Source organism: Panicum virgatum, chromosome 2K, assembly GCF_016808335.1.
Source record: "Panicum virgatum strain AP13 chromosome 2K, P.virgatum_v5, whole genome shotgun sequence".
NCBI lineage: Eukaryota > Viridiplantae > Streptophyta > Magnoliopsida > Poales > Poaceae > Panicum > Panicum virgatum.
The window spans coordinates 59,119,104-59,188,364 of NC_053137.1; the positions used below are offsets into that span (position 1 = coordinate 59,119,104).

Sequence of the window (69,261 nt, forward strand, 5' to 3'; positions counted from 1 at the left end):
TGGCTACTCTCGGAACCTTGTGATTGCTGCGGCATACCGAACTGAGATCCGGTGCTACCCCCAGCCAAGAACTGCATACGTAAATTATTGATGAGATCTTAAGAAAACAGATGATCGCCTCATGTTACAACGTAAGATATTACCTGTGCCATCATCAAATACTGCATCTGTTGCTGCATCTGTTGCATCTGCTCTTGGGTACGTCTCAATTGCTTTTTTAATTCATTTGTCTCCGCAGTAGACTGTGACCGACTAGAACTGGCACTGGAGCTCCGTCGTCTAGAATAAGCCTCACGATCCACATACCCATCGCCCAACCCAATTCTACAAAAAAAAACACAAGTGTTATGAATCGATAATCATTAACTTATAAACCATCAATATGTTTACATACCTCCCATGCGGTAGACCTCCGCCGGCGTCGTACGCCACAGCCACATCCAACGGCTCCTTTAAAAAATCCACATCATCGCCATGGCTCCTTTTGAAATACTCAGCATATTTTGCCTACCATACATTGAGGTCACGAATAGATGTAATATGACTTCATGGAAGATATAACCAACACTGAAGATACTTACCATTTTCTCCATTGCTCCCTCGTCAATCAATTGCTCCGGGCGATCTGGGTCTGTGCCTTTGCGCGCCTTGAGGTAAACCTCGAAAAAAGTAGGACGGACACCGGTTTCAGCTTCCTGCAATACCAAAATCCAATAGTTTAGGTAATACAAGTTTTTGATGTAATAGAAAAATGATTGTAGTAATTCATACCAATCTTTGCTCCTTCCGCACATGTCCCTCTGGTCCATAGCGGTGCAACCCAGGCTTGCTCAACCGATTTCTGCGGTTTCTATCCGAAATGTCTTTGTACTCCTGCGACGCCCAGTACTCGCAAAGCCATTCCCAAGCTTCCTGGTCCACACAGACCCAATCCACGTAGCTCTGCAAGTACTCCTCCTTACTGAGGTGTATTTTCTTTGCTCGCTTGTTGGTCATAGGCTTCCACAACTTGGTCTTGAAGTACACGGTCACAGCTTTGATCCGTGCTTCAGAGAAGGAGTCCTTTGTACGTCTTCTCGCTGCATTATGGAAAACGAACCTCGCATATGGTTCACTCGCGCCATCCCACCCAGGCTCGACCCAACCCCTAGTACCCTTCGGCCTTATAACAACCCGGTTATCCAAGCTTCTCTCTGGATAACAAAAAAGGTGCCTCCGTAACCTGTAAAATTCATATTAGTTATTTGACAAAAAACTATTGTAAAAGATAGTTTATGAACTAATGCAAAAGTGTACCTGTAGGGGCATTTCCCTTCCACCCTCTGCATTTGCTCAGCTATCTCTGCCGCTCTTGCCAACCTTGCATCTCGATCGAGATCATCACCCTCGTCATCGCCCTCGTCATCGCCCTCCATACCGCCGCCCTCAGAGCCGCCCTCAGAGGAGGACCGCCCAAAGACCTCCTCTATCAAGTCAGCTCCTGAGCCTACTCCCTGCTCCGCCGGCTGCCTGGCAGCCTCAGTCTCCTCCTCGAACGGTCTCCCAACAACCTCGCTCTCTGGTGCCTGCTCATCCACAAGACACCTTAACTGCCTCTGACGCTGTGCGTTCGGGGTAGTGCCCTGCAAATGCAATAAACATTTGACAAATATTAGATAGCAAACAAATATTAGATAGCAAATAAATGTTAGATTGACAAAAATAAACAAGTACCAGAAAAGGGTCCGGGCGGTCTGAACCACTACTGGGCTGAGACGTAGAGGACGAAGTACCACCGCGCCTAACCTTCCCCTTTAGCTGCTTCCACATCTGCACAAATTTCAAAATAACGATCAGTATACGATAATATAAAACAATAAACAATAAATGTAAAACAATAAACAATGAATGCGTACACTAATATAATCAAATATTAATAAAAAATCATCAGCATCAGAATCTGCTTCCGCCACACGTTGTTCACGTCTCTCTAGTTCTTCCATTTCTTCTTGCACTACATCTTCTTCAATCTCTTCTCCTTCACTCTCTTCCTCAAATATCTCTTGTTCTTCGATAATCCTTTGCTGTTTTTCAATGATCCTTTGTGACTGTCGAGTACGTTTTCTTGAAGGGCCTACTTCTTGTTCTTCTGACATTAACTCTAGGGTACCACTAGCTATTTCTGCGAGTCCTGTCCCAGAAGATATCCTAAAATTTTCATGATTCTCTACATACTCATCGTCGACTTCTTCTTGATAGACACCAACATCATCATCATCTTCATGATTCTCTACGTACTCATCAAAACGCTGAGGGTGCACTTCACGGTTAACTTTATATACAACCCACCAATTTTTCAAACTCGGATGAGGATAACTTAAATAGTACACCTGTTCCACTTGATGCGCAAGTACAACATTGTTGTTATGGGCTGTATACCGCGAGTTGTGGTTAACATCCACCATTCCAAAATCATCCACTCGCGTGCCGGATTTTGGATCAAACCATTGACAGTCAAAAAACACAAGCTTCAGCTCTTTCGGACCGCCAAATGTGTACTCAATTATTTTTTGAAGAACACCGTAGTAATTATTCACTTCTCCACTACCCTCTGCGGCCGTTAATAAGACTCCACTGTTTGAGGTGGCTGCAAGTGGACGGTTGACTTCTAAACTTGCTGTTCGAAAACGATATCCATTGATGTCATATCGGTTAAACTCCCTTCCTTTCAATTGACCATGTGACATCTGGCGCAAGTCAGCAGAGATGTTGGCATCGGCCATACACTACATATACGGAAATAGACAAAGTTATTAACTATGTGATAAGCATGTGAACTATAATTGAAGAACAAAGAATGGATAGATAAATTACATGTCCACGAAACCAGTTCACGAAGTTTGGGCCACCATTTATGCCTTGACGGCGTAGCTTATCCAATTGACTTTGTGTGGGTCTTCGAGAAGATGTCCAATAGAGCTCGTCAAACATTTTGAAATATGGTAACAATTCCTCCATGTTGAAGTACAGGTAAAGCATGGTGTAGTTCCTCTCTTCCTCCGAAATATAATGAGAAGTGGCAGCCCCAACACCTTTACCCTTCCAATGAAAAATCTGAAGCTCTGTCGTAGGTTGCTCTTCTACATTATGATATCGTGTCGTAGATGCATTCAAATTGTTGGAACGTGAGAAATACTTGCTACAGAAGTTTGTTATCTCTTTAGCTGCAAATGCCTCTGCAATACATCCCTCTACTCTTGCCTTGTTACGTACTGTAGCTCTAAGTTTTTTCAATTCTCTTTCCTGACTATACATCCACCTGAATTGTGCAGGTCCTGCTACCAACGCTTCATATGGTAAATGCACCAGCAAATGTTGCATCACATTCATAAAGCCAGGCGGAAAGACTTTTTCCATCTTACATACAAGCACCACGATTTCTTTCTCCCACTGCCGCATCATCTTCTTCGACACTTCCTTAGCACATATCTGCCTGTAGAAGTAGCTAAGTTCAGCAAGCATCTTCCACAAATCAGGCTTAAAGTAGCCACGGAACATTACCGGTACAAGTCTTTCCATCATAATATGGTAATCATGACTCTTCAACCCATTGAGTTTACCGGTGTTGAGATTGACGCATCGTTTGATGTTAGCTGCATAGCGGTCTGGAAACTTCAATGTTTTCAACCAACTAAATATTTGCTTTCTTTCTTCTGGCTTCACACAGTATGGAGCTCGTGGCCTACTTTCATTTCCACTTGTATTTGTTCTAACCTCAAGCCCAGGACGATCACAAAGATCAGCTAAGTCTTTCCTAGCATTCAAATTATCTTTGGTTTGACCGGTAAAATCAAAACACATGCTTATGATGCTTTCAGCGACATTACGCTCTTGGTGCATCAAATCAATGTTGTGCGGTAGAAGCAGCGCCTTTGCGTATGGTAGCTCCCAAAGAAATGAAATATGAGTCCAGTTGTGTTCTTTACCATACCCTTCGAAGCCACCTTCTACAGACTCTTTCAACTTTTCATGCCATGCCATTTTTTGTTCGCTTGTCAATCGACGAGATGGTCCTTTTGTAACCTTCCTGCCTTTTCGGAATGATTGAATATCTCTCCTCTCTGGATGGTTAGAAGGAAGGAATCGTCGATGGCAATCAAAGAAACTGACTTTTTTTTCCATACTTCAGCCAGATCGCATCCGTGTCTGCCATACATATGGGGCAGCACAATTTTCCGTGGACACACCAGCCAGCCCAAATGCCATATGCCAACAAATCATGGATTGAGTATAGATACGCGGCACGTAAGGTAAATTCACATTTTTTATGGCTGTCATATGCCTTTACCCCTTGCCACAGCTCTTTCAACTCTTCAATCAATGGCTGCATAAACACATTGATTTTCTTCCCCGGATGTTTATGACCAGGAATGATGGCCGCGAGGAATATATATCCTTCTTTCATGCACATGTTGGGAGGCAGATTGTAGGGCATGATAAAAACAGGCCAACAAGAATAAGGGCTATTGCTGGTGCTGAAAGGAGTGAAACCATCTGTTGACAACCCAAGACGAACATTTCTGGAGTCTTTTGCAAACTCCGGATCAAAACGGTCCAGAGCTTGCCAAGCTGCGCCATCTGAAGGATGCACCATAATATCTTTGTCCTCGCTCTCACGTTTACCTTCGGAATGCCACCTCATCTGCTTTGCTGTTTCTTGGGACAGATACAACCGTTTAAGCCTTGGCGTGATAGGCATGTACCGAAGTTGTTTGACCGATACTTTTGTAGTTACTTTCTCTCCATCATCACTCACGACCTCCACATATCTGGACGCATTGCAATGCATACAATGAGTATCGTTCTCGTGTTCCTTCCAAAATAGCATGCAATTATTTTCGCACGCATCAATCTTCTCATAATTCATGCCCAGACCGGCCAAAATCTTCTTAGATTGGTATAGGTCTTTCGGCATCTTATGATTTGAGGGAAGGAGATCAATGATCAGCTTCAAGATACCATTGTAGCAATTGTTCGCGAAATTGTACTTGGACTTCATCGCCATAAGGCGTGTCACCGCCTGCAGAACGGTCACATTGGTACCTTCATGCACTTTTTCATCTGAGGCGGCAAGAAGCCTGAAAAACTTCTGTACCTCCTCCGGCGGTGACTCCTTTTCGTACTCCCTACCAACATCCGCTATCATCTCATCCATCCGATCTTCATCATCGTTTCCGTCTGACTCACTGGCATGCTCCAGCTCCCCATGCTCGTGCCACACCAGGTACTCAGGCATAAATCCGTCCTTGCAAAGGTGAACCTGTATTTCATGTCTATACTGACGTAGACGATTCTTGCAATTCTTACACGGGCACTTCGCAACAGTACAACCACTGGCAAAGGCTTGGGTCATGAAAGCATTTGCGATACGAGCCCATTCCATAGTATGCTCGCCAGTTCGACTCCATCCATCATACATCGCCTTACGGTCGTCACCCATTTTCAAAACTACAACAAATCGAGAACCTATACAACAAATCGAGCAACCCATTTTCAAAACTACAACAAATCAAAACTACAACAAACATGTGTTGGTGATGCATATTGTTTAAATCCCTTTTCACATTATTAGGTAACCTATACAAAGAAGAAGAAGAAGAAAATACCTTGGTACGGTGGCGGTGCCCGAACAGCAGAGGCGGCAGCGGTGGCGCGACGGCCGGGCCTGTTGGTCAGAGGCGACGGGGGCGGTGGACGAAGCGGTCGCCGAGCCGGGGATGGGCGGCGCCCCTCCTGCCTCTGGGCGCGACGACCGGCAGGGAGAGGCGGAGAAGAGGGGCCGGGGACGCGCGCGCGCGGTGGACGAGGCCGAGAGTCAACAATGCCGGTGGACGGCGTGCTCGCCGAGGCCGAGCAGCCTCGCGCCGCCGCCAAGCTCACCCTCGCGCGCCGTCAACCCTAGCGACGCGGGCCAGCACGGACGCTGGCCATGGAGGCGGCGGAGAAGAGGGCCGGGCACGCGCGCGCGGTGGAGAAGAGGGACGGGGAGGCGGCGGCGCGGGCGCGGGCGGTCGGCGGTGGCGGCGGCGCGGGCGCGGGCGAAGACTGGGCGCGGTCGGCGGGCCTGGCGCGGTGTGGAGAAGATTGGAATGAAAGCGACCCTCGGCGCGGTGTGGAGAGATTGGGGAAAGCGACTCCGGCCTGGTGGGTCCCGCGATAAAACCGTCGGCTCTACCCGACAGTTTTAATTATTACCGTCGGCCGACCCTCGTAGCCGACGGTTTTAATTAAAAACGTCGGCCTGCCGACGCCTTTAACAGAAACCGACGGTTATAAAATTATAACCGTCGGGGAAGGACCACCGACGCCTATAATTTAATTATTACCGTCGGCCCCGACGGTCTTAAATCGGCCGACGGTGAACCTTGCGATTCCTGTAGTGGCGGCGGCTTTCGCGGCGGCGAGCTCGCCGGACTTCGCCCAAACGGCGGTCCGGTGCTGGGTTCGGCTTGGTTTATGGCCTGGTAGCGAGAGCGTGCGACGGGGAAGGCATCTAGGGGCTCGGCGCGGGGCGAAGACGCGGCGGAGGACAGGCTCGGCGGCGAGAGGCGGAGCGGCATCGACGACGAGCGATTCTGCGCGGAAAGGAGCAGGGTAGAGGAAACAGGAGGGGGCTCAGCGTTTCTCACCCCAAATCGCAGGTGCCCAGGGGAGGCGGCAGAACGGCGAGACGACCGCGGCTCCGAGCTCCCGAGCTCCCATGGCAGCGGCGGTTTTAGGGCTAGGGTTCCAGGCGGCGCGGGTCAGAGGGAGGTCAAGAGGGGGTTGCGAGCGCTACTTATAGGGGCGGCCGGGGGTTCTTGGCGTGCACGCCAAGGGAGGGGGCGGGGCGGTGCGCGCCCTGGCCGGGTGGGACTCGTGCCGAGTCCGGGTCAGTCGGGAGGAAGGGGACGCCCGACAGGCCGGGCCGGCCTGTCGGCGGCAGAGAGGGGGGGGCGCTGATCTGGGCCGGGAGAGGTAGATGGGCCGGCGGGAGGGGAAGTTTGGGCTGATTTGGGCCGCGGGAAAGAAGAGAGAGAAAGAAAAAGAGACTTGGGCTGGGCCAAAAAGGAAAAAGGGAAGAGGAGATGGATTTTGCGTTTTCTTTGTAAAAGTTCCAAACAAGTTCAATTCAAATTTAAATTCAAGAGAACTTAAACTCGAGTTGAACAACAAGCAATAAAACAATGCAGTGCGGTATGAATGCAACACAGAAGAACAACCTTATTTAATTTTGGAAAACAACCATTATACATTTTCTTCTGTACTAAATTCCCTGTGAAGAAAAGTAAATATTGAGAAAATTTTAAAACTATGAGAAAATTATTTATTTATTTTTAATTTTAATCACAGCCTGAAATCCAAAAATTTCAGGGTGTGACAAAATTATAGTCCAACAAAATCATTTATAAGTACGTCAGCGTCTCTGCGAGCATGTTGTTAAAAAAAACAATACTGCTATGTACCCGCCTGGGGCCGGTTAGGCCAGTAAGGGGAGCAGGCAGAGGCCGCCAAAGACGACCGGACCCGGTGGTCAAAGTCGCCGTCGCCGTCGCCGTCCAGCCTCCCCCCGCGGTGGCCATTGCCCATCAGCATTTCAGCTCGATATGCTCCGACGACCAAACTCACGATGCATGATCTAAAATAAAGCTTTACAATCCATCTCCCTTCGCTGCCGTCACCACCAGACACCACCATGAAGAATCCCTCGCTCCTTCCCCTCGTCGTCGTCCTCCTCCTAGCCGTGTCGCTGCTTGCCACCACCGCCGTGGGGGCGCGTCTCATCGCTCTCGTCGACGACACGTCGTCGCCGTACGTCGAGTGCGAAGGCGACGGCGGCGTCTACGCGGCAAACAGCACCTACGAAGCCAACCGCCGCCGCCTCGCCGGCCTCCTACTGGCCGAGGCAGACGCCCCCGGCTCTAATTATTACACGGACCACGCCGTCGGGTACTGGCCTAACCGGCCCCAGGCCATCTTCTTCTGCCGGCACCGGCGGCGCCACGTTGACGGCGCCAGCTCCGGCGACGACTCCGCCTGCGCCGCCTGCATCGCCGGTGCCTTCCTCGAGGTGGAGAGAGAGTGCCCGTATCACAGGAAGGCCGCCTTTTACAGTAGCAACTGCACTCTCGAATTCAGCGAGTTCCGTATCTTCGGGACTGAAGGCATCTTCAGTGAGTTGTACCATGCTTCCTCTACGAAAACTCTCGCTGTTTTGTTCTCTTGCTTACTTGAGAAATAATGTTCACTTCACAACTAAAAAAACTCTGTATTTTAATATATCTTATTATTACTAATTGGAGGTTTTAATGGAGACTTTTTTTTGGTCTTATTTAGATCTTTTCGAAGAAAACGTACTGAAACAAATCTTGGCCTCGGGATTGATATTCCAAGGAATCGGATTTGGTTGGCTTTTCTTCTTGCTATTTCAGGAATGGCGCAGCCGGACAAGAGGCACCATGATGTAAGTCCCCACTTAATGCACAGTAATTTTTGCCACATCTCTTCTCTCCTAAGCTGAGCTACTTCATGTAAGGTTCATATAAAGTTTCTGGAGTGCAGGTTCTTCTTCTACAAGTACATATATAACTTAATTTTTAGATGGTCCAACAATACAAAAAATGCTAAATATTTCAACCCAAGTGTGATAGTCAAAATAATTCATTTTTTTAATCTATCTGCGACACGCTTCAAGAAAATCTCTAACTTGGTGTATGTCGATCCCTATGCTCATTGTGTTCCTCTTAATATTCATACTGCAGGCATTCCACACCTCTCTTATCTGGGGATTAAAGTGCTGGCACCTTGGGCACAACTTAAAGCTTCAGCGCCAACTAAGGCTCGGCACAACAGTAAAATTAAAGCTTGCGCCAATGGATGTTCTCTCAGGCAAATAATGATGAATGGATACTTTCTGTCCACATCGCAGGATTTCACATTGATCATTTCAATGTAGTTTCAGTGACCACTACTCTGTTGCTTTCATAGAACTTTCATAGAATTTCCGACACAGCTTATTTGGATGGGTTCGTTGGTTTCTCCCTTTACATTATCAACTGTAAGAAATGTGCGCAACTTGCGCGTACGCTCTGTTCTTGTTCTCACTTGCAGAATTAAGATAAATTTACTCTGAAAAACTTTCCCTTGGAACAGAATGCGAGTTTTTATTTATGAAAAAACATACCTCAGTCCAACCAGCTGCTCTGCTGCAGTGCGTGTCGAAGTAGCGAAGGTTGTCGTTGCCTTGTTCACTGCTAGAGTGCTACTACCCTGCTTAGGAATGAAAACTGTTGGAAATGATCGGTGGAAGGCTTCATTGCTTTCACTTCCACGAAAACGATATGATATTATCAGAAACGAAAACGGCATCGATATTATGGTAATTTTAGAAACAAAATTATACGATCGAGAACACATCGATAATGAATGAAACCTATCGAAACAATATTTTGAAAAACGATAAATTTGTCAAAGCACAACTCTAACCATATGACTTGACATATTTCGTGCACATGGTTAAGATGTTAATCCAAGTATCCATACATCCATGACATGTTTCTTATCTCATAGTACTAAAATTTAGACAATAATCCCAGCATCCAAGAAACTATTTATAGTCCCATGAATTCATGTCGCTAGGTTGTGATTTAGAGTTAGAAAAAATGAGTCATAACTCTCTAAAAATATAGATACGACATTCTAAACATATAGATATGATATTTCTATCAGTAAAATACATTAGAATGCTCCAAAAATACGATAGTTCTCAAAAACGATTGGAGGAAGCTCAAATTATTTTCGTTTTCACCTTCATATCATTTTACCATTTTCGTTTTTGTTTTTCCAATAATTATTTTCAATTTCGTTTAGTCTTAAAATTTGGTAAACAAAAATGTTTCTCAAAAATTGGAAATTACCATTTTCGTTTTTATACCCAACCCCGCTAGTATGTAGCAGTCAACAGTCAAAGTCGTCGTCCACGCGCACCACCTGCCAATTCCAATTTCCAAGAAGGTGTGGCTTTCAGCATTTCGGCTCTACCCGCGTCCTGCGTCTTCACCCCGCCGCTGCAGAGTCGCCATCTGGGCTCTGCAAACTTGTTACCTGCTGCTCTACCACTCACTAGTCGCCCAGGCCACCATGAAGAATTCCTCGCTGCTCTCGCTCCTCGTCCTCGTCGCCGCTTCGCCCCTCGCCGCCGCCGCGTGGTCTCGCTCTCGCGCACGCGTATCATGCGGCGGCGGCGGCAGCTACGCGGCCAACAGCACCTACGAAGCCAACCGCCACCATCTGGCGGCCGTCCTCCCGGCCGAGGCTGCCGCCTCGCGCCGCCGCTACGCGTACCGTGCCTTGGGGTACTGGCCTAACCGGTTGCAGGCGGACTGGAGCTGCCAGCAGAGCAGCGACGGCGACTGCGCCGCCTGCATCGCCGACGCCTTCGAGCGGGTGGAGCGCGAGTGCCCGTTCAGCAGGGAGCCCTTCTTCTTCGGTCGCAACTGCTCTCTCCGTCTCGGCGAGTACAGTGTTTTCGGGAGCGATGTCTTCGGTAAGTGCATCTGCATCTCTTGTCTTGCTACTGGTGAGAAAGCTTCCATTTTGAAATGTGTCTTTATATTAGCATTGATATTAGGGACGAATTAGACACAGGACAACAGGAATCGACCGACGAAATCAAGGTGATTTTCTCTCATATCAAATTAGCACCGACCATCAGCCACCAATCAGCTGTATTTTTCTCTTATAACAAATCAGTACCAGTCACCGGCCACGTAAAGCCAAAATGAGTAAACAAGTTGCCTGACACAAGAGGAATCATGTTTCTGTACAACTGATCACCTACTGACCTACATGGTAACATGTTGGTAAAGTTATTTAAAAATTAGCTTCGTGACCGTTGTGGCTTTGAGACATGATATTTTCCCCCAGTACTACTATTGCACTTTGCTATTGGTTGAACACCCAAAACTAGGCATGCAAGTTAGATAATTTTTTTGGGTCATTAGGTTGACCCAAAAAATTAATAAAATGAACTAGAATGACACTCTGCATTAATAATTCGGGAGGAAAATGAATTAGAGTGACATGCCATCATAATTAATTAATTGATCCAAAAAATAACATTGGGTACCCACTTGCATCCTTACCCAAAAACCCAAACTGTAACGTTTGTTCCATTTCGCGCATGGCAAAACATGCTAGACCTACCTGGACATTCAAAGTGAGTTGTACTAACAAATAATATCTCTTGGCCCGGACATAATATTAGACAGATAGAAAAGGGCACGTCTGCAGTTTACAAAAGTAACTTGAGAAAGTCACAAAATTGTTGTTCAAATCTATCATGATGTTGTTTTGTTCCTTTCTTTCCATGTGCCTAAATTTTTATCGATATTAATGTTTAAACATGCATCTCAATTATTCATGTGGTCAAGAATTATTGTTCAATTCTATACTCAACATCAGGTTTTCTGCATCACATTTCAGGGAGAATCACGATGACACCTCTGGCTATAGGGATGATGTTTCAAGCATTTGGGCTCGCATGTCTTTTCCTCCTGTTCCTACGGGCTTGGCGGCAAGACATTAAGAAATGCACCGTCACGTAAGGGCCCACTTGATTTCCCCAAATATATTTACATTGGTTGAACTCCTTCCTAGCTAGCTGTATAAAATTCAAACAAAATTTCTGGGAAAACTCCTGTCGACATGTTTGAAATCTTGGGCTAAATACAGAGCATGCCAGTGATTTCAACCTCTCGGAATTATTGTTCAAATATTTTACTTTTTTGTGTATAGTCATAAAAATTATCTTCCTTTCTATATAGCATGGAACCATATAATGATATAAATTCCTCTTGCATAATGCAGGCGTCACACCCCTCCTCTACCTGGAGATCAATATATGAGCGGCTTGGCCCACAGGGTTGTGCATCAGCAGTCAGCACCTACTGTCTTGGGAAAGAATACCGAGGCACAATAGCAATGAAATGGAATGACTTGTGAATATTCTCATCATAGTCACAGGCAAAATAATGAAACGGTACTGATTGTTCTTGTTCAGCCAAGAACTTCAGTGTGATTCTTAAAAACAAGCGATGATCTTCATCTTGAAATATGTATGCAACTCCTAGGTGCAGATGTTAAGCACTCGATGGCATCATTCGAACAACATCGCGCTGTTCAGACCATACGTCGAAAAACTTGCGTGCAACTCTCTAGAGCTGACCTAATCAGCTGAGACAATCAGGTGATCACGCCATGTTACGAAAACGAACACAAATCTGCGAGTGCGAGGAAGGAACGAAGAGCTAGCTACAAAACCAGACGGCACGAAATGTCAAAAGTCAAAACATTCTTGGAATCAGTTACGTAATCTAGCCTCGAGGACAGAGCATGTCAGTCACTTGGATGTGGCGGCTGCAGGGGCGGAGCAAGACGCTCGAGCCACCGGTGCCAGCTCGGTGTCAGTATGGTGAATGAACAGTGCGAAACAATATTTTCTTTGAGGGATGTCGCTGTTGTGAGCTGATAGCGATGTTAACACATAGCTCCGCTCCTAGCCGGCTGCGGTATCCAAACCCCGCCGTCCAGATCGAGCTCATGTTCGCAGGTTGATTGGAAGGCCAGCTAATCAGCATGAGCGATCTCTGATAGTCACTGTGTTCGGCAGGCTGGAGCTGGAGGTTGGAGTTGGAGTGGTGTGAGAGAAAAACACTATTACCTGGCTGGTGGCTGGAGGCTAGTGCTGGAGCAATATGAGAGAGAAATAATGTAGGGCTGAAGACTGGTGCACCAGCCGAACACGGTGAGTATAGGTATTTCCTTTATTGGAATGAGTTTTTTAGAGAACCGGATTTATATAGAGTTCTGGTAGTTTACATTTCACATCTTACAAAAACATCTTCAAACAACTTATAATTTGAAATGGACATAGTAATTATTAAGCATACTAAAAGTTCGGCGGGAGGCCGGCACGCGGATCACACCGGTGGTGGGGACCTCGCAAGCTGTGCGACCATGCACGGAAGAAGCAATTGCTGTTTGCGAGAGCTAGGAAGGAAATACTACTAGCGTGAGCGCGTGGAAGGAAATATTTTATTTCTGAAAAGGGAAAGTGTAAGCTGTTATTTCTTTTATTACCTTATAACTGTTATATAATTCCAAAAGTACGTACCAGCAAAGTGGAGCTAGCACGCTGCCAAAGACGACGACCGGATCCGGTGGTCAAAGTCGCCGTCGAGCCGACGCGCGCGGTGGGCGGTGGCTAAACTTTATAATTCATCTCCGTCACCGTCGTCACCAGCAGCCACCAGTCCACCACCATGAAGAATCCCTCGCTCCTTCCTCTCGCCGTCGCCGTCGTCGTCCTCCTTGCCGTGTCGTCGCTGCCTCCCATTGCCGGCGTGGCCGTGCGTATCTACGACGCCGGGACGTCGCACATCGAGTGCGTCAGCGGCGGCCTCTACGCGGCTAACAGCACTGTCGTGGTGCTGCAAACCACAGCCGGGTGGCGGAAGGCACCCGCCTAAGCCCAGAGGGTGTGTACTCGGGGGTTAGCTAGTCCTAGTTCGATCTCGCTCAAGAACACGATGAACACCAAGGATTTAGAGTGGTTCGGGCCGCCGAAGCGTAATATCATACGTCCACTATGTGTTGTATTGCCTTGCCTCGAGAGAGTCTGCGAGTGCTTGGGCGAACCTGTGTGTGTTCTAGTGAGCTTGTTCTGTACAGCGAGCGCTTCCCTTTTATATCTCAAGGGAGGCGCGTATATGGCTGCTGGGACCCCGACAGGTGGGCCCAGCGATGTAGTATAAAATAACATACTGTTCATACATTATGACGTCGCAGGCAAAGGAGATCTTTCTCCGGATATCTTTGTCTGCTCTTGGAGTCCCCCGTTCAGCATGTACAGTCGCTGTCTTGTCGGAACGGCGCCAGGCGTAGCCAGCTGCGTCGTCTGCCACGCAGCTGAACGGGTCGTATAGCTTGCGGCGTAGGTGGCATGATGGAAAAGTGCCGTGCCGTCGTATCCAATTAATGCGGCAAACGGGCACTGCGCGGGTGCGGCTGCACTGTGTATCTTGGTAATACGCGATGCACAGTGGGGCCTGACAAAGGCTGCCCCGCGTGCTGTGGTGGCAGAGCACGCCTCAACCACCAGCATTGAATGCGATGAGAGGGCGAGTCTTCCAGCGGAAGGCTCGCGCACGAACCTGTGCCTCCGGGACACGTGGCGGCTCCGGACCCCCACGCAGTATGGGAGGTCCGGATGGACGCAGGAGGTCCCGGACCCCTACGGGGGTCCGCGGCCTCGGCTGTCAGCTCGGAGCTTCCCTTCCTTAGGGACACGTGGTGTCTCCGGACCCATCCCCAGGCGGGGAATGGGTCCGGGGCCGTTGGTCTGGTGAGGAAAGAGCCTGACCTGTGGGGCCTGGCTGCTCCGTTCTTTGCGCGTAGTTACGGATAACTATGCGGGTTCTGCCTTGCTGCAGTAGGAGTGTGTATCCCTGCTACATGGTACCGACAGTGGCCCCCGGGCCCATCTCGGGGGAGGTACGAACCCGCAGGTGGGGCCACTACTGCGATTTGGCTCTGCATAGCCTGAAGCTTCCTACTGCACGGGACCACTTTGTTGCCAGGGCTCCTCGCCCCAGCAGTTCTTATACCATCGCCGGCTCGTCAGCAGGTGCCCAGGCGACCGCGGCCACGGCGTCGACAGCGGCGGCGACGGCAGGTGCGGGATCCTCAGGTGCAGCGACCTCTGCCAGCCCGGTGGTGCCCGATGTGGTGCTGACGGGCGCGTCATTACCAGACTCAGCAGCACCTAACGCTGTAGCGGCAGGTGAGCCTGTGGCGGGCACGGCAGACGCAGCGTCAGCGGAGGCGCCGGTGCTGGGCGCAGCCGCACCCGAAGCAGCGACGGCGGAGGCGCCGGTGCTGGGCGCAGCCGCACCCGACACGGCGGCGGCAGAGACGCCGGCTCTGGACGTAGCCGCACCCGACGCGGCGGCAGAGGCGCCGGTACTGGGCGTAGCGCACCCGACGCGGCGGCAGAGGCGCCGGTACTGGGCGCCGCGGCTCCCGACGCAGCGGCGGCGGTGGAGGCGCAGCCGCACCCGACGCAGCGGCGGCGGAGGCACCGGTACTGGGCGCCGCGGCTCCCGACGCAGTGGCGGCGGAGGCGCCGGAGACAAGTGTTGCAGCGGAAGCTCCCACATCCAGCTCCGGTCCTGTTGCAGAGGAGGAGTTGGAGGTGGTCTTTGGCAGGCAGCTCCTGCAGCTCCAACTCCCAGAGGAGGAAGTGACTCCCCTTCCCCAGGTGCTGACCCAGGTCCGGCGGTCAATAGTGGAGGCAACCTCCTCCGCCGAGGCGGTCTTCCGGCGGGAGTGGTCTGCCCTGGAGAGCGAACGTCAGTGCCTCTCCGACTGGCACACCCGCCTGGAGGCGCACACGAAGGCGGAAGCCTCCCGTGCTGCAGAAGCCCGGTCAAAGCTCAAAGCCGACCAAGAGGCCTATCGAACCAACCTTCTGAAGGTGTTCAACCGGGAGCTTGCAGTATCGAGCCGGGAGAAGACCCTGGCCCAGCGGGAGGAGACTTTTGCCTTGGAGGTTGTTAGCTTCGCGGCTCAGCGGTCCGACCTCGAGACTCGCCTCGCGGCCCAGCAGTCCGAGCTAGAGACTCGCAGCCAGGGTCTCGAGGTCCGGAGGCAGGAGCTCGACGACCTCTCTGCGACTCTGCAGGGATGGCGCGAGCAACTGCTGGAGAGAGCCAGCAAGCTGACTGTCGCCGAGGCGGATCTGGAGGAGGACCGGAAATCTCTCGCTAAGCGGGAGTCCCACGCTTCCAACATGGAGAAGGAACTTGGGCGCCAGCGAGACTCGCTCAAGAAGCTGAAGGAGTGGGCGGAGCAGAAGGAGGCCAAGCTCGAGGAAAGGTCCCGCGAGGTGGAGGTGGCCAAGGTGGCTCTGGACACCCGGGTGCAAGAGGCGGTCCGGAAGCACCAGGAGGACCAGCGTGTGGGGGCCCAGCGGATCGCTGACTGGGCGACCGAAGCGAGCCTAGCACTGGTGCCACTTGGAATGAGCCCAATCCAGGTGGCGGAGCCGCCAGCTTCGATAGCTGACGCCCTCCCAGTGCTGAATTCTGCTTCGGATAGGCTCCAGCGTCTGGGGCCGGTCCTTGCTGGCCAGCTCGAAGCCGAGGGTCGCGAGCTGATCCGGATGGTGGCGGAGCACATCCTGACCTGCCTCTGGAGCCACGACCCAGCCATCTCGCTGACGCCCGTGGTCGATGGTCCCATAGCGGAGACGGAGGCCGCCGCTCGGGACAGCGTGCGGGAGGTCGTCGACTTCGTTGCCGCCTACTTCAAGCGGGAGCCTGCAGACCCTTGAGCTGGGCATTGTATCTTTTTCCTTTTGCGTTATGTAACAAACATTATACTAATTGAAAATTTTGAAGTTGAAGAAAACTTCAACTTAGCTGTTTGTCAGTTGCAATTGCTGGTTTGCAGTATACATCACCCCGGCGCCCTGGCCCCCTGGCGGATAGGTTCAGTTGTTTGGACCTGTCTGCACCTGAGCCGTAGAGATACCTTGGGCATAGGTGCCGCATAGTTTGCAAGCTGAGCGAGCGTCTTATGCCATTCCCTGCGTAGCAGAAAAAACTACAGAGAGAAGAATCAACTCGTTCGCATGGTAGTAATGATACCGCGACTTAGCTGTTTGACGTATGCAGATGCCGTGGCTCAAAGCGAACGCCCCAGCCCCCTGGGAGACAGTCTCAGCTGTTTTTGAGTCTGTCTACCACCGAGATTGGACCTCGATCTGCATGAAACTTTAAAGCAGATGCCGGGACCCCCTGGTAGGTAGGCTCAATGGTTGAGGCTGGCTACCACCATTCAAGGATTAGCCTGTGTGCCACTTCAAAGTTACAGCTTAGTAGCAGGCCTGTGCGACCTATTCTAGACCGGCCCCCACACTAGTACAAGGTCCGGAGCTCTAGACATACAGGTCCGGGTAATTCAGTGTTTGTTACAGAGTGGTGGAGTGCGTAGGCTTAGGGTGCGAGACCAGGCTAAGGCGCTGCACAAGGCTCCGGACCACTCCAGGAAACAACACGAGTTCTCCGGACCTGGATCTGATATTCCAGACCCTTCCTAGCAGTGGGTGAGGTCACTCTGTCGTACTCGATCCTTTGAGATATGGAGCTGGACATGCCGTGTAGGACTTAGGAAGCCAACTCTTGGGCTAGAAGGAGGTCCGAGCCCCTAATTACCCGGCTCCAGGTACTAGAGCACTCGTTACAGGGCGGTGGAGTGTGTAGGCTTTTGGGTGCGGAACCGGCTAAGCGGCTACACAGGACTCCGGGCCACCCCAGGAAACGAGTACCCCCTCTCCAGAGCAGGTCCCTAGGGGTTCGGACCCCTCCCCAGCAGCAAGATGGTCCGGTATCTGTACGGCAGTCCAGCAACTCAATACAGGTCTTAGTTGTAGTGACAAAAGTGGAAGTCCGCACAGGGGTTAGAAAAGTAAAATTTCGAGAATCAGAATGCGAAATTAAATTTTGACACAAAGACAGAACTGGGAGAAAATCTTTCCTTTGCAATCTTGATGTACATGGCTTAGCGCGATGGATGCCAGAGGCCGGGTGTACGAGGTCGGACCTCTACCGGTCTGAGCCGCGCGTTAGCCGACGGTGCGATGGATGCCAGAGGTCGGGTTTACGAGGGTGGCCCCCAACCGCTCTGGGCCGCACGTTGACTCTATCTTATTACAAAGGAAAAGTTTATTTCCCTGCTCTGCCTAGGTGTAAAATTTATGCAGATGCTCTATGTTCCATGGGTTGGGCAGCGGCACTCCATCTTCTGTGGCGAGGCGAACGATCCGGGCCGGCATACATCTGTGACCTTGAAGGACCCCTCCCAGCTGGGGGAGAGTTTATGGAGCCCCGTTGGATTCAGGATCCATCTGAGGACGAGGTCGCCAGCCCGGAGCTCCCTACTGTGCACGAACCGTTGATGATAGCGCCAGAGCGCCTAGTTGTAGCGTGCATTTCGGATTGCTGCTCGCCACCTTCGTTCGTCAATGAAGTCCACATCGTTACGCCGCAGCTGCTCCTGCATGGATTCGTCAAAAGCCTGGACCCTTGGCGAGCCCAGGTGAATTTCTGGGGGAAGACATGCTTCAGCCCCGTAGACTAGGAAGAATGGAGTCTCCCCGGTGGCACGGCTGGGTGTGGTCCGGTTGCCCCATAGCACGCACGGAAGCTCATCAACCCATTTGGCACCATGCTTCTTCAAGCAGTTGTAGGTGCGGGTCTTGAGTCCCTTGAGGATCTCTGCATTCATTCTCTCAACTTGTCCATTGCTGCGGGGATGTCCTCGCAGCACTCCTGCAAGAATCTGCTTTTGAATTGGGTCCCATTGTCCGCAATGATGCTGTCCGGGACGCCAAATCTGCACACAATGGACTTGAGGAATGCGACTGCTGACTTTTTAGTGATATTCACCACAGGGGTAACCTCCGGCCACTTTGTGAACTTGTCAAAGGCGACGTATAGGAACCGGTACCCGTCGACGGCCCGGCGGAACGGCCCCAGGATATCCACACCCCACACGGCAAATGGCCATGAGGGTGGAATCATCTGCAGAGCTTGAGCCGGTGTGTGTATCTGCTTTGCATGGAACTGGCATGCTTTGCAGGATTTTACTAGCTCAGCCGCATCCTGGAGTGCTGTTGGCCAGTAGAAACCGTGCCGAAAGGCCTTGCCAACAAGCGTGCGGGATGAGGAATGACTTCCACACTCGCCTCCATGTATCTCCGCGAGCAGCTCGCGGCCCTCTTCCTGGGAAATGCACCGCATGAGGACATCATTGGCGCCACGGCGGTAGAGATCCCCTTCTACCACCGCGTAGCGTTTAGCCAATCGGACTATGCGCTCAGCAGACACATCATCATTAGGGAGGATGTTATCTTTCAGGTAGCCCCGGATCTCGGAGATCCATGCATCGGGAGCTTCCTGAGTAGGTGGGGGTGGCTCTATGAGGTCTCTAGGATCCTTAATAGAGCACACAGCCCACCTCGGACACCATAGGTGGAATGCCGCCGGGACCGCTAACTTCGAGGTGCTAGCTTGATCCCCTTTACCCAGTTCGGCAGGCTGGGCGGTAGGTCTCAACAGCCGTCTTTCGAAGATGCCCTCAGGCACGGATGCCTAGGTAGATGCTCTCGCGGAGAGATCATCTGCTGCTGAGTTGAGTTCGCGGGGAACATGTTGCAGTTCCAAGGCGTCGAAGTCCTTCTCGAGCTTCCTCATGTGTATGAGGTATGCCGCGAGCTGGGGATTGTTGCAGCTGCAATCCCCTCGGACCTGCTTGATGATTAGCTGTGAATCCCCCTTCACCAGAAGCTGCCGGACCCCCAGGGAGAGGGCTTGTGTCAGGCCAAAGATCAAGGCTTCGTACTCCGCCATGTTGTTGGTGGCCTTGAACTCAAGGTGCACCATGTACTTCAGTTGATCTCCGTTTGGGTCGATGAGGACCACACCAGCTCCGGCCCACTTCTCGCGGGCGGACCCGTCGAAGAAGAGTGTCCAGTGGGGCTCGGTGAAGACTGATGTCCTGATTTCCGGCTCCGTGGGTCCGGCGTTGAAGTCCGGACCCCCAGAATTGCTTGGGGAAGGAGTCCACTCCGCTATGAAATCAGCCAGGATCTGGCTCTTGACCGCATGGCGAGGCTGAAAGTCCAGCTGGAACTCAGCCAGCTCTGCCGCCCACTTGGCGATGTTGCCCGTGGTGTTGGAGTTGTGTAGGATCGCTCTTAGTGGGTAAGAGGTCACTATGACAACTCGATGTGCCTGAAAGTAGTGGCGTAGTTTCCTGGACGCAATAAGTATCGCATAGATAAGCTTATGCGTCTCAAGATACCTGGCCTTTGCCTCGTGAAGGACTTCGCTGACGTAGTAGACTAGCTTTTGGACGGTCCGGACCCTGGTGGCCGGGTCCGGCTCGCCCTTATCCGCTTTGTCAGGTCCTTGGGCCCCCAGCGGTTCTGGGTTCCCACTGACACAAGGCTCCTCCGGACCTCCTTGGCCGGGTTCCGGAGCTTCAAGCGGAGGTGAGGCTGACGGGCCCCCGTGTCCGGGGTCCGGCTCACCATCTTTGGCCGGGGAGACCCTGGTGTCCCCCTGGCACCATGCTGACCGCCTCCGCAGACGCAGCTAGATACAGAAACAACGGCTCACCGGGCTCTGGAGCCACCAATACTGGCAGTGAGGTGAGGTGCTGCTTCAGTTCATGGAAGGCCTGTTCAGCCTCTTTGGTCCAAGAAAATGGACCGGACCTCCTCAAAAGCTTGAAGAAGGGGAGGGCTCTCTCAGCCAGCCTCGATATGAAGCGGCTAAGAGCAGCGAGAGATCCAGTAAGCTTCTGGACGTCCTTGATGCGGCCAGGAGGCCTCATCGCTTCGATCGCCTTGATCTTGGCTGGGTTTGCCTCGATGCCTCAATGTGAGACCAGGAAACCCAGTAGCTTCCCTGCGGAGACGCCGAAGATGCACTTCTCGGGGTTCAGCTTTGTGCGCGTGGTGCGGAGCCGGTCGAAGACGAGGGACAGGTCCTCCACTAGTGTTGACCCTACCTTAGTCTTGACCACAATGTCATCGACATAAACCTCAATGATATCTCTAATTAGATTACAGAAGGTTTTGTTCATAGCTCGTACAAACGTGGGTAAGGCATTCCGTAGATCATATGGCATGACAATATAGCAATAAAGCTCATCTACTGTTACAAAAGCAGTATGCTTCCTATCCTCTCTAGACATCTGAATCTGGTGAAAACCAGAGTATGCATCTAGGAAAGACAAAAGGTCACACCCGGAGGTGGAGTCCACGATCTGATCGATACGTGGAAGAGGATAGGGGTCTCTAGGACATGCCTTGTTGAGGCTGGTGTAGTCGATGCACATCCGAAGCTTCCCGTTGGCCTTTGGGACGACGACCGGGTTGGCCAACCACTCAGGGTGGTGGACCTCCTCGATGAAGCCAGCGTGTAGGAGCTTGTGGACTTCTTCGCGGATGAAGTTCTGCCGCTCCTCAGACTGCTTCTGAGGCTTCTGGCGCACCGGCGTGGCGTCAGGGTAGATCCTCAGATTGTGCTCGATCACTTCCCTGGGGATCCCGGGCATTTGTGACGGTTCCCAGGCGAATACGTCAACATTTGCCCGGAGGAAAGCGATGAGCGCGTCTTCCTATTTCTCCTCCAGGTTCCCCGCGATGCGGGTGGTCCTGGTGGAGTCCGCTCCAATCCGCACCGTCTTCACGGGAACATGGTCCGGATCAGACGGTTGGACCTTGGGAGACTTTGCAGGTGCCCTGGGTTGTGAGGTGGATGGATCCTCCTCGGAACGTGCAGCCTCTGCCGCCAGAGCATGCAGTCTCTCAACTGCAGCGACGGCAGCGGTGCGGTTACCCTGCACGGTGAGGACACCGGCAGGGGAAGGCATCTTCAAGACCAAATACCCATAATGAGCAATGGCCATGAAGCGGTAGAGTTCCGGTCGGCCAATGATGGCGTTGAACGGGAGGTTCACCTCCGCAACATCGAACAGAATGCTCTCTGTGCGGAAGTTCTCCTGGGTCCCGAACGTGACCGGCAATGTGATGCTCCCCAGAGGGAACACCGGATGTGGGCCCACTCCGGAGAATGGGCGAGAGGGAGTCAGCTTGGACTCCGGGATCTGCAGCTGCTTGAACGCTGCATAGCTGATGACGTTGAGGCCAGCCCCACCGTCGATCAACACGTGATAGAGCCTCACGTTGGATATGACAGGAGCGGTGATTAGAGGTAGTACACCAGCTCCGGCCATATTCTCCGGGTAGTCGGATGGCCCGAAAGAGATGGTGGTGTTCATCCACCTCTGGTGCGGCGACGCCTTCGGGACCCCCGGCTTCACCGAAGGGACCTCTCGGCGAAGGGTCTTCACGTCCCGCCAGGAGACAAGCTCCCAGCTTCCGCCGTACATTACGTACAGCTTCTTGCGGCGGTCGCCATTGTCGGAATCGGAGTCGTCGTCGTGGTAGACGCCCTTCAGCTCCCGAGCGGGGGATTGGTACCCCAGCTCCTTCTCCCCGGCTGCGGCCCCGCTGTCGGAGGCCTTCTCCTTGTCGGGCCGCTGGCGAGGAGGAGGTGAGCCGTCCTTGGAGGACTGCTCACGCCGCCCACTGACCCGCTTCGCGAGCTTCTGGATCTCGCGGCAGTCAGCGGCGCTGTGGCGAGCGGTGGGATGCACCGGGCATGATCCTCCGCTGCCACCCTGCGGGCGTGGACGCTTGCCATGCGCGTTCTGGCCCCTAGCCGCTGCCGCCGCCGCTGGTGCCGCAGTAGCAGGTGCCGCTACGGCGATGACTGGTCCGCCAGGCTGCGACTCCCCGCGACTCCGGTTCTTGTTCTTCTTCTTCTTGCCACCGCCCTGAGCGGTAGCAGCGGAGCCACCAGCCTTGGCATCTCCGTCTTGGGGGGCTGAGTGCCATGCGCAGCCCTCAGCGGCCCTGGCACACTTGTCTGCCAGGGAGAAAAGCGTGGTAACGCTTTCCACCTCGTGCGTCGCGAGCTTCTCGAGCATCTTCTCGTCATGTACCCCCTGTCGGAAAGCAGTGATAATAGATGCATCGGAGATACGAGGAATGGTACCCCGTACCTTGGTGAAGCGCGAGATGAAGGCCCGGAGCATCTCCCCGGGTTTCTGCCTCACAGCGTGGAGGTGAGCCTCCACACCATGCTGCTGGTACGCACTGGCGAAGTTCGCAGTGAACCTCGCACAGAGCTCCTCCCAGGACTGGATAGTCCCAGGAGTAAGGTTCATGAGCCAAGTCCAGGCTGGCCCAGTCAAGGCTACATGAAAGTAGCTAGCCATGACGGCGTCGTTACCACCAGCTGCTGTGATGGCGGTAACGTACACCTGCAGGAATTTCGACGGGTTAGTGGTACCGTCGTACTTCTCCGGCAGGTGCGGGGGGAACTTAGACGGCCATGCCACTGCGCGGAGGTGATCCGCGAGTGCAGCACAGCCTACCCCAGCCACCGGGGCGCCCGACTGTATCCGGGCATTCACCGAAGGCTTGGGTGCCACCGCGTCCAGATCAACATTGAGGTTGCGACCCTCGATGTTGAGACGGTGCCCTCGCACCCTCTCCACGGAGATGAGGGCATCCTTTCCCGTGCGCCGGCGGTTGAGCTCCGCCCGCAAATCTTCTGTTCGTGCACCCCTCACGGTGGGGGAGCGCACAGACGCCGACGCACCGCCCTGACGCTGGCGGTAAGGTACCACCGCATTGCCGGGCGGAGGCCGTTGCCCAGTCCTTGCAGAACTGGGGGAGGCCTGAGCCAGGTGGAGGAGACGGTCAACGTCGTCCCGCCACTGCTTCAGGGCGTTTGGCGAGGCTGCAGCAGCCGGGGGGTTGCGAAGCAACTCCCTAGCCACCGCCAGCGCTCCGCCGCTCGCAGCTTGCGAGGGGGCCCTTGATGGGCGCCCTGACTCTTGCCGGCGAGCAGCGCGCGCCGCCGCCGACGGTGGCTGCTCCACAGGTACAGTTGCCCCTTGAGCAGGAACGCGAGAGGCGTGTCGCATGGAGGACGCCACACCCTCCGTCATCTCTACGTCGTCCACACGAACCATGGAGACGAAGAAGAGATGAACTGCGACCAGCTACGTGCCCCTACCTGGCGCGCCAAATGTCGTGGTGCTGCAAACCACAGCCGGGTGGCGGAAGGCACCCGCCTAAGCCCAGAGGGTGTGTACTCGGGGGTTAGCTAGTCCTAGTTCGATCTCGCTCAAGAATACGATGAACACCAAGGATTTAGAGTGGTTCGGGCCGCCGAAGCGTAATACCCTACGTCCACTATGTGTTGTATTGCCTTGCCTCGAGAGAGTCTGCGAGTGCTTGGGCGAACCTGTGTGTGTTCTAGTGAGCTTGTTCTATACAGCGAGCGCTTCCCTTTTATATCTCAAGGGAGACGCGTACATGGCTGCTGGGACCCCGACAGGTGGGCCCAGCGATGTAGTATAAAATAACGTACTGTTCATACATTATGACGTCGCAGGCAAAGGAGATCTTTCCCCGGATATCTTTGCCTGCTCTTGGAGTCCCCCGTTCAGCATGTCCAGGCGCTGTCTTGTCGGAACGGCGCCAGGCGTAGGCAGCTGCGTCGTCTGCCACGCAGCTGAACGGGTCGTATAGCTTGCGGCGTTGGTGGCATAATGGAAAAGTGTCGTGCCGTCGTATCCAATTAATGCGGCAAACGGGCTCTGCGCGGGTGCGGCTGCACTGTGTATCTTGATAATACGCGATGCACAGTGGGGCCTGAGAAAGGCTGCCCCGCGTGCTGTGGTGGCAGAGCACGCCTCAACCACCAGCATTGAATGCGATGAGAGTGCGAGTCTTCCAGCGGAAGGCTCGCGCACGAACCCGTGCCTCCGGGACACGTGGCGGCTCCGGACCCCCACGCAGTATGGGAGGTCCGGATGGACGCAGGAGGTCCCGGACCCCTACGGGGGTCCGAGGCCTCGGCTGTCAGCTCGGAGCTTCCATTCCTTAGGGACACGTGGCGTCTCCGGACTCATCCCCAGGCGGGGAATGGGTCCGGGACCGTTGGTCTGGTGCGGAAAGGGCCTGACCCGTGGGGCCTGGCTGCTCCGTTCTTTGCGCGTAGTTACAGATAACTATGCGGGTCCTACTTTGCTGCAGTAGGAGTGAGTATCCCTACTACAGAGTACCGACAAGCACCTTCGAAGCCAACCGCCGCCGCCTCGCCGGCCTCCTCCTGGCCGAGGCAGCCGTAGGCGGCCCTTACTTCGCGAAGCGCGCCGCCGTTGGGTACTGGCCTAACCAGCCGCAGGCCTCCTTCTTCTGCGGCCCGCTGGTGGGGCGGCGCGACGTCAACGGCACCGGCTCCGGGGACTCCCCCTGCGACGCCTGCATCGCCGGTGCCTTCCTCGAGTTGGAGAGGGCGTGCCCGTACCACAGGGAGGTTTCCTTTTACGGTCGCAACTGCACTCTCCTACTTGGCGAGTACCGCATCTTCGGGCCTGCTAGCATGCACGGTGAGTTCTGCCTGCCATGCTTGGTCTACAAATTAGATTACCTTGCCTGTTTTTTCAATTTTAGTAGTTTTACTTGTAGGAAAAACAACCTTAGATTTCCAATATTATTGAACGCCAAAGGTCAGGATTCCAGAGACAGAGACAGAGAGAGAGAGAGTCTGCTTTCTTTCTAGCTCTGTGCCTCGATTTTATCATATATAAAATTTAACTTAAACCTGTAATTTAAGAAAATATATTCACTTACACATGCTTACAATTGAGTTTTTTTTTGGTGTATCGCATTTCAGGAGGAAACATACTGACACAAGCCATGGCTCCGGTATAAATATTTCAAGCAATTGGGTTTGCTTAGCTTTTCTTCTTGCTACTGCAGGAATGGCGCAGCCGGAGAAAATAGCCAATATGATGTAAGCCTCCATTTAAAACACGAGATAATTTTTCCCTTGTCTTATCATGAATTTGTAGAATGCAATTCCTTATCTTCTGGATGTCGATAGTTTAAGTTATAGACGATCTAATACAAAATGCTAAATGTGTTTCAACCCAAGAGTAATAGTAAAACTAGTTTATTGAGCTTTTCTTTATCTAACTGCGACACCTTAAAAAAATTCTCTAACTTGGAGTACGTGGACCAATATATATTTACGTTGTTCCTCTCATGCACAATGCAGGCATTCCACGCCTCTCGCTTATCTGGAGATTAAAGTTTTCGCACCTTGGGCACTGGTTTTGGGCTTCACTTTCTTCATAGGACTTCGTCTGTCAGGCAAATAATGAATGGATACTTTCTGCCCATAATGTAGGACTTCACTTTGATCATTTTAAAGCAACTCCAATGTTCATGTGCCATATTATGCTGTTTTCACAAAACTTTCATTCCCACTATCTTTATCTTAAAATGTAAATGTAAATACAAAACCCCAACTTGCACTGAGTCATCATTTAAACTCTTTGCTTGTTTGAGTGGGTTCATTGATTTCTCTCATAGTACGTAATAATCTGCTCAAGCTCAACTGTCGACTACTTGAGTATGGAAGATTACATGGAAAACTACTTGCTGGACGGTGTCATAAACGGTTTCTTATGACAAGTCGAGACGCCGATAGCCCTCGAGTCAGTCAATCACCTGCCCTCTTGGATGGTGGTGATGGTGAGCTCGTTGGTGCTGCACGACGTGCTGTGCGACCGTGCCCGGGCCTCCGATCCATCGCCGCCGCCGCTGATGCCGACCCTGAGGGCGAAGTACGGCGGCCGCGTCGGGTCGGGGAGCGCCGCCGTGGCTCCTCCGTCGGTGGCCGCCAGCATCGCCGTCACACCCGCCATGGTCGGCCGGTCCGTCGCGTTCTCCTGCACGCACAGAAGCCCTACCCTGATGCACCGCATGATGCTCGCGACCTCGCTGCGCTCGCCCAGCGACGGGTCGACCAGCTCCAACGCCCTGCCTTCACTCCACATTTGCCACGCCTGCAAGTGTAACGAAATCAATCAAAAAAAACACACAAAAGTTTATTAGACAAGGGTACATGCGATGCGAGCGACCACTGTCAGTGATGTTGAATGCTAGCTGCAGAGTTTCAGTTTGGCAGCTGAGACGTACGTATCCAAGCAGGTTGACAAACTCCCCGTAGTGGTGGTGACCGTTGTTCCTCTTGCCACTGACGATCTCCAGCAGCAGCACGCCAAAGCTGTACACGTCGGACTTCACCGAGAAGATGCCCTCCGAGGCGTACTCGGGAGCCATGTAGCCACTAGAACAGTTATTGCAACAATGTCACTCCGGATTAACGAATGTTTAGGCCACCACCATATGTGTCTCGCTTCAATCAATGTGTCTGTTAGTCTTACTATGTGCCGACGACCTTGCTGGTGTTGTCCTCTGTCGTGTTGGAGCCGAAGATCCTGGCCATGCCGAAGTCGGAGATCTTGGGGTTGAGGTCCTTGTCCAGCAGGATGTTGCTGGCCTTGAGGTCACGGTGGATGATGCGCACCCGGGAGTGCTTGTGCAGGTAGAGGAGCCCCTGCGCGATCCCCTCGATTATGTGCAGCCGCTTCTCCCAGTCCAGCAACTGCACCTGCTGCTGGCCTGCACGAAGAAACAAACAAAACAACACCGGATCATCAGCCAAAACACTTGCATGGACCAAGAGAAAACCGGCGAGCCGTATCATTAACCGAGTGGTAGTGGTACCGAAGATGAAGCAGTCAAGGCTGCGGTTGTGCATGTACTCGTAGACGAGCAGCTTCTCCTCATCCTGGACGCAGCAGCCGATGAGTCGGACCAGGTTGGTGTGCTGCAGCTTGGCGATGAGTTGGATCTCGTTCTTGAACTCCTCCAGCCCCTGCCCGGAATGCGACGCCAGTCGCTTCACCGCGATCTCGGCGCCGTCCGGCAGCTTCCCCTGCGGAAGAATCAGAGTCAGTCATTGCAGCTCACCTGTCAGTCAAGCACTCGAACCTGATGCAAAACGCCAGCTCGCCTTGTAGACAGGGCCGAAGCCGCCTTTGCCGAGCAGGTTCTCGTCGGAGAAATCGCCGGTCGCGGCCGCCATCTCGGCGAAGCTGTAGACCGCGAACTCCGAGCTGCTGCCCTCCTCGATTCGGTACAGCTTCAGTGCCTCCTCCGTCTTGGAGTTGTTATTTCGGGAGTGTGCTCGCCGGCGCTCCAGTAGCTCCACTGTCAATCGGAATTTTGTATCGGGTCAAATAAGAGGATTTTCGTGAAGTGAAGGGTTTGGTTTGGTTTCCATATCATATCATTGTCTTCTTACCGGCTCTCTTTCTCTGTGTTACTAGAAGAAGGCCGGCAACCATGGCACAGAACAACACCGTGATTGGTACGACGACAGCGACAATCACAACCTTTCTTTTGTTGCTTCCTACATCGTTCAGAAGAAAATTACAGACAGTAATAATATCACACAAGTTTCCTACAGTATAATTATTGCCTTGCCTGAACCTGAAAACGCAAAAACTTGTTCTGCTTTTGTTACCTTTCCTCTGAGCTGTCGACGGGCTGCCCTGCAGGCCGATCTGGACGTCCGGCGTGCCGGCAAAGAACTTGTACGCCTCGTACCGGAAGCTGCAGCGGACGCCGATGATGCGCCCGCCCTCGCGTCCGTCGAACCACTGCCCGAGCTGGACGCCGAGGCCCTGGAAGCAGTGCCAGCACTGCGCCGGCGCGAGGTCCGGCGTGCACTGCGTCAGGCCGTACACCGTCGGCAGCTGCGGGTTGATGTACATGACGGCGCTCGCGAACCGGCGCGCCGCCGAGGAGTTGTAGGCCCCGTACATGGCGAGCTCCCCGAACAGGGTGGCGCCCAGCGACAGGAAGAAGCTCCGGCTCGTCGCGTTCCTGGCGTCCCACCCGGGGTAGTACGCCGACGCGTTCGCGTCCAAGCCGTTGATCACGGGGGAGTTGTCGCCGGGCCGCGCCAGGAAGTCCTCGCCGGAGTACCGGGCCGTGCACGCGTCGCTGTAGAGCGTGGCATCCCTGCCCCGGGCGCAGAGCTCCCGCAACCGCCGGAACGCGTCGCCGAGGCACGCCGAGCAGACGCTGGGGTCCGTGACGTCGCCGCGGCAGAGCGCGAGGCCGTACGCCGCGTCCGGGCCGGCGCCGACGGCCGCCGTGGCGAAGAGCGACGAGGAGGACGAGGCGTTGGCCACGAGCGCCGCGACGAGGGTGTCAAGGCTGGCGGCAAACGCGCCGCCGGGCGTGAAGCTGCCCGTGGTGCGGTTGCACGAGTACTCCGACGAATCAGCAGCGCCCGCCGCGATGAGCGTCGTCGCCGATGGCAGGAGGAGCACAACGAGGAAGCGGAGGACTACCACCATCTCGACCTCTAGCTCGTTGCTTTGAGAAAACACAAAGCAAGATTAGAGTTGAGAAAACCATCAACTCTTGATTCCTGTTGTTGCCTAAGTAGATAGGCGAAGTCAGAGGCTTGGTTGACGACTGAGCAATGCGAGACAGTGACATAAACACATGATAATAGAATGTGTGATGTGACGAATTGTAACAGCAGCTGAGCCGCAGGATGCTGAGCCACAATTGTTTGTCAGGCAGGACGAGCTAGATTAATCAGCCCTTGGCCTGGCTGGCTGGCTCTAATAGGAAGGGAAGCGTTCCTTTTATTCGCAATTTTCTTCCTTTCCAAGTTTTTTATAAAAAAAATATGAATAACTTATTTCGATAAGTTTTTCACAACATCTTATTCATACTCCGTCATGGCATTGAACAGATTTCGGATTTTATCAATGCTAGGTGAGTAGATTTTCCAAGAAAGATTCTCCACATTTAAAAAAACAAATAAATTTCTCGAATGCTTTGTCATAAAAAGATTTCAAAAAAGTTTCTGAAAACATATTTTTAGAAAAAGGGAAAGGAAATTTGGTATTCTTGATTGCCATGTGCCCCAGTTTATCTAGCCTTGGACCTTCCTCACTATGAGTAGGTATTGATGCAGATTATGTGTAGTGTCCGTTTGTCAGTGACACCCAAGATCCCAGCTTAAGGATCCAAAGTGACTTAGAATTGAAGGTTCTTAAGGCTTATTGCAGATCTTGGTATCTAAATTTTTACTAATTATATCTTTTTTGCCCCCATCCACCTATATCTTCTTAGAGCAACTCCAACAAATTAGGTAAAATTCCTAGCTAAATGAAGAGGTAAATACTAGGTAAAAAAATAAAAAAGTTTCTCAAAGGGGGGGGGGGACCAACAGCCTCTCCAAATGTTGACTCTCCGTACTCAAAGCCCCACTCTCCTCTCTCCTTCTCTCTCACCCACACCCAAAACAAGGGCCAGTAGCGCCAGGCCGACCGTAGCCACAGGCGGGCACCTGACGAGGCAGCAGCTAAGTGGCACTGCACAGGAAGGCACCGTGGCCAGCACAGCCGAGCGGAGCCGGTGTTTGCGGCGGCTCCATGAACGAGCATGGAGCTCGCGGAACGCGGTGGAACGAGGGAAGGACGAGCATCAATGTGTCACCTAGGTTCGATTTGAGCTACTGGATGAAGAAAACGGTGGCTAGAGCTTGGAGTTCAACGGTGAGGTAAATCTTGAGCGGTAATGGACACAGGAAGTCGGGGAATCTTCGATTCCTAGCGGGGCAGTTGCCAGAGCTGGTATAGGAGGGGTTGGGGAGCGAGATAGGGAGGTGGGCAAGTTTTGAGTGCGGGGAATCAGGCAGATTTGGACGGTAATGGCAAGTTGCTCGAGCTTCGTCTGCACGAGGAAGAAGAAAAGGAGAATCAGGAGAGGGGCGGCTACCACATCGAGTCCGCCCAAGCGTGACACATATGGTGCTTCCCCTATAGTGACCGCGACGGTGCAGCAGAGTTGTGCGATGGGTCGGTTCTGCCGCGAGCTACCGGGAGCTGCACTAGCGTGAGGTGGGATGCGAGGGGAGAGGGCGGGACACGAGGGTGGGCCAAACAGGGACCGGTGAGTGGGGCGGCACTGGCGCAACACGAAGCTAGGATCAACGAGATGGGACGGTGCCTGCGCGTTGATGGGACGAGAGGGGAGGGGCCGGATGCGAGGGGTGGGCACCAAGCCTAGATTTTGGCACGGAAAAGGCGCTCACGTTCCGGAGGATGAAGATGGTGAGGGGATCCTGCTCGGGAAAAAAGATAGCGGATGGGGATCGATGCCGAGCGGGATAGAGAGCAAGGCAAGATAGAGACAATGTTGGATGCTATTTTTTCCACTCCTAATCCAAATTTATGCAGTTAAATAGATTTAGCTAGACTTTTGGAGTTGCTCACGTCTAGAGGTTTGACTGATGACCCAGGCCTAGCAAATATATATCGACATCTGGACGTCTTGCCAACTTTTTTATTAATATTATTTTGAATAAAGAAGGCCAACGAGCATACTATGGAGTATGGACTATGGAGCATTCCAAACGGGAATTTCAGAGTGACGACCAGTCAAACTCGATGAATGATGGTCTTTTGTGGTGGGCCCATCGTTAACGGTCGATCTCTGATCGTTTCGTGGACCCTCGTGCCGCGCCTAGAGCGATATCCGGCGCTCATAGTCATTATGCAATGTTGTGTAGAAAAAAAAGGAAATAGTTAAATTGCGGTCATATAGTTACAGTCTTACAGAATAGGATCAATTGGAAAATAAGGAGCCAACTTGCAGCTACATGAGAATATTAGCAACAGGACATCATAAGAAGATAGTGATTCATGATAGAGTCCTCCCAGGCGAAAATGACTGTTAACAAAAATCAACAGTCAATGGCGAACAAACTTTAGGTGTTTATTTGTTTCTTTGGTAAAGCTCTATCATTGTGGCAAGCATGTCATACGTTGTGGAGTTATCCTACAGTGCAAACATCAGTTCTCAAGCATATAAACATTGAGAACTTGGACCAAGTCTTCATCGTGTACACTGTAACTGAAATTAGAATCAGAGGGTTGAAATTGAGAACTTGGACCAAGTTTTCACGTGGCAAAAAACATTGCGCTGCAAGATCTTCTTGAAGCGTCCTTGAATACATCTCGGAGGATGGACGGACGATGGGGGCGTCCTTGACGTCACGTTCTTCTCGAAGGCATCGTCTTACATGATCTCCACATCCTTCCTCTCACTGGTCTCATTAGTTAGGCAACTTGTGCAGGTTTTCAGTGTTTTTCTCTATCCCTGCAGCTCTTAGTCGTTAGGTCGTTTTTGGTGTGGTGTGGTGTGGATTTTTTTCTCTCGAAGGCATCATGTTGCTCTCTGTATCTTGTAACTTTGCGCTTTGAGAACTCTCTTGATGTTGTGTCATTGTAATTCTCTCTTTTTCTTACTGAATCGCGTGCTCAGACACATTATTGAAAAAAAATAATTGAGAACTTGGAACTTGACATTTGCAATCAAAATCAGTTTCAGATCCAAACCTAACAATGAAAATTTGCATAAATTTTTTAATAAGACGAGTGGTCAAACTTGAGGTCAAAAAGTCAAACAGCCTATAATTTGGAATGGATGAAGTATTATTTAGATGTCTATTTATACATATGTTACATATGGCTTGCACAGTAAACATGTTAGATATTGCCGTTATCTGACTTGCATATAGAACCGAAATGAGCATATTAAGCATACATGGCACAAAGCTGTCCTTGATAGTTGCTCAGAAAGTGTCTTTCTGAAAAAATCCTTTACATAAAAGCATCAACCGTGATATGCTTGAAACGAAGACTAATCCTAATAGTACTTTACTTTTGTCAATACAGAGAAGATCTGCTCTCTGTAAAAATCAATAATAAGGACTCCATTGGTACAAATCACCAGCCAAAAACGTGGTTAGCCTTATGCGGTTATCAAAGGACCTGGTGACCTGGCCTGTATCGTCAGTTGGTACTGTGTAAATAAAGGGCATACATGTAAAAATAAGCAGTTTTATAGATAGTGTATCGAAATCGATCAAGCTCACCTGGTTTGAAGTAGAAAACAAGCTCTTGTCATATGGTAAAAGCTCTTTCACTTCAATTCTAGAACTAAAATAGCCGATGCTACTTTTTCTGTGGCGGACAATTTCAACCTCAGCGGGGGTCATTTTTCACATGGATTGGAACTTAAACGTGATTCAGACACATGCTTAAGATCTCGAGGTATTTGGAAAAAGCGGGGCAGCATAAGCAATGTTCAGGCAAGCGACCCAGTAGCTGTAAGTGGACAGGATAACAAACTGGCAAATTCTTGAATTTGAGAAACTGGCAACGATGGCATCATGCTCTTTGACGCGAAATGCTGCAGTTTCAAGCATGCTTATGTGATCAGTGATGTACGCGTTGTTGCTTGATGAGTTGCCAGAGCAAAATTGGCTAGGATCGACCTCCTTGTTTCGAACCTAGTAAACCGAGCTGCAGGTACTTGTCAAATCCTTCTGCGTGTTAATGCTACGAGGGCTAAAACTATTGAGGGTGTGTTTAGATGCCCCAAACCCTCCCCAAATCCAAACTTTCCATCACATCTCCATCACATCGAAACATTAAATATAGCAAATGACAAATACATGGAGTACTAAATATAGATAAATAAAAAAACTAATTACATAGTTTTGATGTACGTTGCGAGACGAATCTTTTGAGCCTAGTTAGGTCATGGTAGGACAATATTTATCACAAACAAACAAAAAGTGTTACAGTGTACTACAATGTCCGATGTGACTTTTTCTATGTCTGATGTATTTTTTCTCCCACTTTTTCAGGGATCTAAACACAGCATGAATGGCCTGAACCGGTTTCCTCTTCATGCCGGCTCTGACGAAACTGAATGGCCATCCACATCAATCAGACATTGCTGATACTGTTGGGTTCATGGGCAACGACAACGAGTGGTAGACGGCTAGCCGCAGCACAGGTTCCAACTTCCTTCCAACTGCCGCGTGGGTCGCTGCCGTCTAGGAGGAGATGCAGCGGGCACCTGCGCCCCGCCGAGGACATTCCCTGCCTCCGCGCGAGCTCAAGCCGCGGCTGCGACGAAGCGAGCGCCTCGGGTCTTAGATGATGGAGCCAGAGAGGAACAGAGCAGAGCGCTTGTTCTGGAGCTTGGTAGGGCGACGGAGCTGCGCGATTTCGGTCGGGAGCGGCGGCGGCGGCCAGGAGACGTACCACGATAGGGGCCCAATCGCAAACCATTTGTAAATACTAGGGGGCAATATGTAAATATTGAGAGTGAAACTGTCAATAATGGACCAAACTAGGCGGTTATTTGCAACTATCAGGGCTGTTCTCCGGAACATTCGACGCCGGCGGCAATGGCGAATTGCGATTAATTGGGTTTGGTTCCGGAAATCCAATTTCACGTGCGAGCGCTAGGGAGCGTTCTGGCGCTCGATTCCTGATCGAGTTCGCCTTCGCGTGGGTTAGCCCATCAACGATTTTTGCGTCATCTCTCTTCTCTTTATCCTTTTCCGTTCACTCTCTTTCCATTCCTCTCTCATCTCTTTTCGGATCACAGGGGAGCTGATCCGGCGAGGTGTGGGGCGTCAGTTTTCCAGAAAAGTTGTTGTTCAGAAAAAGTTATAAATATAACTTAGATAACTTTGTCTAGTAGCAAAACTTTTCTAACTTTTTCTTTTCGCTCAAGTTTTTCATCTTTTCTGCATAAGTTATATAAACAATTTTTTTGTTCAGTGTTGCATTTGCACAACTTTTTCTCCAATTTTACTTGTTATACTTTTTTTCTCAAGAAAGTTAATTATACATTTTGTTTCTATAAAAGTTATGTATGTAAGCTTGCTATATAAATATGTTTAGTATTATTATTTTTACACAAGTTTGTTGTATAAATACTTTTTATTATAATATTTGTGCATATTTTTTATTTATAAATTTATGTATATAAATTATGTATACAATTTAGATAGGCACGGTGGATGATGGTCACAGAGGAACCACGCTGGGCGCGGAAAGGAAATGCAGGTGCCGCGGTCTGCGTGCGGAAAGCCAGAAAAGGAAATGAAACTTACGTCACATATACGTGTGGTTAACTAAAAAAAGGAAATATATACTTTGTCCGAAATCGTTTGCTACTTTGGCTGCTGGCGCACGCGCGCGTATTAGCCTGCCCCGTTTGGTTATCTTTCCCAGAGTGGTTGGGCCGGATACTAGCAGACCTTGAGCGTGAAGTCTATTCATCGCACGTGCGACTAGAAGTCATACTATCGCACATGATTATATTTAGATATAATATTTTATCTAAAATATTTTTATTTATTTCGGAACAATTTCTATCTCTAGATATTTCATGAAACATTTTATTTTGTTCCGGAATAATTTCTATTTTTTTATATCTCTAACCGATGTGTGTGATAGTATAGCTTCTAATCGCACGTGCCATGAATAGACGCTCCCGACCTTGAGCCGAACACAAATTCAGTTTCAGGGACTGAAAGAGCTGAAAGAGCTGATGGCCGAGAGCACACATCGCTGATGGCCCAATAAGAATGAAATTTCCCTTTTCTTTTGCTTTTTTATATATAATAAATCACATCATTCTCATGAGCAAAATCAAATTGATGTCCTGTAAATGCTTTATGTGAAAATTTTAGTCACATGACCTGATGGCCCATCTAAAGTTGTTTCTTCCTAAGATAGATGACTTCCAGGAAACTCATAGGTGGCTTTTGGAGACGCTGCATAGGCCTCCAAAACTCTTCCAGGGCTCGAGACAATTTGGCTAGCTAAAGATGATCTTGTCACAGTTTTCTACTCCACTGCTGTTCACTATCTTAACTTTTCTTTTATTTGAAATTGTTCAGTATCTAAAACCTGACTGAACATATATGTTTTACTGGATATTTCTGCTATCTGAAGGGCCGAGCACAATGGGACATACACTAGGGGTGAAAGCGGGATGCGAAATTATCGTACCGTGCGACACCCTATTCCTTCCGAACCGCTCTCATTTTTCAAAAAATATAAAAGTTAATATTTACAATTAATTTTATAGTTTTTTTACCATATTTGATTTTATTAGTTTTATAAATAAAGAAAAATTTCGACCAGACCGTTGTCGTTTTCATGGGGCTCCCATTTTCTAAGGGTCCCAAAATTTTGCAACTGCTGCTCATTCGACCTAACAGTTGCTAGCCCAAAATTTGGGAACCGCTGCTTATGAGGCCCAATAGGCGAGGCCAACAACTCTTTGCCCGTTAGCTGGCGCTGGTTCGGCTGGGCTGCTTAACAGGGTGCAAGCAGCTCAGCCATAAATGGCCAGCCGAAAAGTTTAAAGCCTCGTTTGGTTTTCAAGTTGGTGTCAATTCGTATGTTCAGATATCAATTCGAATGCTCAGAAGTCAATTTAATATAAAATTAATTGCATAAGTTGTAATTAGGACTCTAGACGAATCTATTAAGTATAATTAATGCTTGATTAGCGGATGGATATTGTAGCAATTAGTGGTCAAATTACGGAGTAATTAGACTTAATAGATTTGTCTCGTGATTAAGTCACGATTTATGAAATTAGTTTCGTAATAAATCTATATTTAGGACTCCTAATTGGTGTGTAAATATGCAATGTGACTGGACTTATGACTTAAACTAGCATAGATGCATGTGTGTTGCTATGGGTCTTAATCCGCTCCAACACTCATCATATAATTGCTCCCGATCCATATGTTTTATGATGCTATATTATTTTTGAAAGCTATGCTTGTGCAAATTTTGATACGATGTTTGAATAATATGTACATTACATAGTCAATTTTCATTCTTTTTCTACTTTTTCTCCCTTTTCTCTTTCTCCTTTTTTCTCTTTATTTTTTCTTTTCCCTTTTTCCTCGTGGCGCCGAGCTGCTCGCTCCCCCCGGCCTCCTCTGCATTTGCTCCCCCTGGTCGTGGCCTCGTGGCGGCCGGGCCTGGTGGCGACGCATGGAGGCGCCGGGCGTCGCGGCGGCCAGGCCGCGGAGGCGCGCGGCGGCGCGCGGAGGCGCCGAGCCAGCAGACGTGCGGTGACCGGGCGTGCTAGGCCCTCCTCTGCTCTAACGTGCAGGTGGGCATCCTGGTGGCGGCTTCAGCAGGCGGCTCCCCTCCTCCCACGCGCGGCGGGATCATGACGCGCGTGGATCCATGGCATGGCGAGCGGAGCTGTGGGGCCGCCCTCCCTCCTTCGATTTGACTGTGGGGCTTGCCTCCTCACCACCCCTCTCTCTCTCTCTGCGGCCCCGGCGGCGGCGTGTGTGACATCTCAGAGTTTTAACATGCTAAGCGAGAAATATTAAAAGTGGTTTGATGCTAAATAAACAAGAAAAAGTTAATTTATGCATTTCTTTTTGGAAAAGAACATAGGTGTATGTATGTGTATGTGTGTATGTGTGCCTAGGTCAGGAACTTCAAATAACTTTCACACCAATGCAAATAGGCATATGAAAATGAATAGATATGTTCACCCTGAAAAGATGAATCAATGTCTAGTTGAACTTTAGGGGTAAAAGTGGCAAAAATTACATGAAATGATAAGTGTTTTGATTTGTAGTTTTCGAAAAATTTTAAAATAACTTTTAAACCTTTGCTCGTTTAAACTTTTCCTGAAATAAAAGTTGTAGGTTTTTAAATTCTCTACAACTTTCGTATTCGAAGTTTTCTATGTTTCAAAAGGAATTTTTGAGAAAAGTTTGAATTTGAATCAGTCAAACTCCTTTTCTCTCTCTCTCTACCCTCTCTGTTCTCTCTTCCCTCCCCTGTTTTCTGCCGAGCCGAGGTCGCCGTCGAGTTAAGGCCGCCGGCCACGCGCCGTGCTCTCCCAGCGCCCCGTCCTTGGCTCCTCCGCGAAGCCTCTCGGCCTCTCCACGCGGCGCCATCTCCTTGCACGCACGCCGAGGATTGCCGTCGGCGTGCCACGGCGACGAACGAGCCGAGCAGTGCCGTGCACCTTTTCCCCAACCCGCTCGCGCCCTCGCCTGGCTCTTTCCCCTCCCCTTGCTGCGCAAACGGGTCTCCTCCCTCCCCCTCTGCTCCCCTCCCTACTCCACGCGCCGAGCCGAGCCCTCCGCGGCGTCCAGAGCCGCCGCCGCCACCTGCCATTTGCGCCGCCCATCCCTAGGCTCCCGTGGAGCTCCCTCCTCCGGCCTTCCTCACGCCCATCCAACCCCGCAGCTAGCACCCCCACCCTCCGTTGGTGCTCCCCGACCCACTCGCCGACGCCCAAGCCCGCCGGAACGCCGCCGCCGCAAGCTCAGTCCACCGCCGGCCGCCTCTCTCCGCGGTGCCGCCCGCTCCGGCCATCCCAGCCCCAACCGAGGCCATCCCGAGGTAGAGCTCGCTCTCCTCTTGCTTTTCCCCCACCGGGCCCTCGCCGCCGACGACCCTAAGCGCCGGAATCCGGCCGCCCGAAGCTCCCCTGTTTCAAACCCCAGCCAAGGACCTCGGGTTGAAATTCAAGAAAGTCCAGGGGGTTGTTTGAATAGACTGTGACTCAGATGAATAGTGCTGTAGGGACTCCTTTGTAATTTTTAGCTGTAAACTTTGAAATTCAATAGAAATTCGTAGAAAATTCGTAAAATAGAAAATCCAGTTGTTCTGGAATCCTTATGAAAATCTCTATACAGTAGAATCATAATATGATAGTTGTTAATTGAAACTTTTTTGCTGGAAAATTAGATTTATGTTACTAGGTGCATAAAGGCTAGTTGTTTATTCTTTTTCTTAATTATTTCTTGAATCCTTGTTATGCTCTGAAATTTCTATGGTGGTTTGTTCATGTGACACTAGTGTTTCTATAAAAATTTTATGGTCAGTTCTCATGTGTAGCTAATTCTTTGATTTAATCCTTTTTTAGTATACTTTAATTATGATAAATAGTTTACTTTTATAATAAATCATGAAAATATTTCTGAGTGTTAATTTTGCATAGTTTAGCTGGTCCATGAAGTTTTAACCCAAGTTCATAAATAGAACAGGATCTAAAAATTAATCTTGTTGAACTGATTTATGTTTTGTTTATTTTCTCCTATTTATTTATGTGCATAATAAATCCTGAAAAATTCACAGTAGCTAATTCATCCCTCTTTGGACCTACTGTTAAAGTTTTAGTTTCTTTTATACTGTGGTCTAACCTGTGTAATTCAATCTTGTTCTAGGAGTTGTCTGATTACATGAATTGTTCTGGTTATTTGGCTACAGGTTTTGGGATGAATTTTGCAGGATAGCTAGTTCTGTTTATCTTATGTTCGATGTAATTTTTGTTGATTTTTGTTACTAGTTATGTGTTGAGTTGTTTATTTATTAGCAAACCGTAATTTACATGTTATAGGAAACCACTTCAACTTGCTTGGTGAAGTTAGTATAGTTCTTTTGTGCTGTTGATCTTGATGCCTTGTGTAGCTAGATATGTTGAGTTACTACTCTATAAATGATTGCCCAGTAAAATGAATGGAAGTGTTTCATTCTTTAACTTCGGGTTTTGTTTGATTTATAATTTTATAGTGAAGCAATTTATAAGTTGTTATCATCACAACAACTCACCCATGTGCATCTCATATAGATACGACAACTCTCGCTGACGGAACGTACGAGCTGGTGCCCGGGTCCGAGAGTCAGCAGCGTGAAGCTCAGGTGAATCTAACTGAAGTTACTGAAGAATCGAACCCGATTTCGGAAGAGCCCAGATCCAGTTACGCCCAGGAAGGCAAGCCCCGGAGCATGTCCCTCTATTTTAAATTATGCAACTTATTATTATTCCTATATACTTGTGCATTTAAGTTACAGGAGTTGACTGGAACCTTAGCTGCATAATCCTAGGTACCTATGCTTGAACACTAGTTTGTGTAGGTCGTTAGTTAGCTATGCTAATGGTTCGGTAGAAGTCGAGTGATTTCCTGTCACTCGCGAGAAATGATAGGAGTTGGTTGTTTACTACTTGCTACAACTATAAGGTCTACGGGCGGGGTCGTGATACTCGGGATGCCCCGTCTGTCTAGTGAAAAGTGATAAGGCCGCAGTGTGTGGTAGTGGTGGTTAAGCGTTTGAACGTACTAATCACATGCCGAGAATATGGTAATCGGTAAGCTTAAGTACTGGATTGAACCGCAGCCGGAACATACCTTCCCACCGTCTTGAACTCGTTCACATCTAGCTAATGGCGAGTACGGAGTCGTCGTACTGCTGTACTTGAGGGCGGTGGGCCTGTTCCGTGAAGCGGGAATTGAAGGGAAATGTTGCACGTGTGACTCTGTGAGTATCCACGTGACGGGTGTTTAGGTCTGCCTGGCCAGGTTAACAAATTCGATTCGAATCGTCCGTTTCTCACCGGTTATTGAGACTACTTAACCCTTTTGCCACATAGAGTAAGAAGTGGAAGATGATTATGATGATGAATATAGTTGATTGGTTGATGAAAGATAATTGTTTCCACCATGGATGCTATTGGAGAGATGCTCACCTAGAATGGTTAATTGAACTAGAACCTGAAGGCTAAAATATGAAATTAAGGATCTCCTCTTTACTGCTTTTCGGCAAAACAAACCCCTCAAGCCAAAAGCCTTGCATGTCTAGATAAAGGGCTAAGTATACCCTCAGTCGGGTAAGCCTTGCTGAGTATTAGGATACTCAGCCTTGCTTGTGGCTCATTTTGTTTCAGGAAATACTTTTGAGGACATGATTGCCAGTTTAACCTGGCCTTGCACTCTTCCGCCTGGATGGTCCGTGGAGTGGGACCCGTCCCCGGCCAACGTTGATAAGAGCGAGTGATGTCACGAACTGGGCTTCATCGTGACACCCCTTTCGTCGTTAGCTCTCGTGTTTACTTTCCGTTAAAATAAAGGACTCTGTGGAACTTCTTATATGTTGGCTTTGAAAAGTACTTTGTTAAATTTGGAACTTGGTTTGTAATTCTGCTGTTAAGTTAAACTCTGTGTTGTATTAATTGGTGTATTGTTGTAATCTCTGGACTCGCCTTCGCGTGAGTGATGCTGCTTTGTTCGATCCAGGTTTAAGTGGTTTTATCGGGAATTTTACCCGACAGCACTGCCGGATTGATCCGTTTTAAGTGTGTGTTAACCCTGATTGTCATTTTGATGATGGTTAGCGCACTTAAGCCGGTTTATGTCGGGCGGTTCTGCCACAGCGTGCCCCTGCTCCGGCCGCGCCCCTCCTCCGGTGCGGCACCCCGAGCGCGCGGGCGGCGCTGCCCCCTCCCACGAGCTCGGCGCGTGGCCCCGTGAGCGGGCCGACGGCGCTCCAGCCGATAGGAGGCGATGCAGAGGTGCGGAGGAGGAGGAGGCGTGGCGTATGCGTACGAGGAAGCGGAGGCCGGGCTGGTGAGCTCCGAGCTCCGGCGGCGGCCGGATCCGGCGCGATGTGGGGGCAGACGGCGGTGAGAGGGGGCGGAGGGCCAACAGTGGCTGAATCCAGCGCCGGGTAGGATGTGTCGGAGGTCACGTTTGGACCCACATGTCAATCACAAATGACGGATCAAAAGTCAAAGTACCGCAGAAACGGTCCGCTCTTTTTATAAATAGTAGGTATAGATATAGATTTATTCTTTTGTACTCTTATTACCTCGCGCGCGCGCGCGCACACACTAATGTTTCTCCAAACAACGTCACACATCATTATCTTGAACTCGTTTTTCTTCGGCCTGACCACCTCTAGCTCATTTGCAGTCGCAATCAGTTCGTCTCCGTTGCCCTGCGACCCAAGGGCAACACGGCAAGACCCATCCTGCAAGTCCAGATTTTCAGCAATGTTAGCACCGCAAAGTAAATGCAAACGTTGGGGCAACAAATTTCTCAGTCTCTAAGACATGTTACTGGGAGCACTTCCTTCACCACACCGTCTTCTGACCTCATCCCCTACCCTGGAGACCCTCACCAAAACATATGGCAGATAGGACCAAAGCCAGTTGCCCTCAGTCTCTCCACCTGCAAGCATTTCAAGAAGAAGATTGATCCCGTTCGATCCAATCCAGAACTCCAGACTGCAAAATAATTTTCGCTGCAAATGCGACATAACCTGCAAACATGCGGATCTGTAGTCACACAGAGACAGTAAAAGGTTAGGAAAAAAGTTTGCACTAATCAAGTACTATTACATCTGACACAAGAATATCTCACATGTTCTTTGGTAGTGTCTGATAAAATGATCAAAACATACCCTTCCACTCTAACAATAATTAATTTATGACACCAGGAGCCAGGACGTTTGACGCACTGCAGGGCTCAGAAGTTCAGGACAGTAATGTTGCATGTTGCAATGGCTGAAGTCCGGTGTACTTGGATCCAGGACGTTTGACGCACTGCAGGGCTCAGAAGTTCAGGACAGTAATGTTGCATGTTGCAATGGCTGAAGTCCGGTGTACTTGGATCCTCGCCTTCACTCTCGCCGCCGGGGACCCCCTGGGCCAGGTCTGCGGCGCCAGCGGCAACTTCACGGCCAACAGGACCATCCAGGCCAACATCCAGCGCATCTACGCCGCGCTGCCCGGGAACGCCTCCTCCTCCCGGGCGCTCTTCGCGACCGCCTCCCTCGGTGTCGTCCCGGACGCCGTCTACGCCCTCGCGCTCTGCCGTGGCGACGCCAACACCTCCGCGTGCGCCTCCTGCATCGGCTTCCTTCCTCCACCGCTCCACGCCTCCGATCCGGACCAGCACCAAGCCACGGCTGCGGCCACCGTGCGCGCACACACCATGGGCATGGACATGGTTGCGCCTTGAGGGAGCAGGTCCTTGCCCGCCGGCGGCGCGCGCCAGCGACGCCGAGGGCGTCAGGGCCGCTCGTCGATCGTCGGAGCCTCACCAGCAGCCACGCCGCGTCGTCGTCGTCCCTCCGTCCTCCTGCCCTGGATTCCTAGTTTGCCTCGTTCTGCCGGTGTACTAGGGATCAATGGACCGCGGCGGTGAGCGGGGACATGGCGGCGTTCCGGCGACGCGATGCACGGAGGACGGGAGGAGAGGGGGCACTAGTATAGCTGGCCAACTGGGCCGAGCCCGTTGGGCCGGCACGGGCCCGGCCCAAGAAAGCACGGCACTGTCCCGGTCCGGCCCGGGAGCAGGCGGGCTAGTGCCGGGCCCGTGCCAGGCGCCGGGCCGTGCCTGGGCCGCGATCAAGGCCCACGGCACTAGCATGGGCCCGGCCCGACAGAAGCGGCGGCACGGGGAGGCACGGCCTCGGCCCATGAGGCACGGAGGCGGCCCGATGGGCACGCCGCAGCCTCCCCCCCGCGCCCCCGGTGACCGTTGGATCGTCCCGTTGGGGAGGCGATCCGCCCATTGGTGGCTGGGCTATATAAGCCCCGGCGCCGGCCGCCCTCCCTCCCAACCCTAACCCTGATTCATTTCCTCCCCCCGGCAGCCGCTCGCCTCGCCTCTCTTCTCGTCTCTGATCTCTCACCCTCTCGCCTCTCGGCCTCTCCCTCATCTTCCTAAACTCCGGTGAGAGGCCGGGGCCTGGTGCCGGCACTAGCAGACGGCACGGCCTTGGAGACCCATCATCTCGATCTCGCACAGACCATGTAGCGTCCTCATCTCCTTGTCGTCCTCCTCGTCATCTCCGTCGCCATCGCCGCCGCCGGACTCTGGTGCTCCGGATCCGGATCTAGCGTAAGTGAAACGAATCCTCTCCCTCTCGTACCTATTCTCTCAGTCTCAGACTCTCACTCACTTCTTCAGTTTTTCTGTAGATGTAGAAGGGATCCGTTGAGGAACCAGGGCCGGAAGCGGAGGGCTGGATCCGTGCTTCATCCACGCCGCCGGTGCACCTGGTGCTCCAGCTACAAAGGTAAGTCCCAAACCCTAACCCTAATCCTAGATCCAGTCATCCAGTACCGTTTCTTCTCCAAGATTTAACCCTAACCCCTGTTCTTTTCTGTGTTGCATTGTAGCTGTTGAGGAACCAAGTCACTGGCGCTTGAGCATGGCCGGATCTGACGAAGAGACGGTGGAGGTGGGCATGAACGAGGAGCGGCGGTTGTGCGGCTTGGCCGGAGATGATGACGAGGACAACATGGACGAGGACCACGCGGCCCTATTCGGCGCAACCGCTGATGATGCTATTCCCGTCGACGGCGACGGCGAACATGTTGAGGAACCACCTGCACCTGACGGTAACACCGCCAAGCGCCCACGCCCCTCTACCTCTCCTGTCTGGGCTGACTATGAGAAACTATTCAAGGAAATCAATGGTAAGACGGTCAGGTATGGAGTTCGATGCCTTCACTGCTCTAAGGTCTACTCTGCTTTCTCTAGTGGTGGCACTGGTCACTTATCCCGGCACATTTTAGTTTGCGTTAAGAAGCGTGAAAAGGATCGCATGTCTCAGTCTCAAATCTCTTTTACTTCTGATGGTAGTATGCGTACTTGGGACTACTGTCCTATGCGCGCTCGTACTGAACTTGTTCGATTGATTGCTAGACTAGATGTTCCTATCTCTCTTGGTGAATCTGAGGCTTTTGTAATCCTAAATATACTAAAGTGTCTAGGCAAACCACCTCTAGAGACATACTGAAGTACTGATGGTCCTGTTTTGGGTGGTGTTATCTTGCCTAGTAATCCTAACATGTCTAGAGATACATCTGCAACTTCTATACTGAATGCAGTAAGGTCATCAGCTTCTAATGCTTCTGAACTTGTGTCCTACTTGGACTGTGACACTGTAAACCACCTAACTGATGACTTTAACATCTTGGACTGGTGGCATCAACACAAACTTACATATCCAGTATTGTCAATCATGGCTAAAGATATCTTAACTATTCCTGTGTCTACCATATCTTCAGAATCCACTTTTAGTATGACAGGCAGGATTATCGAGGAGCGGCGAAGGAGTTTGAAGCCTGAAATGGTGGAGATGCTGACCTGCATCAAAGACTGGGAGGCTGCAGAAGCAAGACTGCAACAGAATGTGGAGGACAAGGAGCTTGAGGAAGCTTTTGAAGAACTTTATCTTGATTCATGATATTTATGTAATGGCCTGTAATATTTAGGACTTGGACTATAGAACTTTAAGTTTGAACTGTGATGTAATGAACTACTTAATTGGAGCTTGGCTGTACTCTTTTTCCCTCTCTAGGGTTTCTCACAAGGGTGAGTTTTACCTAGAGAGGTTTTTAATGAGGTAGCCATTGCACAAGCTCCTAATAAAATTGATTTTTTGTTAACTGTTTGAGTTTGGTTTGTGTCTGAGTTTGATTCAGTTCAATTTCTTATCTGTTATTTGCTTCTATATGTTTGAGACTTGAAAGTGCTTCAAATTTAGAGTTGAATGATGTGTTTTGGCACTATAGTGCTAGTGTCGGCACTGGCACTACTGTGCCCCTTGGCACGGCACGGCACGGCAAAGTATTAGCCGTGTCGTGCTAGTGCCTTGACACCAGCACGGTGGCACTATTGGGCACGGCACGGCTAGTTTGCCGTGCCACTTAGTGCCGTGCTAGGTCGTGCCGTGCCTGGCACGGGCCGTGCCGGCACGTTTGGACAGCTATAGGCACTAGTGCCGGGGGTGGACGGTATTTCATTTACCGTCCACCCCTTGGTCCCTTTCAGCCGTCGGATCAGGGACCTGCGGCCCAGATTTTAAAGGATCGCGGTTTGACTTGGTCGTTCTCCTGCCTGGCTCCCTCGACGGCATGGACCGCGTGCATCATGGAGCGAGCATGGCGCGGCGACGGAGCTGCTGGATGTCGCCGCGCCGGCACTCTCTCTTCCGGATTCTGGGCTCCGGCGGCGGCCGAGGAAGTCGAGCAGAGCCGGGTGCTCGGAGCCTGGCGCGTGGCCACTTGCCGCCGCGAACGGCCTGCTGGTCTGCTCGTCGACTTCCGGCAGGCAACAAGGCTGCAACTGCGTCCCAGGCTCGACGGTGTCCTGCTGGTCAGGAGGGTGCGGCCGATCAGGAGGGTTCATCACTGTCAGTTGCTCTGCAGTGTCCTGCTGGTCTTCAGTTGCTTTCTTCTTCAGAGCTTTTGGTCACTGATGACATGTTGTCTACTTATGTGGCAGCCGGCAATCAATACTGACAGGCCAAATGTAGGACAATCAGCTTGTTTCTTCCTGCTCTCCCTCAGAGCTTTATCGATCATTACAGACTAGGAGCAGCTCAAGTACCTTACCTGCAGACCAAGATAGGAGAAAGAAGCTCAGGTACGTGTTAGTAATAATTAATGGTTACTGAATCGGACTACACGATTGATTATGCCAATCATTTCAGGTTTTCACTGGATGAGATTGATGGGTACCACGTTCAAATGAAGGCATGGACACTGACAGAGTGCCGGTGTTATAGAAGAAGCGGTCTGCACTCTGCATGTTCAGTCTTCAGAACAGTTGAACAGCTGTTGGCCGCGAGGTGTAATCAGAGAAGGCGGGGGAGACACAGAACCGCTGAGATATAGGCAATGGGCAAGTTCATGGACAAACCTTCCTTCAGCAGGTTCAGAAATAGGCAGCGGGGCCCGAATTAAAGCAGTAGCAGCTGGAACTGAAATGCCGATGCTTCTCGCCAATACCAAAACCTGGCACCCAAAGAACCAGAGTTCCCATTGTCTTTCTCCTACCGCACGCTTCATTCTCATGCGTTCTCATTTCTCAAGCATCGCATGCCCAAAGCTTCCTGCCATGAACAACATGAGATTCAACAACATGATGCTTACTGCATATCTATGGCACTGGAATATGAGCTTAGTAAATAAGCATGATATATCAACTTTTTTTTTGAAGAGAACGGCAAGAGATTTGCCGTAATTTTTATTAGAAGGAGAAAAAAATAAAGATATACAAACACACTTTCAACTCAACAACTCAACACAAATATATCAACCATCAGTTTTCAGTTTCCACGTATTGTTGCGTCTCACCTCTACCTCGTGCACAGGGGCAGTAGAAATGTACAGACGTTAGTCTTCCACGTATCGCAACCGTGCCCATTGGCTGGCTGGAGCTGGACAGCGCCGTAGATCGCCGCCGTGGCCGCTGTTTCCAGTCTCGCCAGCACGTACGCCGGAGTACCTCGAGCCGAGCAGTGTCCGCCACCGCGAACGAACGCCCACATGACCGGCTCCACTTCCGCTGACGTCGACGCGTGGACCCTCGAGCGATCAAGGTCCTTTCCTGCCGGCGGCGCGCGGCGGTGACGCCGAGGGGAGGGCGTCAGGGCCGCTGTTCGTCGGAGCCTCAGCCGCAGCCACGCCGCGTCGTCGTCTTCCCTCCAATTATAGGTGCTGCGGGTGCTCTCTGCCCTTGGTTCCGCGTTGGCCTCGTGCTGCCGGCGTACTAGGGATCAATGGACCGCGGCGGTGAGCGGGGACATGGCGGCGCTCCGGCGACGCGACGCCCGCGGAGGACGGAGGAGAGGGAGGCACCCACAAGTGCCAGGGGTGGACGGTATTTCATTTACCGTCCACCCCTTGTTCCCTGTCAGCCGTCCGATCGGGTGCCTGCGGCCCAGATTTTAAAGGATTGCTGTTTGACTTGGTAGTTTTCCTGCCTCGCTCCACGGCATGGGTCGCGTGATGGAGCGAGCGGCGACGGCGCTGCCGGATGTCGCCGCGCCGGTGCTCTCTCAGCCGGATTCTGGGCTCCGGCGTCGGCCGTGTCGTTCTCGTCCTGTTGATATCGCCGAGGAAGTCGAGCAGAGACGGGTGCTCGGAGCGCGGCTCGTGGCCGCATGCCGCAGCGGCCAGCGGGCGGATCGCAGACCTCGACGCCGCCGGCTCGGCGGCGCTGGTCGCGAGGACTAGAGGCGGTCTCGCCGCTGCGTCATCCAAGATGAGCTAGCTTTCTGTTGCAGGTTGCAGCCAGCGGCTACCCAGCGCATTCTAGCACGGGCTCTGGAATGGCATCCGCTAGCCGCCGCCTCGAGCACGACCTCTTCCGCCGAGGGCGTCAGAGAAGCTCGTCGAAGCCTCGCCGGCGGGCCAAACCCGGCGATCAGTGACGAAGGCGTCAGCAGCGTGGTCGGTGTTCTAAGGCACGCGGGAGGGAGTTCACATGTGTGTGGAGGCAGGAGGCGGGTGAGCGAGCCGCGAGCGGGCCGACCGGCAGGGAAGGAGAAGCGACAGCGCACTTTTGTCGGATCGGGGGTGGCCGGTATTTCATTTACCGTCCACCCCTTGGGTCCCCGACAGCCATCAGATCACGCACGTACGCCCAAGATTTTAAAGGTTCGCACTTTGACTTGGTGGTTCTCCTACCTGGCTGCTTTGACGGCATGGATCGCGTCCATGCCATGGAGCGAGCATGGCGCGGGGGCGCGTCGGCGGAGTGAGCGGCGGCGGCGCTGCTGGATGTCGCCGCGCCGGCATTCTCTATGCCGGCTTCTGGGCTCCGGCGGCGATCGTATCATTCTCCACCGAGGAAGTCAAGCAGCATGTTGGCCTCCTCGTCGACTTCCGGCAACAGGGCTGCACCAGCGTCCGGCCCGAGCGGGGTTCGCTCCACGGTGAAGTGTTTACGGTGATCGGAGCAGGGTGCGCCCGGGTTGAACCGGATGTCTGGTCGCCATTGATTCTCCGAGCTGGCTCATCTCTGTCAATTCCTCCTGACGAGCGTTCGCGAGTGCCGCTCCGGAGAAGCAAGCACGTACTCTGCACTACCTTCTCCTGGTCGTCAGTTGCTGCCTTCTTCAGAGGATTTTATCACTGATGTCATACTGTTGTCTGCCTCGAGCGCAGGGACAGTAGCAATGTACAGACGTTCGTCTTCCACCTATCACAACCGTGTCCATTGCATTGGCTGGAGCTGGACATCGCCGTGGGCGCTGTTTCCAGTCTCGCCGGCACGTACGGTGGAGTACCTCGAGCCGAGCAGTGTCCGCTACCGCGAACGAGCGCCCACTGGACCGCGGCTCCACTGCCGCTTATGGCGACGCGCGGCGCTAAGAACGAGCAAGGTCATGTCCAACAAAAAAAAGAGCGAGCAAGGTCCTTGCCCGCCGCCGCCGGCGGCTCGCGCCAGCGCCGCCGAGGGCGTCAGGGCCGCTCGTCATCGGAGACTCACCAACAGCCACGCCGCGTCGTCGTCGTCCCTCCTGCCCTGAGTTGCGCGTTTGCCTCGTGTTGTCGACTTATTAGGGACAAATGGACGGCGGCAGCGAGCGGGGACATGGCGGCGCTCCGGCGACGCGACGCCCTGAGAACGGAGGAGAGGGGGCACAAGTGCCGGGGGTGGACGGTATTTCATTTACCGTCCACCCCTTGGTCCGTGTTAGCCGTCAGATCTCGTGCGTGCGGTTCAGATTTCAACGGATTGCACTTTGACTTGGTCGTTTTCCTTCTGCCTCGCTCGGCGGCATGCACCGCGTGATGGAGCGAGCATGGCGTGGCGGCGGAGTGAGCGGCGACGGCGCTGCCGGATGTCGCCGCGTCGGCACTCTCTCTGCCGGCTTCTGGGATCCGGTGGCCGTATCGTTCTCGGCCTGTTGATGTCGCCGAGGAAGACGAGCAGCGCGGCCACGAGGTGCTGGGGGCCCGGCGCCCCACCGCGAACAAGGTTGCTGGTCGACTTCCGGCAGGCAAAAAAACCGCAACAGAATCCCCCGCTCGACGGTGAAGTGTCTTCACCGATCACGCTCTGTTATCACAGTGCTCGGAGCAGGGTGCGGCCGATCAGGATGTCTGGTCGCCATTCACCAGAGCGCTGCCGCGCCAAGCAGGGTTCGTCTCTGTCAATGGTTACAACCTCGACAGTTGCTCCGCATTGTCCTGCTGGTCTTCAGTTGCTGTCTTGTTCAGAGTTTTTGGTCGCTGATGTCATGTTGTCTACCTATATGTGGCAGCCCGCAACTAACACTGACAGACCAACTGCAGGACAATCATCTTGCTTCTTCCTGCTCTCCCTCAAAGCTTTATCGATCGTTACAGATTCTAGACATAACAGTTCAGGTATCCACAACAACACATGGAGAAGGTCAAGTAATGCAGACCAAGATAGGAGAAAGAAGCTCAGGTACGTGTTAGTAATAATCAATGGTTACTGAATTGGACTGCACGATTGATCACGCCAATCATTTCAGGTTCTCACTGAATGAGATCTGATAGGCCCCACGTTCACATGAAGGCACGGACATTGATAGTTAAACAGCTGTTGGCCGATCGAGTGAACCGCGCGTGCACGGCGCAGCGGGCGGATCGCGGACCTCGACGCCGGCGGCGCGGCGGTGCTGGTCGCTTGAACTAGAGGCAGTCTCGCCGCTGCGTCATCCAAGATCAGCTAGCTTTCTCTTGTAGAGGTGTTGCAGCCAGCGGCTACCCAGCGCATTCTATATAGCAGGGGCTCTGGAGCGCGCGGAATGGCATCCGCGAGCCGGCGCCTCGCCTTGTTCGCCGAGGGCTTGGCTGATGCTCGTCGAAGCCTCACCGGCGGCCCGAAGTCGGCGAACATGGCGCTGATGGATGTCGCCGCGCCGGCTTCTCGGCTCCGGCGGCGCCCGTACCATTCTCCACCACGAGGAAGTCGAGCAGCTTGTTGGTCTGCTCGTCGATTTCCGGCAACAGGGCTGCAGCAGCGTCCGAGCCGAGGCTCCGCTCGCTCCACGGTGAAGTGTTTACGGTGATCGGAGCAGGGCGCGGCCGGATTGAACAGGATGTCTGGTCGCTATTGATTCGCCGAGAAGGCTAGGGCTCTCTGTCAATGCCTACCACCCCACCCCGACCATGGGGGGACGGACGGTCTCCAAGGCTGCGGCATCATATCGCCGGTGACGGCAGTCGCCAGGTCGTCGAGGCGGCGGTTCCTCCTGACAAGCGAGCATTTGCGCGTGCCGCTCTGGAGAAGTAAGCAAAGGCACGTTCAGTTGCTGCCTTCTTGAGACTTGTTTAGTTGCAAAACTTAAAATTCCAAAATTATTACATAATAATTTTTGTCGTAGGGTATTTTGGGTACCCACAGCTGGGTGGCGGAACGCACCCGCCTATTCCCTGAGGGGGAGTACTCGGGGAAGTGCCAAACTATTAGGCCGATCTAGCTCGGAGGCAAGAACGCAAGAACACACGACATTTAGAGTGGTTCGGGCCGCTGGAGCGTAATACCCTACATCCACTGTGTGGCGTATTGCACTTGTATGAATGAGTCTATCCTCTACCCCGCCGGGCTTGAGTCATTCCCTAGCGGGCGCCCCCCTTTTATAGTGCAAGGAGGACGCGTACATAGGTGTTGGACCCCGACAGATAGGCCCAATCAAGGAGGTGTACTATACTAAATAGACACTAATGGTGCTACAGTGATAGGGAATCTCTTGCCGGATTCGCTTCATCGTCCGGTAGACTCTCTGACCGAGGGGGTCTTCTCCTTTCCCATCGGTGAGGCGCCCGTTGAGGCAGTGTAGGTTGCGGCGTAGACTGTCGGGTCTACCGCGTAGCCGTTATGATACTCTGTCACCAAGTTGTTGTGTCTAACTGGCGTAGTGGACTGACGCACGTGGCGTTAGTGGTGTCGGCGGCTGTACTGTGCACCTTGGTAACGCGCGACCAACAGTACAGCCTGTTAAAAGTCTCCTCGGGCTCTGCTGCGGCAGAGCACTTCTGAACCACCCGCATTAAATGAAATGTGGTAGGTGAGCAAGTCTTTCAGAGGAAGCTTGGTAGCTGCGCGCGTGCTTGCGGACACGTGGCGGCTCCGGACCCCCCAGGCGGGGTGTCTGTTCCCTCCCGGTGAGGGGTCCGGATAGTATATGGGGTCCGGGACCCCGCGGGGGTCCGGGGCCTACGGCCGATTTGGTCCTGAGCGCTTTCTTCTCCAGGACACGTGGTGACACCGGACCTGTCCCGAGCGGGAAGCGGGTCCGGGGCTGTTGATCCGGTGAGATGGAGCCGGACCCTATGGATCCGGCTGCTCAGTTCCTTAGGGCGTAGTTACGGATAACTACACGAGTCTTGCCACAGCAAGAGGGGGTACCCCAGTCCTGAGGTACCGACAGTGGCCCCCGGGCCCACCTCGGGAGAGGTACGAACCCGCAGGTGAGGCCATTATCATGACGCAATGTTGATTGTGTTGGCGTGCCCATGTCGAGAGCGGGTGCTCCGGACCCCTTCAAAGCCGTAGCACTTGCTGCCAGGTTCAGGTACTAGAGTGCTTTCCATAGGGCGGCGAAGGTGCAGGCTTTGTGTACGAAACCGAGCTAAGCGGACCTCGAACTGCCCAAGGAGCAAGCACTACTTCCCCGGACCCGGCTTCAGGAGACCGTGGCGAGCGGTTTCCGCCGGAGCGGGCCACCGGAGTGGACTTGGGACGACCGTGGCGAGCGGTCTCCGCCGGAGCGGGCCACCGGAGTGGACTTGGGGCGACCGTGGCGAGCGGTCTCCGCCGGAGCGGGCCACCGGAGTGGACTTGGGGCGACCGTGGCGAGCGGTCTCCGCCGGAGCGGGCCACCGGAGTGGACTTGGGGCGACCGTGGCGAGCGGTCTCCGCCTGAGCGGGCCACCGGAGTGGACTTGTGGCGACCGTGGCGAGCGGTCTCCGCCGGAGCGGGCCACCGGAGTGGACTTGGATCGTTGTTGACGATCCCGTGAATTACGCCACCGGATCTTGCAGCAAGGTGTAGGGAACCAGGCCTTATACTAGAAGGGAGCCCGGGACCTCTTGGGACAGCATTCTCGGATAATAGGGGACTCATAACAGGGCAGTGAAGTACGTAGGCTTAGGGTACATTACCAGGCTAAGCTACGCAGAGCTTCTCTACCCCAGGATACGAGCACCACTTCTCCTGAGCAGGTCTCCCTAGAGTTCAGAACTGCACTCCAGCTAGAAGGGGTGTCCCTACCCGACCACAAGCCAACAACTTAATTTGGATTGTTAGCAACAAAAGAGAAACTCTGAGAAAGAAACATGCAAGCTGAACGGGCAAATGCCATTAAGTTAACGTAAAGATAGGACTGAGAAAGCAAATCTCCTTTATTGCTTGATTCGTGGTGTACATCAGAGGTCGGGATTACGAGGGTGGACCTCTACCGCTCTGGACCACTTGCTGGAGTCGCCTATTTGCGCGATGAAGCCAGAGGTCGGGTTTACAAGGGCGAACCTTTACCGCTCTGGACCACACGTAGGCACCATATCATTACAAAGGAGAATCACACTCAATCCTACCTAGCGGTAACCTACAGCTGCCATCCGTAAAGCGTGTACTTCCCTGCCGGAGTGGGACTGGCACCTTGGAGATTCCTCTGCTGTTGGGGGCGGAGGCGCCCTGGACGCGCTTATATAGCATCATCCAGCATCACATCGGGAGCTTGCAGGACCCTCCTTTGCACAAGAACCGTTTCATGCTTAGTTTGCATGAGAACAACTTCTTTGGCTTTGAATGGGAGTGGCCCTGCCGTTGCCAGCTGCCGCCGGAAGCCAGCCCGATGGCCGCCCTCGATGCGCTGAAACCAGCTTGACATCCTGGCGTAGCGGAAAGACAGGTGCTCGTTTGGATGAGCACGGAGCGTGGAGAAGGGCGGTCGTTCGCCGGCTTCGCCTTGGTGCTGGCACAGGGCCCCCGCGCCTGGCGACGGAGGCTGACGCCTGTCTGCAGCAGCTCCAAGGATGGCTTGAGCCGGGCGAGGGCGAAGGCGACAGACATCCTTCCGGCTCCAGGCTCCATCTTGAGAGGGAACCTCGAGCCGACGCTGTGCCACCGCGGGAGACCCCGAGTGGTTGCTTGAGAGAAAACCTTGAGCCGACACTGGAATGGCGTAGGGCGACGCGCAGCAGGCGTCGCCCCTGCGCACCACTGTGCCGGCTCTGAGGTGTCGCAGTGGCGACGCACAGCAGACGCCGCTGCCATGCACCACCACACCGAGGACACTGCCGCTTCGGTGCTGGGGCATGCGGCGCAGGTGGCGCCGTGCCTTTCTTCATCTTCTCGTCGTTGTTGCAGAGGATGAGCTCAACCTCAGAGACGAGGAAGTGAGCGGAGATCTGACCGACGCTTGCACCTTCCCCACGGACGGCGCCAAATGTCGTAGGGTTTTTGGGGGTACCCACAGCCGGGTGGCGGAACGCACCCGCCTATTCCCTGAGGGGGAGTACTCGGGGGAAGTGCCAAGCTATTAGGCCGATCTAGCTCGGAGGCAAGAACGCAAGAACACACGACATTTAGAGTGGTTCGGGCCGCCGGGGCGTAATACCCTACATCCACTGTGTGGCGTATTGCACTTGTATGAATGAGTCTATCCTCTGCCCCGCCGGACTTGAGTCATTCCCTAGCGGGCGCCCCCCTTTTATAGTGCAAGGAGGACGCGTACATAGGTGTTGGACCCCGACAGATGGGCCCAATCAAGGAGGTGTACTATACTAAATAGACACTAATGGTGCTACAGTGATGGAGAATCTCTTGCCGGATTCGCTTCATCGTCCTGTAGACTCTCTGACCGAGGGGGTCTTCTCCTTTCCCATCGGTGAGGCGCCCGTTGAGGCAGTGTAGGTTGCGGCGTAGACTGTCGTGTCTATCGCGTAGCCGTTATGATACTCTGTCACCGAGTTGTTGTGTCTAACTGGCGTAGTGGACTGACACGCGTGGCGTTAGTGGTGTCGGCGGCTGTACTATGCACCTTGGTAACGCGCGACCAACAGTACAGCCTGTTAAAAGTCTCCTCGGGCTTTGTTGCGGTAGAGCACTTCTGAACCACCCGCATTAAATGAAATGCGGTAGGTGAGCAAGTCTTTCAAAGAAAGCTTGGTAGCCGCGCGCGTGTTTGCGGACACGTGGCGGCTCCAGACCCCCTAGGCGGGGTGTCTGTTCCCTCCCGGTGAGGGGTCCGGGACCCCGCGGGGGTCCGGGGCCCCCGGCCGATTTGGTCCTGAGCGCTTTCTTCTCCAGGACACGTGGTGACACCGGACCTGTCCCGAGCGGGAAGCGGATCCGGACCCCAGGGATCCGGCAGCTCAGCTCCTTAGGGCGTAGTTACGGATAACTACACGAGTCTTGCCACAGCAAGAGGGGGTACCCCAGTCCTGAGGTACCGACAATTTTACATGCATAAAGTATTAAACTTAGATGAAATAAAAAATTAATTGTATATTTTTTTAAATTACGAGACGAATTTAATAAGTCTAATTAGATCATGATTAGACACTAAATTGCTACAGTAATTGTTACAGCAACTATATACTAAAGACGAATTAATTAGTCTTTATAAATTCGTCTCGTAATTTACAGACAAGTTCTATAATTAATTTTGCGATTAGTTTATATTTAAAACTTCAAATAAAAAATTTACTTAATAAGTTTACACAAACAATTAAAAATGGCCTTAGAGGATTTTATCACGCTGATGTCATAGTGTCTGCCTATGTGGCAGCTGGCCGGCAAACTAACACTGACAGACCAAACTGCAGGACAACCAGCTTGCGTCTTCCTGCTCTCCTTCAAAACCCATCATCAGTCTATCAACCCGTGCTCTTATAAAGAATAGTTTAAAATATTTAATAATTATCTATTTTACGCTTTTTTAACTAATTAAATATTCTAGTCATGTAAAGATACATATTTATCATTATGTAACTGTAGTAAATGTTTAGTTACTAATAATTTTTCTCCACTTGCATCACACCTCCATATATGTTTGATATATATTTAATTAAACTATTTGTTTGATATATGAGAACAACATGAAATTTTGTATTCTTATATCTTCTCTTATGCATGAATATATGGTGACACACACATTACGGCTAGTATTTTTAATATAAAAATATATCAATAATAATAGAAATAATAATTTAAAATTTTATATTGATGTGCTATAAGATTTTATTGTAATAATATAATTTTTTATTTAGATTTGGGGTTTATTTTAACTTTCTATTATTTCATCGTTGGATAATGTATATAAAATTTTTGGAGTTATTTGATAATGATAGAACTGAGCAATTTATATGAAGATTAGGGGAGTTATTGTAGATTATTTTTTATAACGGCATAGGTGGGTAATTTAGATATATATTTAGGGGTTACTTTAGTTTATTTTTTTAGTGACAAAGGTGGATAATTTGTTAGAAAAAAATAACAGATCTTATGGCTATTATGATTACAGTTGCCGAATTGATGACCGGATGTTTCTGATTTTCGTAAGGATTTATAAATTTCTCTATTTTTTACACTGTCCCCCTAGGATATTAGATGGCTTTAATTGTATACTTTAAAAGAAGCTTCTAATTAATAATTAATATTAGTAAGATTACTGTCAAGCTCACAATGGATCACAACGTAAAGATGGAGGACGAGGTCTCCGATAGCCCCCGCTCCCATCATTCTAGATTTTTAGAGCAACTCCAGCCGGGCCTTTAAATGAGACTTTATCTCTTGTTTTAGTCTCCCAATAGAAAAAACATCTCCAACCGGGCCTCTATACGAGCCCCCATTTTGGGGAGGCCACTAAATTTTGGTCCAGAGTCCCTAGAACTGGAGGCCCTCTAAATTTAGTCACCCTACTGGAGTTTGAAGCCCTTAAATTTTTATAGGCTGGCTCCTAAAAGCAATATAGAGGCTCAAATTTAGTCTCTCCATTGGAGTTGCTATGGCGGTCGACTAGCATGCAACCAGCCTAGCGCATTGATCTCATGCGTCTACCAGCACGGCAAGGGCACATCGAAATCAACAGGAACGAAGCCTGCCTGGTAGGAGAGCGAGTTCACTGTAGGAGAGTCACTTCACACTAAACGCAAGCTCGGCGGCCATCACCCGAGCTCATGCATTGATGCGTGGCCCCCGCCGTGCAGTGTCATCAACTCGGTCTAGTCAAAAGGGACCACACGAGTCAACCGTTGCGGTCACATCCAACCGCCCGTCCGCTACATTCATTTCACCACCTCGGCGGCTCGGCTTCCTTCCTCCACCGCTCCACGCCTCCGATCCGCACCAGCACCAAGCCACGGCTCCGGCCACCGCGCGCGCGCGCACCATGGGCATGGCCATGGTTGCGCACCACACCCACCCGCCCTCCTACCTCGCCGCGGCTGCCGCCTTCTTCCTCGCCTTCACCCTCGCCGCCGGGGACCCGCTGGGCCAGGTCTGCGGCACCAGCGGCAACTTCACGGCCAACAGCACCTACCAGGCCAACATCCAGCGCATCTCCGCCGCGCTGCCCAGGAACGCCTCCTCCTCCCGGGCGCTCTTCGCGACCGCCACCCTCGGCGTCGTCCCGGACGCCGTCTACGCCCTCGCGCTCTGCCGCGGCGACGCCAACGCCTCCGCGTGCGCCTCCTGCGTCGCCACGGCCTTCTCCGACGCGCAGCAGCTCTGCGCCTACAACAAGGACGCCACCGTCTTCTACGACCCCTGCCTCCTCCGCTACTCCAACCAGAACTTCCTCGCCAACCCCACCAGCGACGGCCGCGGGGACCCCATCCTCATCCTCCTCAACACGCAGAACGTCACCTCGCCCTTCAGGGTCTTCGACGCCGCCGTGGCCGTGCTCGTCAACGCCACCGCCCGCTACGCGGCCGCCGACGCGTCCAGGAGGTTCGGCACGGCGGTCGAGGCGTTCCAGACCTTCGACAGCCAGAACCCGAGGATATACGGCCTGGCGCAGTGCACGCCGGACATGACCGCGGCGGACTGCGGGACCTGCCTTGCGGGCATGACTCAGATGGGTCCCCAGTATTTCAGCGGCAAGCAGGGAGGCAGGATTCTCGGCCTGCGCTGCAACTACAGGTATGAGCAGTACCCCTTCTTCTCAGGCGGCCCGCTACTGCAGCTGCCGGAGCCACCCGTGGGGGCGCCGGCGCCGGCGCCCGCGGCGATGAACGGGACGCCGACGCCAACGACGGCAAAAGGACGAGGTGAGTTTGGATGTCAAAGAGGTCATCTTTTGCATTCACGCGCATGGGTCATTTTCTGCAACAGGGGAATTTAGAAAGTTCATGGGGGGCAACAGTGAGCATCCCTGAAGAACTCTTAAGAAGGACCAAGTCCATTCCACTTGCACATCATAATTCTGACAATTCCCCTGAGATTTGATGTGAAGCGCAGTACTAATTGTAGACTTGCTCTATGAACTTGGAACGAATTGTGTAGATTACGCACCAAATTATAGTAATAAATAACTGACGAGAGTCAACATCACTGAAGAGCAATTGGTTTGTACAACGATGGACGTAAAGAAATCGAGGTATCGAGTAAAGTGAAGACCAAATTGCGTACTCGTGTCTGCTAGGCTTTCTAATTTTCTCTGTCCGATCTTGACTTCTATGCAGTCCCGTAGCTATCAGGTGCTTGACTGGGAACATGGAAGTTTCACGTTTCCCGGCACCTGGGTCATGACCAGTTCAGCATCCTGGCTGAATTGAACGATCTAGTTGGGAGTTGCATCATTCTTCCATGCGTGTAGGTGTAACTGTTGGGAAATACTTAGGCCTTGTTTAGTTCGCGAAAATTTTCAGGTTTTTGACACTATAGCACTTTCGTTGTTATTTGGCAATTAATGTCCAATTATGGACTAATTATGCTAAATGATTCGTCTCATGCTAATCAGTTGGACTGTCTAATTAGTTATTTTTTCAACTACATTTAATGCTCCATGCATGTGTCCAAAGATTCGATGTGACGGAAATACCATTCTTTGTCTTCTAGTTGACATTAGGATTCAGGAAAAGATAACAATAACCAAAGCTGTTTCCTAGAGGTTTTTTTTTTCTTTGACCTGAAGCAAATTAGCATACCAACAGGAATCAGTTGCTTCGCTACTCGTTTCATTGGTCAAAGTTTGGTTACTCTTCTCTTGCTCAGGACTTATGATAAAGCAGCAGTATATATAACTTGTAGCAATATAAACATCAGAACTGCTAATAGTTTTAAGTTTAATATTCTTATTATATTCTCTTTTAACGTGCATCAAATTATTTTATGCCTTCCATTTACAGGAAACAAAACTGGTAGAACTTTAGCCATTATACTTCCTATAATCGCTGCTGTGCTAGCTACTGTAGTAATTTGCTCTTGTATGTGGAGGAGGAAGAGGAAAACACCAGGAAAGCCATCACTACCAGGTGAGCCCCTTATGTAATTCAGTTATTTAAAAATCCTTTCCTTTTTATATGATTAGAACTGGCATCAACTTAAAATATCATACAATCAAAACGAACATTTTTGACTGGCTTAGACATCATTCTCATATGAACATAGGAAAATCACTGACGTATTTGGCGTAGGTTCTAATTACTCGCTCTCTTATGACAGATACAACTAACCCAGAGAACATACAAAGTATTGATTCACTCATTATTGATCTATCAACTCTGCGAGCTGCAACGGAAAACTTTGATGAAGCCAATAAACTCGGTGAAGGAGGTTTTGGCGCAGTTTATAAGGTGCTAATCATGCATTATCATATAGACATTTTTATTCATATTTTGCAGTTTTGGCATTTAAATATATCTATTTATTTGTACAGGGAATCCTCCCTGATAATCAGGAAATAGCAGTGAAAAGACTCTCACAGAATTCTAGACAAGGGATTGAAGAGCTGAAAAATGAACTTGTTTTGGTTGCTAAGCTGCAACACAAGAATTTAGTTAGGCTTGTCGGTGTTTGCTTGGAGGATCATGAAAAATTGCTTGTCTATGAGTATATGCCCAATAAAAGCCTCGACACTGTTCTTTTTGGTATTGTTACTCATCATCTTCAAGCAATGGTGAAACAACAACTGAAATGTTTACATTTCTGAGTTTTATCTTTCTGTCTGACAGATCCTGAGAGATGTCGTGAGCTTGATTGGGGGAAGAGATTTAAGATAATCAATGGGATCGCCCGTGGCTTGCAGTATCTTCATGAAGATTCTCAAGTGAAGATTATCCACCGTGATCTCAAAGCAAGCAATGTTCTGTTAGACTATGACTTCAATCCTAAGATCTCAGATTTCGGGTTGGCAAGGCTATTTGGAGATGACCAAACACAAGATGTCACAAACCGTGTTGTGGGAACCTAGTAAGTGTCGGCAACATTTCTTGTCGTAGAGCTGACAGCCTGACACTTCTTTATCTAAGTGTTGGCAACCTTTGTGAGATATATGTGCGTACACTAATCCATGATACATTGTTCTTGTCGCAGTGGATACATGGCCCCTGAATACGCTATGCGTGGGCATTACTCTATCAAGTCCGACGTGTTCAGCTTTGGCGTTTTAATCCTAGAGATTGTCACGGGAAGAAGAAATGGTGGCTGGTACAGCACCGATGAATCTGCTGATCTCCTTAGTTTGGTGAGTGCTAGCCTACGCAAAACTCTGCGCCCTAGTTACAATATTGAAGCGATTTGGATATCTAATGCAGGTATGGGAGCACTGGACGACGGGAATGGTTATGGAGATCATGGATACATCCTTGAGCACTCTTGCTCCACGAGACCAGATGGTGAAGTGCATCCACATCGGGCTCCTTTGTGTTCAAGATGACCCCGCAGATAGGCCAATGATGTCAACGGTAAATGTCATGCTCAGCAGCAGCACTGTGACCCTCCAAGCTCCATCCAGGCCGGCATTTTGCATCCAGAAGAGTGGCTCCAATTCGGAAATGTACTCGGAAGTGTATGCAGGAGCTTCACATTCTGTGAACAGATCTCCTATGTCGCTGAATGACGTTTCGATCACTGAACTTGATCCCAGGTGATCCACTTCGTCGTTTTCGATCACTGAACTTGATCCAAGCCCAAGGTGATCCACCTCGCAAAGTGATGATGAACTTGTTGCACTGTAGCAACGAAAACAAAGATTGGTGCTGGGAAGATCAGGGAGCAGCCAGAATTTTGGATTGATGGCCAAATAGGCTATACAGCACAGGTTTTTATGATTAAAATATATTAAGAAGTTCGTTAGGGAAAAAGGAGGTGGGGGCAAATTCTCTAGTTTGCATTGGCAGTTCTTGTTTTGCAACCAATGCGAATAGTTTCTAAACAGTGTGGGTACCTATGAAGTTTGAGGACGGAGGTCCGGTTCAAAAAAGTTTGAGGACGGAGGAATAATAACTATATTGTCGTATGTAATGTTAGTTACTTTCTTTCTCTGATCACAAATATAATGCTCTAGATTTGTCCAAACTTACTCCAAATTATTGGATTTAATATATATATATATACATATATATACGGCAGCGCTATTCTACACCCTAGGTGTAGAATGCCATTCTACACCCTAGGTGTAGAATGCCATTCTACACCCAGCCCAACCCAACACCCAGCCCAGTACCTTACATCCCACCACCCAACCCGGCCCATCCTCGCAAACCTGTCCAGCTTCTATGTCCCGCGAGCACAAGCCGCGAGCGCGTGAGCTTGCATGGAATCCTGAACACATCCAATGTACAAATAGATACAAATAAGTTCCCCGGATTACTGAATCCATCAAATAAGTTCCTCTCCCTTTCTCTTGACTTGGAACCCTCGCCCTTGTGAAGTTCAGCAATATCACTTTCGTACGCATGAGGCCATGAGTCCGAAAGGGGTGCCATGCCCACATGAACCTGCCACCGGTTAAACACCAAACAAGATCATCAAGAAAAACAGAGCAAAAAAATACCAGCAGGATACTGAAAAACTGGGTTACTGAATATAAAAAATGTTGTTCTTAGCTATCGAGATCAGTATCTGGCTCTATATGGTTCAGTAATAATTAGCCTATTCAAACCATGTTGAGTTACTGAATATAAAAAGTGCACGAGCCTCAGTAGTTATTTTAGTTTCAGTAGCTTTTGTTACTGAGCTTGATTCAATCTCATGTAGCACAGTAATATTTCGTTGTTTTGATCCAGTAGTTCAGTAGTTACTAACTCAAAAGGATCAAATGTGCAGTCATGACCAAAAATTACTGAGCTCAATTCAATCTCATGTAGTTCACTAGTCTGGATTTGATCCAGTAGTTCAGTAATGACTAATGACTACTGAACTACTATGCTAACTCTGAGCATCGAAGGTTTAGTAATGACTGAAAATTACAGATACTAGAAGATGCTAACACAACTATTTTGGTACTACTGAAATAATAAAGTAATGAGCTACTGGATCAAACAACTACTATGCTTGCAATAACAAATTACTGAACTGAAAATGCTTACCAGAACTACTAGAGGAAGTACTCACTTAAGATTGTCAGCGCTCAGTAATCAAAAAATTACTAGACTAATTACGAAACCTACACAAATTAGTGATCTACTCCCTCCTTCCCCGTTTATAAGGCATACACGTATATCAAGATTCAAACCTTCTCATCTTTGACCAATAATTTGACTATTAAATTTTTGTTTTTATAATGCAAATTTCATATGATTGGATTCATAATCAAATATAGTTTACAATGATTATAAGTTTATAATCAAAAGTGATATAATATATGATAAATAAATGGTCAAAGTATTATTTAGAAGACCGTGTCATGTTCCACCATGCCTTATAAACGGGGAAGGAGGGAGTAAATCATAATAAAACTACTGGCCTAACTACTCAATTTAGAGCATCAATATTTAGTAACTGCCAACAAAAAAAATGCACGTTTGATTTTGGATATTGAGCTGGGTCTCACTGTTATGGATCATCTAGGGGATTGCAAAAAGGGAATTATGCTCACCGGAGTACTGCTTGTAGGTTTAGAATGAATCTTCCAGGCCACTCGTCGGGGTCACGCATGAAAAGGGGGCTAGGTACGCAGGGCCGGCAGGGGAAGGGGCCTATGCAACAGCCCATACCCCCGCAGCTCGAGGTCGCAGCGGCTGCTGCTCAAGGACCCGACGCGGGGATGGGGAGGACGACGAGAGTCAGGCAGCCTCTGGACGACACTCACGCTGCTGCGGGCATGGCGCAGGGCCCAGGAGGTTGCGGGTGGGGACCGCCCACGTCACGCACCTCTGCAGCCCCCGCACGCCCGCCGCTCGAAGATGCCGACGAGCCGCCTCCGCGCCATGCCGCTTGACGCCGCAGCCTCCACGCCCCGCTGCTCGACGCCGCCAGGCCGCTGCTTCCGCGCCGCTGCAGCCTTCGCGCCCCCGTTCCTCCATGCCGCCGCAGCCTCCACGCCCCGCCGCTCGACGCCGCCGCAACCTCCACGCCCGCATGCCACCTCCACTCGACGCCTCCGCGTCCCGCTTTTCGACGCCGCCGCAACTTCAACGCCATCGCAGCCTCCGCGCCCACACTGCTCGATGCCGCTGCAGCTTCCGAGCCTTGTGAACCACCTCCGCGCCATGCGGCTCCACGTCGCCACAGTCGCCGCGCCACACTCCACGCCGCCGCTGCAGCCCGCAGCCGCCGCCCTCCAGACCCTCATGGGCGCCGTTTCAATTTGGATCGAGATGCGGTGGGCTGGGGAGGAGGCGAGGGGGTAATTGAAGCTGGGCCTGGGCCGAGCGGGAGCAGTTGGGCTGGGTCAGTTGGCTGGCTGGGTCGGTTGGGTGCTGGGTGTAGTGTAGAATAGCACATATGTATATATATATATTGTCTATTTGACACCCAGCGTGATAAATATTATTCCACCTCGGCGGAGCGCCGCCCACGTCCGGCCAACTGATCAAAATCTCGCATTCGTAAATATCTTGAATAATGAATCCGTAAAATCAGCATGATATTTACTCCCACAAATCAATACTCCTGAAATCCCGTAGCTTTTCACAGCATTTGATTAATTGAGTCCCACCCTCGTTGCTGGATCCCGGTGATGGGGACTTCAGCTTTCTCCTCCCTCGGCACCTCCGATGGTGGCCGGAGCTCCCTGGTGCAGATGCCGTTAAAGCTCCCCAGCAAGCGACCAGATCTAATCCTCTTGCTGCGGATCCACCATGGACTTCTTCATCCTTTTTTTTCCGGCGTAGGAGATTGATTGCAGTACAGCCACTCATGCGACGGCTCCTCCAGGCATGGTGATGGCTACTCCCCTCAAGTGCCCCGTCGAACCACCTCGAGGGAGATAGATCTGCAGCGACCCCCTTCCTGGCGGCGACAGTCCTCATGGGCGCCATCATTCAGGTGGCGGCGGCTTCAATCCCTTGGTCGGTGCAACCTCATCTCCGGTGGCTCGGCTGGCGACCGGAGATATGGGACCCGAGCCATGAGCCTGGATCTAGTGGACTGCAACATCACCGGACTTTCCTACGACTTCCTCGAGCTTCTGCAGCGGGATGGAGAAGCAGCGTCCAGAACAAGGAGCGATGGCAGCTAGCAGGAGGCACATAGCAATCCACGTTTATAGAATTCAGGTATAAAAAATGGCATTGGATTTAGTTTTCTCAACGGAATTACGGTTGTAGTTCTCTAGATTTTTCTCAATCGTATCTTTCTGAATGTAGTCCTTCAACCATGCCCCTTTGTGTAGCTATCTCAGTGCCCTCTCCAGGAGATTGATGCATGATTCTTAAGGCGGAAATCAAATAGCATACATTTTCTTGCAAGATCTGAAACCAAATACCAATTGCTTTTGGGAGCCGATTGATAAAAAATATTTTAAATCTCCAATTTTGATAGACTACAGTTTTGAACGTTTTTATTTCAGGTGAACAAATGGAAGTTGTTATGCTATACATGAGTACCATGTCCAGAAGTAATTTTATGTGTTTAGAGAAGTAATGCACATATTAGAGTAGTAACTTTCAGTCCTATTGGATCCATTCCATTGTTGTAGTCTGACCAAGACTAATTTTAAATGTTTAGGTAATTCAGATCTTGGCATGTCCACAAGTAATTTTAAATGTTTGGATTGTAAAAAGAATATAGGAGAAGATCTAAATATTCAAGGTAATTCACATCTTATCATATCCATGATTAATTTCAAATGTTCAGAGAAGTAAAAAGGAAATTACTCCTTGTTAGTTCTCAATATTATTTATTTTGGCAATCCTGCTTTGATTTCCTTTTGTTTCACGTGTACCACAGAGAAGGTGTAGAGAATCCTCTGCCCAGGTCATAAGCGCATCTTGAAAAAACTTGAAAAAAATTCAGCCCCAATGCATATGTGTTATGAAGAAATTAGAATTAGTGATCAATTTCTGTAATAGTTAATAAGATTAGTCAGTAGTCGGTTACCTTTCACGAAAGAGCCAATCCACGAAAGGGCCAACTCACGAAGGGGACATACCGAAGGGGCATGTCCCTTCGGCCTCCCTTGGTCTTGTATATAAACAGTGATCTCTATCAATCAAAAGAATCCAATCTTTTCATTCACTTTACTCTTAACACGTTATCACGCACGCAATCTCTACCGAGCGCAAGGCACCACGCCACTGCAGAAAGAACTCGCAGAGTTCCAGCAGCTGCACGGCTTTTCGCACCCTGAACGCAAGAAGAAGGGCACTACAGGGAGACTTCACCGGACATCCTCGCCGGCGTTCCTCGCCGGTATTCCTGCAAGCAGGCGGCAACGAGACCAGAGAGCGACTTGCCAAGAACGCAAAAGCAAGAAGGACGCTTCCTGGTATGGACTCCACAGACCTTCAGTTTTTTGCACTTGAAGACGGTTTCCTCGTCTTCCCTCTCGTCGCTTGCACTGGTTGTCACCGCCGTGGACGCCGTGGTCGCCGCTTCCGTGGTGGTCGCGGCCGCCGCTCCTCCAATGGCCACCCTCGCCATCGGAGCCCAGGCCGTCACCCTGTCTCCATGGCTCCTCCACCAGGCCATCAGTCTGGTCCTTCGACTCCCGCCGCAGCGGCCTCGAGTAGCACCAGCGTCTCCTCCGAGCACACAGGAACGACGACGTCGCCATACATGACTTGCATCATCGACGAGAGGAATGTCGTCGCACCGACGCCGGCGACGTCCGGCAACGCCAGTTTTGGCCTTCAGGCCAGCCCCTGCACCAACGTAGGCGACACCACCATGGCGATGCACCCGAGTTTCATCGTCAGGACTCGGGCGGCTCGTCGGGGCGCTCCGCCCTTCTACAAAGCCGGTGGCCCCTCCATGGCTGCATCCGCGGCATTGACGACGCCTGCATCACCGGCCACGCCAAACGACGCCTCGACGTCAACGGCCCCTCGCCCACTCGTCTTCTTGGCCGTGTGGCGGCCATCGACCGCCGGCCCGGCATCCGCCGAGGCACGTGGAGCCCCACGGCGCTGGGGCTCTCCTCCGGCCAGTGAGATGCCGGCCAAGGCCGGCCGCCGGTCCACGACCGGTTCATGGGGGCGGCGCGGAGCAATAGAAGAGGGGGAGAGGAGGCTGTGCGCGCAAGCGCTCGACGCCGGCGGTGCATGGCACCGGCGGCGGAGGCACCAAGGGGTGGCAACGGCGGGCACGAAGAGGTGCCGGCGGCGCCTCCAGAGAAGGCGGCGGCGGTTCCAGGGAGGAGGCGGTTAGGGTTCTCCTACCGCCCTCCCCACTGTCCCTTTCACCGAGCCGAGCCGCCACAGGCCGAGCCCAACCCCACTGTTTCCTCTACAAAATTGCAATAAGACTCCTAACACTTCATCTATTTACATTTTAGATGATTTAGTTCTGCACTTTTATATTTGAGGCCCTAAATTTTATGTTTGAGCCCCTAGACTAATACAACACTGCAATATACTGCATTTATAATTGATTATATAAATGCTTGTTTTAGAACTTGTGTTTAAATGATTTAAATGATGCAAATTATTTACCTAGATTAAATTGATAATTTTTGAGATTTATGAGTCTTTTGAAATTGCATCATAATACATTATATTGCAGAGATTTTTACTGTTCATAATACATTAATTTGTGTATGCTGGTGCCCCCAAACCATATTTGCACCACATACTTGTTAAAATTGCTATTTTACATAGTTGCAATATAATAAAGTTCTCATTGGATAAAAGACTTTAATCCATCTTGGATTAAAATTTGCAATATAAATATCTTGATTATTTTGATTAATTAACATAAGGTAATGGAGTCCATGGCATTGGCTGCGTTTAATTCCTTGTGAGTTATCCTGCCTTGAGACCGTGCCATTGCAGTGATCTAATCACCTGTTACTGAGAGGTCTACATCTTGTTTCTCTGAAACATGATGATTACCTACGATATATTTTTAATCAAAATAAAGGTTTTGGATTGCTCTTGGTCATCATATTATTTTATTACACAAGGTAGTAGAGTCCTAAGCAAAGGCTGCGTTTAATTCCTTATGAATTATTCTGCCTAGAGACCATGCTTAGGCAGCAATTTAGATTGCCTACTATAAAGATCTACTCTATGTTTCCGACATAGAGATTATCTGTCTTGTGTATATCCAAATTTATGATGATTTGTTGTATGGCCTACACATTTATGTGATTACCTACAATGATCTAAAACTATGATAAGATATACAATTGTAAAATATTGCATTTGATATTACATCATCACCATAGTGATTTGAGTTTACCTTAGGTATAAACTCATTACATCAATGGTTTGTCACTAGTTATGGATATTGACTTCAGAGGAGTTTGTTGAACTCGCTCTTGATGGCATCAATATCCCACATGGACAATGAACAAGTAACATTATTATTTTCTACTGTCCATCGAAATATGTTGTAACACTTGTCATAAGTATTGTAAGTATCATCTTGATGAATTTGATGCTCAACAATATTTATGGTTTTCCTATATATTAGACGAGAATTTCATTGATTTCTTGTCATATATAGATTGTACGGGAATCGTCCCAATCGGGATTGATATGTGCCTATTGGACAGTTGTGTTTTCATATATAAAGGCACATAAGTAATGAGATAAGTCTCATTTTGGCTGTATTATGCATACAACCATCCCCGTACAATGTGTTGTGTATAAGAATTTTTCACGCTGTTGATCCATTTAAAATTTGGAATGGTCAACTTGGCCATCCAAAGAGATACGTGAAAAAATTAATAGCAATTCTTTTTTGTCAGGATTTTCCCAAAGTATGGATATAGTAAGTACCATAGGGAAACAGATTTTAAGACTTTTATCTTAAAATCATATTGACTTTAGATTCCTTGATCATATTCAAAAGAATATAAATGGGTTTGATACAAAGATTGTATAGACAGTTCAGGTATTTTATGGTTGAATAGATACATCTGTAAGATGATCTAGAGTGTGGAAGTTTCCACACTCACCCATGCATTTAGAAAATAATGGCTCTTGTTATGGGCATTATTCTGAACATTACTAAACTATTGTACCTTCAATAACGATTGTTAGGTATAACAAGAGTTTAGTTACATATCCAAAAGGATAAATTGGAATCTACAACTATGACATTAAAGTCATTATAGGACCATTATAAGTAAATTGCTAGTGCCAACTTCGTGTTGGAGTCAGGTAGACTTACACACTCCTGACTTATGATTAACTGCATACCCCCATATGCATTTAGTACGTAGGAATCCATAAAGATTTCCTATTTGCGTAAGATTAGGTTACATTGTATATGTGCCAATCTCACCACCGCAGCATACATTGATGGGTGCATACAGGAAACTAGGGATCAATCCAAGATTTCAATCTCTGTCAATTGTTCAGTATCTAGATCTCTATAGAGGATCTATTTACATCCCGTATGCTGGTTTTAGAATAAATGAGCTTTTCCAGGCATTAGGGGGAGATTAGTAGTACCATACTTAATACCTGGAAAATTTTTGGAATGCATAAAGCATTTCAAGCTCAGGATCACATACTAAATAAATTGAACCAATGTTTTGTCGCATATTGTGGATATTGAATTCAGAGGAGTTAGTTGAACTTGCTCTCGATAGTATCATTATCTCACATAGAAGATGGACAAACATTGAGTTCATAGAATTATTGATTTGCATAAAATTGCAAACAAACTGCCAACAAATTATAAAGGTGTTACAAAGTCTCTCTATCCTGCAAGGAAAGTGCCAGAAAGAGTGGAGGTACCTAATAAAACCACTCAACCCCATATTGGCTAATAAAGGGGGAGAAGCACTTCCAATTAGCAAGATGTGATTGCCGGCAAGCAAAAGAAGACTGGAATACAACTCAACCTTTGGTTGAAAGACACCTAGATGACATTTAAATGTCCTGTGGATATTTATAATCCACAACCCAGCTCATTATGCGCATAAACACTGAGGCTGGAAGATCGGAAAGCCTCGACTCTCGTTTTGGGAAGTCGCGACGAGTCATTCAGGGAATCTTGAGTTTTAGATAATTGGAGAATTATATGATAGAAAGGCTACACGCATCGATGCATACTTCTCTGAATAATTGTATACAATATTTCAAGTTATCCAGTTAATAAAACCTAGGCAGAGTGCTTTTTGTCACTCTTACTGGAACTTGCTAAATAATACTATACATACAGAGACAGTCTTGCTCACTAGAAGAGAGGTGTCTTGGTAATAAGGCCAACACCTAGTTGTACCTTTACTGTGGATACAAAAGTGTTTTCATCAAAGAATGGATGAGAACAATGAGGTGGTGAGATTAAAGTAAGACTAGTAGCACAAGAGGTTTACGCAAAGCCCAGGCATTGATTTTCAATGCTTATTCTCCATAGTAAGTTATAAATTTCCGACACTAACTTTATTTGGCAGTACAAAAGCATCTATCTTTGCAGTTGACAGATGTAGTGATTACATACGATCACTTGATTTGGTATACTGTGAAACTTCCGGGAAGGAGTTCACATATCCAATACTTATATATAAAATCGCAACATATACTGTATATTACTTAAGTCGATATATGGCTTAAAACAGTTAAGTCGAATTTGGTACAATCGACTTTGTGTGTATTCCTTAAATTGAAGGGATACAAAATTGATTACACGTGGTGTTCATTTTGGAGTCCTTGATTGGAT

The 69,261-nt window shown here is 50.5% G+C and overlaps 6 protein-coding genes across 6 annotated transcripts; 5 read left to right on the forward strand and 1 right to left on the reverse strand.

Moving 5' to 3' along the window:
* The first annotated feature begins 7,596 nt into the window (after positions 1-7,596).
* Positions 7,597-9,197, forward strand: LOC120690323 (putative cysteine-rich receptor-like protein kinase 9). Its single transcript, XM_039972947.1, has 3 exons — positions 7,597-8,192; positions 8,356-8,482; positions 8,781-9,197. Exons 1-3 carry the CDS (start codon positions 7,715-7,717, stop codon positions 8,809-8,811), a joined length of 636 nt encoding a protein of 211 aa, XP_039828881.1. The 5' UTR covers positions 7,597-7,714; the 3' UTR covers positions 8,812-9,197.
* Positions 9,198-10,078: 881 nt separating this feature from the next.
* LOC120690331 (cysteine-rich receptor-like protein kinase 6) lies at positions 10,079-12,187 on the forward strand. The gene is made up of 3 exons (XM_039972958.1): positions 10,079-10,564; positions 11,503-11,620; positions 11,887-12,187. The coding sequence occupies exons 1-3, from the start codon at positions 10,159-10,161 to the stop codon at positions 11,996-11,998; spliced, it is 636 nt and encodes a 211-aa protein (XP_039828892.1). The 5' UTR covers positions 10,079-10,158; the 3' UTR covers positions 11,999-12,187.
* Positions 12,188-13,340: 1,153 nt separating this feature from the next.
* On the forward strand, positions 13,341-26,126 carry LOC120695525. The gene is made up of 6 exons (XM_039978747.1): positions 13,341-13,505; positions 13,867-13,924; positions 24,915-25,102; positions 25,214-25,239; positions 25,407-25,526; positions 25,791-26,126. Exons 1-6 carry the CDS (start codon positions 13,341-13,343, stop codon positions 25,891-25,893), a joined length of 660 nt encoding a protein of 219 aa, XP_039834681.1. The 3' UTR covers positions 25,894-26,126.
* On the reverse strand, positions 26,109-28,986 carry LOC120690289 (cysteine-rich receptor-like protein kinase 10). The gene is given in 6 exon segments (XM_039972891.1): positions 26,109-26,583; positions 26,717-26,867; positions 26,965-27,202; positions 27,308-27,793; positions 27,888-27,995; positions 28,110-28,986. Coding segments are annotated over 6 exon segments (2,166 nt in total). The 5' UTR covers positions 28,951-28,986; the 3' UTR covers positions 26,109-26,241.
* A 14,037-nt stretch (positions 28,987-43,023) lies between these two features.
* On the forward strand, positions 43,024-44,514 carry LOC120695526. Its single transcript, XM_039978748.1, has 4 exons — positions 43,024-43,160; positions 43,241-43,338; positions 43,442-44,038; positions 44,156-44,514. Exons 3-4 carry the CDS (start codon positions 43,474-43,476, stop codon positions 44,512-44,514), a joined length of 924 nt encoding a protein of 307 aa, XP_039834682.1. The 5' UTR covers positions 43,024-43,160; positions 43,241-43,338; positions 43,442-43,473.
* Positions 44,515-56,336: 11,822 nt separating this feature from the next.
* LOC120690283 (cysteine-rich receptor-like protein kinase 6) lies at positions 56,337-60,561 on the forward strand. Its single transcript, XM_039972880.1, has 7 exons — positions 56,337-57,311; positions 58,392-58,517; positions 58,708-58,838; positions 58,922-59,132; positions 59,217-59,454; positions 59,578-59,728; positions 59,799-60,561. Exons 1-7 carry the CDS (start codon positions 56,432-56,434, stop codon positions 60,132-60,134), a joined length of 2,073 nt encoding a protein of 690 aa, XP_039828814.1. The 5' UTR covers positions 56,337-56,431; the 3' UTR covers positions 60,135-60,561.
* The last annotated feature ends 8,700 nt before the right edge of the window (positions 60,562-69,261 follow it).

What these genes read in the sequence shown, in the direction of transcription:
- LOC120690323 (XM_039972947.1), top strand. Translation starts at nt 7,715, where the DNA reads ATGAAGAATCCCTCGCTCCTTCCCCTCGTCGTCGTCCTCCTCCTAGCC. An exon ending in CGGGACTGAAGGCATCTTCA is followed by an intron (nt 8,193 to 8,355) that starts GTGAGTTGTACC and finishes GGTCTTATTTAG; the next exon opens with ATCTTTTCGAAGAAAACGTA. An exon ending in CGGACAAGAGGCACCATGAT is followed by an intron (nt 8,483 to 8,780) that starts GTAAGTCCCCAC and finishes TTCATACTGCAG; the next exon opens with GCATTCCACACCTCTCTTAT.
- LOC120690331 (XM_039972958.1), top strand. Translation starts at nt 10,159, where the DNA reads ATGAAGAATTCCTCGCTGCTCTCGCTCCTCGTCCTCGTCGCCGCTTCG. An exon ending in TTTCGGGAGCGATGTCTTCG is followed by an intron (nt 10,565 to 11,502) that starts GTAAGTGCATCT and finishes ATCACATTTCAG; the next exon opens with GGAGAATCACGATGACACCT. An exon ending in ATTAAGAAATGCACCGTCAC is followed by an intron (nt 11,621 to 11,886) that starts GTAAGGGCCCAC and finishes TGCATAATGCAG; the next exon opens with GCGTCACACCCCTCCTCTAC.
- LOC120695525 (XM_039978747.1), top strand. Translation starts at nt 13,341, where the DNA reads ATGAAGAATCCCTCGCTCCTTCCTCTCGCCGTCGCCGTCGTCGTCCTC. An exon ending in TGGAGTCCCCCGTTCAGCAT is followed by an intron (nt 13,925 to 24,914) that starts GTACAGTCGCTG and finishes AACCAGCCGCAG; the next exon opens with GCCTCCTTCTTCTGCGGCCC. An exon ending in GAGAAAATAGCCAATATGAT is followed by an intron (nt 25,527 to 25,790) that starts GTAAGCCTCCAT and finishes TGCACAATGCAG; the next exon opens with GCATTCCACGCCTCTCGCTT.
- LOC120695526 (XM_039978748.1), top strand. Translation starts at nt 43,474, where the DNA reads ATGGCCGGATCTGACGAAGAGACGGTGGAGGTGGGCATGAACGAGGAG. An exon ending in AAATATACTAAAGTGTCTAG is followed by an intron (nt 44,039 to 44,155) that starts GCAAACCACCTC and finishes TACTGAATGCAG; the next exon opens with TAAGGTCATCAGCTTCTAAT.
- LOC120690283 (XM_039972880.1), top strand. Translation starts at nt 56,432, where the DNA reads ATGGGCATGGCCATGGTTGCGCACCACACCCACCCGCCCTCCTACCTC. An exon ending in AACCGTGTTGTGGGAACCTA is followed by an intron (nt 59,455 to 59,577) that starts GTAAGTGTCGGC and finishes TTCTTGTCGCAG; the next exon opens with TGGATACATGGCCCCTGAAT. An exon ending in CTGCTGATCTCCTTAGTTTG is followed by an intron (nt 59,729 to 59,798) that starts GTGAGTGCTAGC and finishes TATCTAATGCAG; the next exon opens with GTATGGGAGCACTGGACGAC.